General features: G+C 49.5%; 4 protein-coding genes across 7 annotated transcripts; 1 reads left to right on the top strand and 3 right to left on the bottom strand.

The window, feature by feature from the left end:
- The first annotated feature begins 14,602 nt into the window (after positions 1-14,602).
- On the top strand, positions 14,603-33,231 carry Hspa12b (heat shock protein family A (Hsp70) member 12B). Of its 2 annotated transcripts, none has more exons than XM_041671028.1 (13): positions 14,603-14,704; positions 21,710-21,769; positions 23,417-23,514; positions 24,681-24,805; positions 25,996-26,182; positions 26,574-26,678; positions 26,955-27,071; positions 28,757-28,931; positions 29,594-29,680; positions 30,023-30,127; positions 30,237-30,495; positions 30,955-31,058; positions 31,724-33,231. In XM_041671028.1, the coding sequence occupies exons 2-13, from the start codon at positions 21,727-21,729 to the stop codon at positions 32,374-32,376; spliced, it is 2,058 nt and encodes a 685-aa protein (XP_041526962.1). In that variant the 5' UTR covers positions 14,603-14,704; positions 21,710-21,726; the 3' UTR covers positions 32,377-33,231. The 2 variants fall into 2 exon arrangements, with proteins under 2 accessions (XP_041526962.1, XP_041526963.1); XM_041671029.1 differs by lacking the exon at positions 14,603-14,704 and adding an exon at positions 14,778-14,934.
- Positions 33,232-33,527: 296 nt separating this feature from the next.
- On the bottom strand, positions 33,528-49,200 carry CUNH20orf27 (chromosome unknown C20orf27 homolog). 3 transcript variants are annotated; one of them, XM_041670487.1, is made up of 6 exons: positions 49,124-49,200; positions 41,419-41,535; positions 39,660-39,799; positions 35,409-35,547; positions 34,387-34,512; positions 33,528-34,177 (listed from the first exon to the last, which is right to left on the bottom strand). In XM_041670487.1, the coding sequence occupies exons 2-6, from the start codon at positions 41,435-41,437 to the stop codon at positions 34,077-34,079; spliced, it is 525 nt and encodes a 174-aa protein (XP_041526421.1). In that variant the 5' UTR covers positions 41,438-41,535; positions 49,124-49,200; the 3' UTR covers positions 33,528-34,076. The 3 variants fall into 3 exon arrangements, with proteins under 3 accessions (XP_041526421.1, XP_041526420.1, XP_041526422.1); XM_041670486.1 differs by lacking the exon at positions 49,124-49,200 and adding an exon at positions 47,802-47,928; XM_041670488.1 differs by lacking the exon at positions 49,124-49,200 and adding an exon at positions 47,802-47,928 and having other exon boundaries at positions 34,387-34,509.
- Positions 49,201-57,045: 7,845 nt separating this feature from the next.
- Positions 57,046-63,203, bottom strand: Spef1 (sperm flagellar 1). Its single transcript, XM_041670184.1, has 7 exons — positions 60,621-63,203; positions 59,221-59,332; positions 58,598-58,754; positions 58,360-58,399; positions 58,198-58,255; positions 57,894-58,017; positions 57,046-57,788 (listed from the first exon to the last, which is right to left on the bottom strand). The coding sequence occupies exons 1-7, from the start codon at positions 60,727-60,729 to the stop codon at positions 57,681-57,683; spliced, it is 708 nt and encodes a 235-aa protein (XP_041526118.1). The 5' UTR covers positions 60,730-63,203; the 3' UTR covers positions 57,046-57,680.
- Positions 63,204-63,344: 141 nt separating this feature from the next.
- Positions 63,345-66,147, bottom strand: Cenpb (centromere protein B). Its single transcript, XM_041670183.1, has one exon. The coding sequence runs from the start codon at positions 65,949-65,951 to the stop codon at positions 64,122-64,124; it is 1,830 nt and encodes a 609-aa protein (XP_041526117.1). The 5' UTR covers positions 65,952-66,147; the 3' UTR covers positions 63,345-64,121.
- Between the last annotated feature and the right edge of the window lie 3,730 nt (positions 66,148-69,877).

The following is a 69,877-nucleotide window of genomic DNA, read 5'->3' as shown; positions in this document are numbered from 1 at the left end:
TGTTGGTATCTCTGAAGGGACATCAATTGCTTGTTCTTGTATAGCCCGAATGGCTGGTTTTCTCCGTTTGTAATATCTTTTAATATTATTCTCAGAAATATAGGCTCTAGATTTAGCAGGGATGTTAATTTCAGTATTCCATTGTTGTAATAGGTCACGACCCCATAAATTCATTGCAATATTGGCTACATATGGCTTTAATTTTCCTATTTGTCCCTCTGGCCCTATACATTCAACCCATCTCGTGCTCTGCCTTACTCGAGATAGGGTTCCAATTCCCAGGAGCTGAACATTTACATTCTGAAGAGGCCAATACGGATGCCAAGATTCTGGGGTAATGATACTTACATCAGCACCTGTGTCCAGCAGGCCAGTAATAAAAATGCCATTTACACACACTCTCAGTTTAGGTCTTTGATCATTTATAGAAGTTTGCCAAAACACACGTAACTTATCTTTCTGATCATTATTGCTTGTAACAGTAGGCATGGGGCTTCCTAATTGTCCTGATGAGGCACGTTCTCTGCAGAAACTGGATATGACTGAACCATGTTTGCCATGGGGGCCTGTGAGGCCCCCCCTCTCACGTTTCCCGGCTGTATCAGGTTGCCTTGTCTATCTCTTGTAGACCTGCATTCATTCGTCCAATGTCTGCCCTTTCCACATCTTCTACATAAACCTGAAGGCTGAGTCCTCCTATTTCTGTTATTTCTAGAAGATGCATTATTATTATTATTTCTGAAAGATGCATTATTATTATTATTATTATTTCTGAAAACGCGTTGTTTACAATTCCTTTTAATATGACCCATTTTTCCACAATTAAAACATTTGGTATTCTGGTGTCTCCTTTTACCATTGGAAATTGCTTCTTCTACCCATGCTTCAGTGCCATAATCAAATGTATCAACATTGAGTGTATGCAAGACCCATTCTTCCAACGGCGCTGATCTGAGCTTTAAAGGACCCAAAATCCTTTTGCATTCCACATTTGCATTTTCATAAGCCAAAGACTCAATCATTATACGTCTTGCTTCTGGGTCAGATATTCCTATTTGTACAGCCTTAGTTAATCTTTGTAAAAAGTCACTAAAGGGTTCTCTCTGACCCTGTTTAACTCTGACAAATGATTCCATTCTCTGTCCTGGGTCTTGTACCCTGTCCCAAGCCCTTAAGGCTGCTGTAGTACACATGGAGAGTGTGTTTTCATCCAAATTAGCTTGTTCCTGAGGATCGGAAAAGGGCCCTTCACCTAGAATTTGATCTAGGGAAATGTCAATTCCCTTCGCTTTTTCCTGCTGTTCTAAGAGTCTAGCCTCTTGCCTGAATAAGCATTTCCATTTCAATTGCGGTCCACTCTCGAGTACCGCAGAGCTCAGCTGGAGCCAGTCTGAGGGGGTTGCTCTGCTTGTCGTGGCCCAAGATCTTAGCATCTCTTTAACAAAAGAGGCTTGCATCCCAAAAGTCATGACAGCCTGTTTTATTTCCTTGAGATCATTCATACGCACAGGCTCCCATGTATCCTCCTTGATGACCCTAGGGTTTTTGGAACCAATCACCTTCTCTGTTGTTATTACTGGAAAGGCAGGTAGAGCTGTAGGTAGAGCTTTGTGGAAATTGTCCCGGAGAGACTTACCCACAGATGTAGTTAAAATTTGCCTTTCTACCCTTTGCTCTTCTTCATCAGAATTTAGAAATTCCTCAATCTTTTCAATTCTGTTCACCATTGCCTTCTGCAATGTCTGAAACTCCTGTCCAGAATTATGTTCCAAAGCCTTCATTGAGGATTCTAATGTATGAAGTTTGTCCGTTAGAGATAACATCTCATCTTTGGACATAATTTTTATGGCATAAACCGTGCCTTCTTGTATTGACAATCTTTCCGTCAATCTGTCATAAGCTTTAGACAAAATCCGATTGTCACATTCAGCAGTTTTGATTCTCTCAGTTAATGTTTCCTTTCCAACAGAAAGGGACTGAATCTTATGGTCCAGATCAGCTGTTCCCTCTTCCATACTAATGAATTTCTCCTTAACATCAGCCTGAAGAACTTCAACCTGATTCTTGAGAAGATTGTTATCAGCCTGGAGAACTTCAAACTGATTCTTGATAAGATTGTTATCAGCCTGGAGAACTTCAAACTGATTCTTGAGAAGATTGTTGTCATTCTCAATTGTTTTTAAGCGTTCAATCTCTACCTTAAGAATCCTGGATTCGTCTCGTAAAGACTTTATCATATTTCTATTATCAAACCATTTGGTGCCAATGAAAACTACGACTCCCAGAAGGATCCATATATGTGGGGTGATAGACACCTCTTGTAAAATCTCCCACATGGTACAATTAAAAAAATCATTAAATTCTTGAACAGTAATGTGTTCAGACATTTTATTTATAAAAGAAAATTTTTTTACCTGCAAAGATCGGTTCCTGACAGTGGTGGTCTCTGTGTTTTTGGAGCCTGTCCTAGAACTAGCTCTTGTAGACCAGGCTGGCCTTGAACTCACAGAGATCCGCCTGTCTCTGCCTCCCAAGTGCTGGGATTGAAGGCGTGCACTACCAAGGCCTGGCAGGCCTCAAACTCACAGAGATCTGCCTGCCTCTGCTTCCCAAGTGCTGGGATTAAAGGCGTGCTCTACCACTGCCTGGCCGGCCTCAAACTTGTGATCCTCCTGCCTCTGCCTCCTTCAGCAAATCCTACCGGCGTGCGCCACCACAACCGGCCAAGTCACTTTGTAACAGACCAAATCTGACACTGTGGCAGCTTTTGTTGCAAAACCGCAAGTACTTGAGCTTCTGCTAATTCAGGCAGTGGGGTTCCGCTGCAAAACTTAGCCAAGGCAGGCAGAATGGGCCTGTGTCGCCGAGTGTGTCTCGGACTCGGCACTGGGCCGGAGTCACGAACTGAAAAACAGCACCGGGGAGGGTGCTGTGTTAGCTAGCGGGCTACCCGCTTGAGTCGGGGGCAAAATAGCCCCACGTTGGGCGCCAAAATGTAGCGGCGTAAACGAATGCAGACAGAGTGTAAATATATATATATATATATATAGCTTTAATGTAGAAATAGACTTACAGAACCACCGTTCCTGCGGAGACCAGGAAAGCAGAAGCGCGCAGCTCGGAGCTTGCTCGCCAAATTTATAGGCAGACATTAGCCCGAGGCGAACACGCCCCTTAAGGGGCGGGACTTATCCCTACAAGATCTGGCTCTAGTTTTTTGAGAATCTCCACACTGGCAACACTCGTTCCTAATCCCACCAGCAGTGTATAAGACTCCCCTTTCCCCATATCCACACCAGCATTTGTTATCTGTATTTCGGATGATTGCCTTTCTGACAGGGGGAGATGGACCCTTGCCTGGATTAAATGCATTAGTGATTATCTCCAAGAAACCAATAATGCATCAGTGTCACATTAAGGAAAGAAATAAAAGCATTTCCACGAGCACCATTAAACCAAAACAAAACCCAATACAAATGCTCTCCTTCCCACTCTGGACTTTTATCCTCTGACTGCAGTATGAATCTGAGTCTGTGCTTGTCTCGAGGCTGTCTTGTGGATCTGCCCTGTGTGTGTCTGTCAGTTGTGTGACTTTGTCTGTCACTAACAACTTTTTTATTGACCAGCAGAAAAATTATCACTTGGGGAGACAATGAGGGATACTTTATAGAAATCTTTAAAAGAATTTTACAAGTGATTACATCTCTGACTCCAACTGACCCCAGCTGACCAGAAAACAAACAGTTTTCCAAGCATCATTGTTTATTAACCAATAAGTCTATAAGCACTGCAGACAACATTTATGGTGGATATTCATTTTAGAGGATTGCTTTCTACCTCTGTGTTTGCTGTTTTCTGCAAAAGATACACATGCATTGTCCTGGTTAGGCTTTGGAAGAGCTCATAATTTAAGATTGCAGCTATGCATTAACTTTGGTTGTAAAAGCTGATTACATGGGAAATCCTCTGCAAGTGTACTGGCTGGTTTTGTGTCTGCTTGACATAACTAGAACCATCAAAGAGGAAGGAGCCTTAGTTGAGGAGATGCCTCCATGAGGTCCAGCTGTAAAGCATTTTCTCAATTAGTGATCAATGGGGGAGGGCCCAGCCCAGCCATCCCTGGGCTGGTGGTCCTGGGTTCTATAAGAAAACAGGCTGAGCAAGCTAGGGGAAGCAAGCCAGTAAGCAGCTCCTCCACATGGCCTTTGCATCAGCTCCGGCCTCTGGAATCTTGTTCTGTTTGAGTTCTCGTCCTGACTTCCTTCAGTGAATAACAGCAATGTGGAAGTGTAATCCAAAAAAAACCCATTCTTCCCCAACTTGCTTTTTTGGCCATGGTGTTTTGTTGCAGCAAGAGAAACCCTAGTTAGGACAAACAAAGCTGGTTGTCACATTATTCTCTTAGACACAGGTAAACGAACAGACTGAGTAGGCAGCAGGACAGCAGTTTTAAGTCCTAAGTGACCTCAAAGTGTATAACTCTGGCTGGGAGGTCCAGAAAAGTTCCAGTCTCTTAGAATATAAGATATTTTTACCATAATGCATTGCCGCAGAATTTTTCTTTGCACTTATTTATTTCTTGACAGGGTTGCATGAGTACTATATTATGTATGTGGACGACTTGCAGCGTTAATTCTCTCCTTTTACTACGTGGTTCCGGGGTTAGAACTCAAGTCACCAGGCTTGGGGCCAGGTGCCTTCCTTTACCCTCGAAGCCGCCTCAACAGCTCTTCAGGTGTGATCTTAATGTAGTCTTAATCAGTGTTTCCCTGGTGGCTACGGGTGTCCAAAGCTCTTGTTCAAGTGTTGGCTAGGTATTTGTATCTCTTCTTTTTTGAGAACTTTCTGTTCAGTTCCACTGTCCATTTTTCAATTGGGTAGGTTTTCCCCCTTTGGTATTTAGCTTTTTGAGTTCTTTGTGTATTCTAGACACTAACACTCTGTTTTAAGATCCCCCCCCCCAGTACCTGTTCTGGGGCCTGCCTCTTCACTCAGTTGACCATTTTCTTTAGTCCATGAGATCCCCTTTATCAACTGTTTCTCTTACCTCCTGAATGACTAGAATTTATTTACAAAGTCCTTACCTTTGCCTAGAATTCAAAGTATGTTTCCTACCTTTAACCTCAGCAGTTTAGGGTACCAGGTCATAGGTTGAGGCATTCATTTAGAGTTGAGTTTTGGGCAATGTCAAAGGTAAGGATCTAGTTTCATTTTTTTCTGCACGTTGAAATCCCAGCACCATTTGTGAAGATGCTGTCTTTTCTCTGATGTGTATTTTGACATCTTTGTCAAAGTAGCTGTAGGTGTGCGGGGCTGTGTCTAGGTCCTCTATCCTGTCCCATGGATCTAACATCTGTGTTTGTGCCATGCTGTTTGTATTACTGTGGCTCTTTAGTATATGAGATCAGGTATGGTTACTTACAGCAGTGTTCTGTATCGTGCAGGATTGCCCGGGCTATCCTGTCTTGTGTGCCTCCATACAAAATTTAAGATTTTTTTTCCTGGGTCTGTTAAGAAAAGTCTGATATTTTGAACCTGGAGATTACTTTTGGTAGAATGGCCATTTTTCACTATATTAATCCTGCCAATTCATGAGCATGGGAAATCTTTCCACCTTCTGGTGTCGTCCTCATTTTCTTTCTTCAGTATCTTAGAGTTTTCGTTGCAGAGGCCTTTCATCTCCTCTGTGAGATTTATTCCCAGGTGTTGTGTGTGTGTGTGTGTGTGTGTGTGTGTGTGTGTCACTGTTGTGAGTGGGATTGTTCCCTCCAATCTTCTTCAGCATATTTGGCATTGGATGGAAGAAGGCTACTGATTTTTATGTTAGTTTAGTATCCTGACAGTGTGTGGGTGGAATATGACCAAAATAATTATATGTGGTTATCAAAAAATTAATAAAATGCTACTTTAAAAAGATAAATTGTATCCTGCCACTTTGCTTAAAATATCTATCAGCTTTCCAAGGTTTTTGGTGGGCTCTTTGGGATCTCATATGGGTAGAATTGTAGCATCTGCAAACGAGGACCCTCTGACAGTTTTCCCTGCATGTGGCTCTTATATTTTTTTTCTCCTTTTTTTTTTTTTTTTGGATTTTCGAGACAGGGTTTCTCTGTAGCTTTGGTGCCTGTCTCGGAACTTGTAGACCAGGCTGGCCTCGAACTCCCAGAGATCCGCCTGCCTCTGCCTCCCGAGTGCTGGGATTAAAGACGTGCGCCACCACCGCCCGGCTTTATTTTTTTTCTCTTGCCATATTGCTCTAGCTAAGAGTTCAACACTACACTGAATAAGAGTAGAGAGAGTGGACATCGTTGCCTTGTGTCTGATCTTAGTGGGAACACTTTAAGATTTTCTCCACTTAGCAGGATGTCGACTATAGGTTTGAAGTATGTGGTCTTTATTATGTCGAAGTATGTTCCCGACATCTCTAGCCTCTTCGTGATTTTATCATGAGGGAATGTTGGATATTTTCAAACACCATTTCAAATATGAGATGATCATGTGATTTTTGAGACTCGTGGTGTGGTGGGTAACATTTATTAGAACCATTCTTGCATCTAGAATGAAGCCAACTTGGTCATGAAGAATGATCTTGGTTTTGACTTGCCAGTGTTTTACTGAGAAATCAACATTTAATTTTCTTTCTTTTTCTGTATCTTTATCTAGCTTAGGTAATACTGGCTTCAAGAAAAGAGTTTTGAAGCCCTCCTTTTTATATTTTAGAAAATCACTTAAGAAGCATCGATGTTGGTGCTTTGAAGTTCTGGTAGAATTCTGCAGTGACTCCATCTGGTCCTGTGTCCATTTTAGTTGGGAGGCTTTTTATCCCTGCTTCGATCTCATGTCTGTTTATGGGTCTGTTTAGATAATTTCATCTTGATATAATTGCAGTATGCTGTATGCTTCTTAGGAATTTGTCTGTTTCTATTAGATTTTTCAATTAAATATGTCCATATAATCTTCTGAATTTCATTGGTATCTGTTGTAATATTTCTCTTCTCACTTCTAATTGCATTAACTTGGGTCTCTGGCTAAGAGCTTGTCAATCTCAATAATCTTTTCAAAGAACGGGCTCTTCCTTTCATCAATTCTCTTTGTCATTGCTGTTTCTATTTAATTAATGACAGTCCTGATTTTAATTGTCTTTTCTCATCTATTTTTTAATATTTATTATTGAATAATTATTGTATAAATTATCATGTATACAATATTCTGTCTACATGTATGCCTGCAGGCCAGAAGAGGGCACCAGACCTCATTACAGATGGTTGTGAGCCACCATGTGGTTGCCGGGAATTGAACTCAGGACCTTTGGAAGAGTAGGCAATGCTCTTAACCACTGAGCCATCTCTCCAGCCACAATCTTTTCTCATCTATTGTTTTGGAGTTTGGTTTTGGCTTGTTCATGTTTCTCCAAGGCCTTCAGGTGCATCATTAAGTTTATTGATTTTTTTCTCTATATTTTGAGACTTGCTTTATGCCCTAATAGGTGATCAGTTTTAGAGAAAATTCCAAAGAGAATTTGCATTAGTTAGTACTTGAGTGGAATCTTCTGTAGATGTCTGTTAAGTCCATCGGATTTATGACATTTAACTAACAATTCTCTTTGACTTTTGTTTGGATGTCCTATTGGTGAGTGTGGGGTGTTGAAGTCACCCACTATCACTGTACTGGGTTTAATCTGTGGCTTTAGATCAGTAGTACTTGTATGAATTTGAGTATGCCTGTGTTTGGGGACTTAAATGTTTAATATCTTGTTGGTGGATTTTTCCTTTAGTGGATGTATTAATTAAGGTTTTTATTGCTGCGAAGAAACACCATGACCATGGCAACCCTTATAAGGAAATAAAACATTTAATTGGGGTAGCTTGCTTACAGTTTCAGAGGTTCGGTCCACTACCATCATGGCAGGGAGCATGTCAGCATGCTCAGTGGTGGCACATGCATGCAATCCCAACACTTGGGACATGAAGGCAAGAGGACCTGGAGTTTAAGATTATCCTCAGCTACATACTGTTCCATGGGAGAGTGCCTGGGGCCAGCAAGATAGCTCAGCAGGCTAAGGTATCTGTTGCTGAGCCTGCGGAGCTGAGATCACACGATTAAAGGAAAGAAGCTAGTCCTACAAGTTGTCCTTTGCTTTTCTGCATGCATGCTGTGGCATAGGGGTGCATGCTGTGGCATAGGGGTGCATGCTGTGGCATAGGGGCGCATGCATGTGCTCTCCTGGGTGCATGTGATTGCCTGGGTGCATGTGCGCATGCATGCACACAAATAAATAAAGATAAATGTAAAAAATGTTTTCAAATCTAGAAATACTTAGCCTAAAGCTGGCTTAGGAATAATGTGGTGATTTGAGTACAAATCATAGACCCATAGGGAGCGATGCTATTATAAGGTGTGGCCTTGCTGGGGTGGATGTGGCCTTGTTGGAATAAGTGTGTCACTGTGTGGGCAGGCTTTGCGGTTTCATACGCTCAAAGTAGGCCTAGTACACAGACTTCTGCTACCTGCGGATCAAGATGTAGAACTCTCAACTCCTTGTCCAGCACCATGTCTGCCTACTTCCCGCCGTGCTGATGATGGACTAAGCCTCTGAATGATAAGTCAGCCCCAATTAAATGTTTTCCTTTATCAGAGCTTTTGTGGCCATGGTGTCGCTTTACAGCAACATTACATTACAGAAGTTAATGCCAGGGACTCGGGCACTACTGTGATAAGCCTGACCATACTTTTGGTTGGAGGAATGTGTATTTGGGGACTTTGGATTAGGAAAGCAGTAGAATGGTTTAAAGTGGGCTTGATGGGCCTTACTACTAGAAACATGGAACCAAACCAAGAGAAAGAAATGTGTTGCAGTCAACAAAGCTAAAAGGAGTTGGAGATCTGAAGAGCACTTGGACATCAGACATGGAGATGCAGAGTTCAGAGTTTGCCCAGCTGGTTTTCTGTCTTTTCTCTCTTTGCTCCTTTTCCACCCTTTTAGCATGGTAATGTATGTTCTGTGCCATTGTACGTTGGAAGTATGTGATCTGCTTTTTCATTTCAATTTTATGGGGAATTACAATTAAGAGACTGCAGAGAACATGAGCAGACCGGGTGGGCAGCTGTAAGATCCTAGCTCAAGTTTTAATGGCTGCAGTGTGTAACCGTGGCAAAAGGGATGCTTGGCCACACTTACCATCTCTAAGATGCAAGCCACATTTAGTTTCTAGGATTAGCTGAGAAAGGACAGAGGTACTTCAGACCTCAACAGCTCCTAAACAGTGGTGGTTTGCGCTCTAGGACAGGACAGTGACAAAGAGAAAAGGGCAGTAGAGAAGACAGTACAGACTTTGCGAATATGTGAGTGTACTGTTCCCCGATTTATTTTTATAGTGTTTTTTCTGTTATTTCTAGAAATATCAATGTTTTAAACCTCTTCTTATAAATTCAATAATTAGTAAAATTCTATTGTAGAAGTAAACTCTAAGTGGCTGAAAATACTGTTCATTACATACTTATCGAATGATTGAAGAATATATATTTAAATTTAGTGACTTCATTAGTCAATGCCTTGTTAATTCTGCTGTAAAGAAAAAAAATAAAGAGTTGCTATGGTCATGGAGTCTCTTCACTACAATAAAAACTCTAACAAAGACAATAACCAAACCGGGGAAATCTTTGTGAACCTCATGGGCGGGTTAAACAAGCATAACAAGATCAGCCCTAGATTGGATGTGCAGCTGAAAGACCTAGGAAAATGGCAGAATGATCTGCTCCCACCCTGTTTGGTTTCATTGTACTGACATCCTCAGCTGGTTTGATGAACCATGGAGAAGCAAGATAAAAACACAAGAGGAAAACTCCTGGAGTTCCTTTTCTGGGGATGCAAAATACATGGATAAATAAAATGCCTCGGAGGAGGGAGGGATGGAAGGAAGGAAGGAAGGGAGGGAGGGAGGGAGGGAGGGAGGGAGGGAGGAAGGAGAGATAGAGGGAGGGAGGGAGGAAGGGAGGGAGGGAGGGAGGAAGGAAGGAGAAATAGAGGGAGGGAGGGAGGGAGGGAGGGAGGGAGGGAGGGAGGGAGGGAGAGCAAACTTCAGACCAAAGACACCAAAGCAAAATAAGTGGGATCTGGGGGTCTGGAGTCCTGGGCAAAGACCATACCGCCGGCAGAGTGGGATGCAGAATAGCCAACCACACTGGTGGCATTACTGACTGCCAAGTATCTTGATTCATCCTGCCTCTGTTCTCCATACATACCCTCTGTGCACAGCCGCCTCTACCTGAGGTAGCTCCTGCTCCTCCATGGGGATCATTCTCAGTCATCCTTCAGGGTTCCAAAGCCTCCTCCTCCTCCTCCAGGCTTCTGTCGCCTGTGTGGGAGCCCTGATAGGGAAGGGCTGGGAGTGGGAGGCTCCAGTGAAGGTTCTGGAAGTGAGGTCAATCTCTGTGAGTTGGCTGCCATCTGGGACAGAGAAGAGGGAGTGCAGCTGGAAAGTGAACCCTGCTTTTCTGTTTATGAAGAAGGAGGTACCAGCTAACAACAGTTAGCCTAGGCTCCTGATCCACAGGTTCCTAGGTGACTGGCAGCAGCTGGGTCTCACGCACTCCCAATTCCAGCGTGAAAAGTGATCCTGCTGGAGACTTGAGACCACAGGCCACAGAGAGGAAGTCCATCTGGGCGGCCCAGCAGGCAGAGGAATTCCTGGAAGGAAGCTCACATCTCAGGAATCTGGTAAAGGGGACATTGTTAAATCTCTGTCCCAGGAGCTGCTTGCTGCCAGGATCCAGGATCTGATAGCAGGAGGAATGGGTCACCATCTGGGCAGCCTGGCATTTGAACTGGGATACAGCCCAGTCACTAGCCCCCATCCTGTGGCTCAGGCAAGAGTGAGGCTCAGAGGGAAGCAGCCTGCAGGAGCTGCCCTACAGTTTCTCAGCTGTGGTTTTCTTTCCTATACCTTGAAATGAAAAGGCTTTACTGCCACACATGGGGTGCCGGGGTGGCAACCAGAGCACCCAAGTAAGGTTCCTAGCTGGGCACAGGACATTTTGAAGTCCAAAGGACAGGCTCCACAGGTGGAAGAAGCCAACCCTTCCCTTTCGTGCATGTGTGTGTTTGCACGTGTGTGTGTGTGTGTGTGTGTGTGTGTGTGTGTACATGTGCGCTCACTCTCCAGTCTTTGGAACAGAGCTAGCAAGTCAGGCTTGAGTAGAAGGTTAGAGCACAGCTATAAAGTTCTCTCTGCTGACCCTTAGCATCAATGGGCTTAGATCGGAGAACTGCATGTCTTAAATATTAACTACCTTTTGTCCTAAAGCTGCCTGTTGCTCTGTCATGTCATGGGTTCCAGGAGCAGGGAGCTTTGCTCTGCCTTCCAATCTCAAAGATTCTTCTTAAAGACCTATGTAGTGGTCCCTGGGGCTGGAAGCTTTCTGAGTAGATGCAGCACCCACAGTAAAGAACAAGGGCCTGGTTTCTCCTAAATGCCTGGAGAAGGGAGGGATAATGGTAAGGAAGTCGTAATTAGGACTGGCCCAGGTGGAGCAAATGTTGGGAGCTCAAAGGGTCTGTGCTTGAAGGGCATGAGAGGTGTTTGGGGCTGGACCTGGGAAGGACAGTTAGGGACATTAGCCAAGGGCGGGGCATGCTTTGAATCCTGGGATCTCCTTTGGATCGGACAGAGTCATAGTGAGTGCTAGGTTGATAGTGTGATGGGCAGGATTCCCATGGATACACATGAGAGGGTTGGACTGGAAGAGAGGGAGGGTCTCCCAGAGAAAGGCCCAAGGGAAACCTACGGGAAGGCTTGACAAGGAGAGGACACGCTCAGAGACCCACCAGAGAAGCTAGAAACATCTGAGGTCAGTGGACGGGCCCACAATGGCACTAGAGAAGAGCAGGGGGAGAAAGAAGGGACCATTTAGGTGAAGGGTGGACACTCAACAGGTCCCTTGTCCCTGCCCACAGGACCAACTTTCTATGGTGACTGAATCAAACTTCTAATGTGGAGCATTTGCTGTCCCCTGGGTAGACTGGAGTTGTACAAGGGTGGGACTGTGATTGATGAGGACTGAATCAGGACCCAAAGCAGAGGTGGCGATGTAAGAAGGAGGTGCCCTCATCACTTCAGAGGGTGGGTGAAAGGGTGGGAGGAGGGTGGTGGGGGGGACTGACTGCAGTTGTAGTCCTAAGTGACAGTGTAGCTGGGGAAAATGTATGGTGAGATGAAAAAAAAAAAAGAATCTTGTCACACATACCCTAACAAATACACACAGACACAAGATGCATCAATGTGTCTGACAATCAGGGAAAACTGCTGACTGGACGGACACCTTGCTGGCACACATACACACACTACACACACCCTACACACACATACACACTACACACACCCTACACACACCCTACACACACATATACGCACTACACACACCCTACACACACATACACACACCCTACACACATACACACACTACACACACCCTACACACACATACACACACTACACACACCCTACACACACATACACACTACACACACCCTACACACACATACACACACTACACACACCCTACACACACATACACACCACACACACCACACACACATACACACACTACAGACACCCTACACACACTACACACACCCCCCACACACATATACACACTACACACACCCTACACACACATACACACACCCTACACACACATACACACACTACACACACCCTACACACACATACACACACTACACACACCCTACACACACATACACACCACACACACCCTACACACACATACACACCACACACACCACACACACACATACACACACTACAGACACCCTATACACACTACACACACCCTACACACACATATACACACTACACACACATACACACACCCTACACACACATACACACCACACACACCACACACACATACACACACTACAGACACCCTACACACACTACACACACCCTACACACACATACACACACTACACACACCCTACACACACATACACACCACACACACCACACACACATACACACACTACAGACACCCTACACACACTACACACACACCCCACACACATACACACACTACACACACCCTACACACACATACACACACCCTACACACACCCTACACACACATATACACACTACACACACCCTACACACACATACACACACCCTACACACACATACACACACTACACACACCCTACACACACATACACACACTACACACACCCTACACACACATACACACCACACACACCCTACACACACATACACACCACACACACCACACACACACATACACACACTACAGACACCCTATACACACTACACACACCCTACACACACATATACACACTACACACACCCTACACACACATACACACACTACACACACCCTACACACACATACACACCACACACACCACACACACACATACACACACTACAGACACCCTATACACACTACACACACCCTACACACACATACACACACTACACACACCCTACACAAACATACACACCACACACACCACACACACATATACACACACTACAGACACCCTATACACACTACACACACCCTACACACACATACACACACTACACACACCCTACACACACTACACACCACACACACCACACATACACCACACATACACATACACCTCTGGCCCTGACCTCAGATAAAGACCCTCTGGGACAGTGGACATGACAGTAAGGGCAGCGAGCTCTAAGGAAGATAGCATTTTCTCTGGGCAGTGAAGGAGGCAAGGCAGACCAGGAGGGAAAATGACCTTGCAAAGGATGGGATAGCAGACCAAAGCAGTTCTCTCCTTGTCTTCTGGTTCTAGGAGAGTAGTTACAAGGAGATAAGTTCTGGAAGCCACTGGAGCCTTTGTAGGGTACCTAGAGCAGTGGCCCTGACAGACCCTGGGAGCACAGGACCTGGCAAGTCAGCTCAGAACAGAGCAAGCACCTGACAGCCACCCTCAGCTTCCCTTACTGTCTCCTGTCAGGGGAAGCCCCATCCTGGTATCACCGGGAGGTCCTGGGTTGATACAAGAAGATTATGAGCCACATTTGAAAGGTTAAGGACTTCTCACCACAGAGGCAGAATAGGTGGTCTCTGGCCAAATCTGAGGTCCCAGTCTGAGGACCTAGGTTCTGCCTTCACCCTCAATTCCACATGACTTTTGGGGACACCCGCTAGGAAAAGTGTTGAGGAAAGAGTGGCGACTTTAAAGATCTGGAATAGGGCCACCCTCTGTGGGGTCTAGACTTTGGGCAGCAGATGCCAATGCCCAACCCCAGGGTGGGCAGCTGGTGAAGTGGGAGCAGCAGAAGGCCTAGGAGGGTCTGGAATTCTCTTCCCACCCTGCTCCTCCCACTCTGCCTTCTCCCATTCCACCCCCTGGGCTGCCCTCTGAGCAGGGGAGGCGCCGCTGGCCCGTGGTGCTGCGAGAAGCTGGGAGGGGCCGGGGACGCGGGCGGGGACTGGGCCCCTCGGCTGAGCTCTGAGCAGGCAGGCCCCGCCCTGGCTCACACATCTGGGCGGTGTGTGCGGCCATCCGGCCTGGGGGAGGGTGCAGGGACGGGCCTGGCGCACATCGAGGGCCACAGCAGACTGCCGCAGGCTCTGAGCTAATATCCAGGCGGCCAGACATAGTGGAGCTGTCCGCAAGGCGGAGGTGAGCCGGGGAAGGGCCTCTGGGCTTCCCAGGGAGGTGCAGAGGCTGCTGTCTGGGGCTTAAGCCCACGAAGTCACGGGCTAGGTGGAAGCAAAGCTGCAAGCTTCTTCAGGAGGCGGGCCCACTGGCCCAGGCTTGGAGAGAGAGGCAACTGAGCTTCGGCTCCTACCTTTGGCTGTGGGACCCCACCAGAGACTTGCTTAGTTTGGAACGACCTGGTGCATGGGGAGGTAGGCTGGGGGCTGGAGGAGAGCCACTGTGAACTGGGGCCTGCTCACTTAACCAGTCCTGGGGACCTGCTGCCTGGGTTAGAGTTAAGACTGGGGATTGAATATTTGTGTGTCAAGAAGTGCCTCACGAGGCTCCAGTCACTGAGATCCAAATTTGTGGGAGGGCATCTGGGTGACCAGGGTGTCTGTATGCTAGAGACCTTAGGCTGTTCTCAAAGAGGCACGGGTGGGGATCCTATTGGGTGGGGTCTGGGCTTCTCCGAGGTTGGAGGAGCTAGCTAGCTATGAAGTAAGTCTGTCCCGTGGAGAAAGGGGAAGGCAGGAACTCAACTCAGCCTGCTGTGAGCAGATGGGGCCAGGGAAAGTGAAAAACTTCACTGGAGATGGTGGGCAGGGTACGGCTTTAGGTTTCGGTGGGACAGAGATTGTGAACTAATTATTCCCACGATGAATACCCAAAGGGGTGGCACATTTGTGGAAAGCAAAGCTGAAGCAGGGATCAGGATGTCAGTGGCCATTTCCATCACCCCTAGCCCTTACAGGAGAAAGCCGCCTCCTTATTCCACGGCCTTTTTCTGGTCCCCTCTCCTTGAAGTCATCTCCCCAGTATAGGGTGGAGCAGCCCTTTGGGTTCCATTTCTGACCAGACCATGGGCTCCCGGTTGAGTGGCCCAGAAAAGTTTGGAAGAAATGTCTGTGGCCCCAGCCTGCTGACAGTCCTGTTGAAGCTCATAGCTCCCCACCTAACCACCCCACCCAAGAAGAGACCCCTGAAGAACTGTGTCCATCAGACAAAGATTGTGAGATCTGGGGAATTCTCTGAGTTTCCTCTTGGCACACCCTGTCCCGGTCCCCTGTGACAGACAAACCCTGCCTATTAGACAACAATCGGGACTAAAAGCCAGGGTGAACGTGAAGAGTATGAGCCATGAGACCGGGAGCCAGGAGTCGGCCACAGGTAGGGCTAAAGGGCTGTCTACAGATAGTGTAGCGATCACGTTAGGGCCTGGATTTAGCATGCAGTTTCCATCCGGAAACTCAGACATTACCACCCGGAAACTGGAAGTCCCTGGGATGGGGGTCTGCCTCTGTCTGTTTCCATCTCTGCACTCTGGTGAGCCCTAGCTGTTGGGAGCTGACTTATCCCAAACTCCTTAGTCAGCATTCTCCTCAAATGTGCACGTGCAAAGCATGGTGGGAAGATCTGGAAGACACATTGGCCACCTGTATGTCCCTGCACAGCTGCTAACCCCTTTACCTCCATCTCTATGGAGTCTGTGGAGACTCCGCCATCATGGTTTGTTTCAGTTCCTACCGCCTTCAGAAAGAACTCGGGATAGGTACAGTGACATTTTCAGTAAGACCCGGGGCTAAAGTCAAATCCACGTGGAGAAGCAGAGCCCTGTCCACACACACCCAGCTCCCTGCCTTTCCCAGCACCTTCCACCCCTGGACTTGGTCCTCACAAGCCCAGTGTCACCCTTAGGTACAGAGAGGTGACACACTCTTACACAGACCATAGTGGGCCAAGGGGGAGGTATAGGCATCTGCCTGTGGCATGGAACTAAGCTTTTAGAGCGACAACTCAAGTCTTTTTCTCTTGGAAGTTCAAGGTTATTTTCTGCCATGCAACAGGCTTGGCCCAGAGAATCCATCCATTCATTCATCCATCCGTCAAAGTGGTTCTAGCACTAACTCAAACCTGTGACAGAGAAATGCTCAATGTGTATTGTGGTGGGCTTTGATACAGTGGCATGCCAGTAAAAACAGCCAGCTCTCTAAGAAAGAGAAAAGCCTGATTTGTAATTGTTGTCCGTTTCTGCAGTGTGAATACTCCTAGGCACGGCTGCTTTCAGGCTAACATCACTATGTGCATGGACGCAGGATTAAGAGACAGCGTCCACTCTGGAGAGTTTATGGTACCCAGCTCTAGTTTACCCCTTTCTTTTCTCTGAGCTAGGCTTCTGTCCTGATTCCCAGGGTTCTTAGAGGTCCCCTCTATTTGCCTCTTTTCATCGTTACCCCCTAGTTTCAGCCAGCCCTTATCCTTTCCCAAATTCTGATACCTGCTACAGCCAACTGTGTCTCTCCAGTGTTGTGGAAGCAGGATCCTATGTGTCTAGAAATCTCCATGATGCTGGCCACACAGGGGTACCCTGGATGTACAAGAGCCTGGCTGTCTTTCCCTGATGCTGGGTATGTTTGGATGGTGGTGAGCAAGGGAGTATCCTTGTGTATGGGTGTGCCGCTGCCCGGATCTGTGTCTGCTTGTGTTCTGTTAGCAAAACTTCCTGATCAGGCTACAGGCAGGGGCAGCCTCCACCTTTGTTTAAAGGGGTAGCCAGGCTCATAGGTAAGAGCAATAGCACCCCTGCTTTATAGACCACGGAGCAGCGAGAACATTTGAATATCACTTAATCTGTAAGGAGAATCTGAATTACCTTGGAAATCTCATAAAATACAAGTTCTGGCCGGGCAGTAGTGGCACACACCTTTAATCCCAGAACCTTGGGAGACAGAGGTGAGAGGATCTCTAAATCCGAGACCAACCTGATCCTGATCTACAGAGAGAGTTCCAGGACAGCCAGGTCTACACAGGGAAACCTTGTCTCAAAAAAGACAGCCCGGCGATGGTGGCGCATGCCTTTAATCCCAGCACTCGGGAGGCAGAGGCAGGCGGATCTCTATGAGTTCGAGACCAACCTGGTCTACAGAGCTAGTTCCAGGACAGGCTCCAAAGCCACAGAGAAACCCTGTCTCGAAACAAACAAACAAAAAAAAAAAAGACAAAGAAAAAAGGAGGAAGAGAGAAGAAATAAGTTCTGAGCAGGTCAAGGTGGGACGCTCCTTTGGGGTGTAGTGATGCCGGGACTGCTGGACCTGAGGCAGCACATTAAGTAACAAAACTATTGATGAGTTGGGGGCATTTACTTAGAGCTTGGACCCCAGAACCTCACAGATTCAAGCTCAAATACCTCCCATGTTAGGAACAAAAACATAAATAACCTTGGTTTTTAACAGGCAATAAATATCCTTCAGTAAATAACTTGGAGCCGTAAGCTGGCTCATCGGTAAAGGCGCTTGTCATGCGAACCTGATGACTTGGGTTGACTCCTAGGACCCACACAAGTGTGGAAGGGGAGAAGCGACTCCTAGAAGTTGTCCTCTGACAGCCACACCTGCACCATTGATGCGTGTGCCAATGTATTCAACTTCTCCCCGCTTGTCAAATAATAACTAGAAATGTAGAACTTGTTTAAAAAGGAAAACACATGAGCACACAACCTTCCCTGCCTCCCTCTAGGCACTGTCTCTTCCCTGCTCAGCCAAGCTTCTTGTGCTCAGCTTTGCCTGGGTTTATCCGCCTTGGGCCAATGGGACAGGTATTTGCTGTCCTAAGGACTTCTTTAAAATTCTTTTTTATTTTGCATGTGCATTTTACCTGCATGCCTGTCTGCACACCACATGTGCGTCTAGGGCCCACAAAGGTCCGAAGAGGGCTTGGATCCTCTGGAACTGAAGTTGAAAGATGGTTGTGAGCCACAGCCACTGGGTAGGTGATGGGAACGGAACCCAGGTCCTCGCAGGAATAACAATGTTAACTGTTGAGCCAGCTCTCCACTCCCTTTCTTCAAGGATGTCTTAAAACCACCTAGCTTCACCCTCCTCTCTTGCTGGGGTTGTCATGGAACCACAGGAGGGTCCTTGGTCAGCCTGCTTCCACCTGGCAGGCCTTTAAGTGTCCTTTCTCCTCCCTCCCCTCCCACTCAACTTCTTCCTAGACTCCCGTGGACAATGAATTTCTCATGTATAGTATACTTCCTGCTCAGGGGCTTCTCCCTATCTCCAGACTACATGTCTGATCACTAGTTCTGTTTTGTTTCCTGAGTGTGAAACTGCATCCACTCTCTGCCTGTCCCTGCTGTCTGCCTGCCCTGCTCTCTCTCTTCCTTCCATCCCCCAGCTTAAGTCAGAAAAGTTTCCTCCTGAGGCCCATTAACAGGTCTGATCAGCCCTGCTGATTTACACTACTGCCACGAAATGGCCCCACTGTGTCCGAGGTGCACAGCTCACCACCACCTGTAGCCTGGAAGCCTATAGCTGCCCAGCTGACTTCCGCTTCCGCCACCTGTAGCCTGGAAGCCTATAGCTGCCCTGCTGACTTCCGCTCCCGCCACCTGTAGCCTGGAAGCCTATAGCTGCCCAGCTGACTTCCGCTTCTGCCACCTGTAGCCTGGAAGCCTATAGCTGCCCTGCTGACTTCCACTTCCATGTTGCTCTATAGCTGTTCACTCTCCCGTGCATAGAAGCATCAGAGTGCAGACGTGGTGATGTTCCACACACCCCCCCCCCTGCAGCTTCCAAACTTGCGAGGTTTTCCATTGCCCTTCATATAAAACCGAGTCTAAAGGAGGGTCCGGCTCAGCTCTTCTCTCCCCACACCGACATCATCTTCACATCCTTAATATGCTTGGCATTCGCAAAGTTACTTTCATGATTACTGGGTCACAATCACTTGAGTCCCCAGAAAAGGTGCGGCTCACCATTTCCTAAACCACGAGTCCCCAAAAAAGGTGCGGATCACCATTTTCTAAGCCACGGCTAGTGGTCCCATTACAAGGACACCTGATTAAACAGGTAAGATGAAAATTTGGCAACGATAAGTTTGCTGAATGTTCGATGACCAAAAATTACATCAAAATCAGAATGTGAACAAATCTGTTTCTGGCAGAGCTAGCCCATGTCGTACTGTGTGGCCCACAGAGTTCTGAGCACACGACACACCCCCTTTGCACTGTGCATGCCGGTGGACCACGAAACAGCTACAGAAGCTGACAGAAACACCTCAGTTCAGATTTGAGACTATTCTGTGTTAGGGATTGCCTGTTTTACTGTGCGTATCAAACTGTGTGACTCCTTATGGAAACGTACTGGTTTAATTACAGAAAACACAGACTTGTACCACCATCCCAGCATTCCTCAGCACACAAGCTCATTGGATTGTATTATGTTAGAAAGTTTTTTGGTGGGGTCTTTGTTGTTTTTCTTTTTAAGACTGTTTGAGTTTTAGTCAGGTATGGTAGCACACACCGTTAGTCCCAGCACTCCAGAGGCAGAGACAGGCAGATCTCTGTGTGTTCAAGGCCAAGCCTGGTCTATAGAACTAGTTCCAAGACCACCAGGGTGGTTACACAGAGAAGCCCTATCTCGGAAAAAACAAGCAAGCAAGCAAACAAACAAGAATGTTTGATTTTTATGAATTTTAATTTTTTATTTACTTTGTGTATGAATGTTTTACCTGCATGTATGTCTGTGTACCACTTTCATGCCTGGTGCCTCCAGAGGCCAGAAAAGAGCACTGAATCCCTTGGAAATGGAGTTCCAGATGGCTGTGAACTGCCGTGTGGGTGCTGGGAATTGAACCCTGCTCCTCTGGAAGACAGCTTTTAACCACCAGGCCATCTCTTCAGCCATGAGGGTGTCTGATTTTAAAGACTGCTGTTTGAATAATCAATGAATATTGACTTTAGATTAAAACAGAATTTCCTGAAATTTCTGGAGTGGCCCTAGCCTTGCCTGTCATGTTGTGCTGTGCGCTTATGTGAAGGAGCACTCTCAGCTCGACCATTGTCAAATCAAAATATCTGTCAGCCAGCTCTGGCACGTGTTGACGATGCTTCACATTCAGTGTCAAATATTCAGCCAATATTTATTTATTTTTTGGTTTTCTTGAAGCGGGCTCACGTGTATCCCAAACTACCCTGCCAGGTTAACCTTGAATTTCTGATCTTGCTGTCTCCCCTCCCCAGTGCTGAGAGTAGAGGCATGAGTCACCATAAAAGAAGCAAGCACATCTGTCTCATTACTACTCAGATTTCTTCTATCTTTAATAAGTAGGAATATATATCAAAGAATTGTTTTCAAAATAAAGTTCTATATAACTTATTATAAATAAAAATTTTATTTATATTCCTATTCTATGTAATTATATACCCTGGCTTGCATGGAAATTTCTTTCTTTCTTTTTTTTTGGGGGGGGGTTGTTTGTTTGTTTTTTGTTTTTTGAGACAGGGTTTCTCTGGATCTTTGGAGCCTATCCTGGAACTAGCTCTTGTAGACCAGGTTGGCCTCGAACTCACCGAGATCCACCTGCCTCTGCTTCCGGAGTGCTGGAATTAAAGGCCTGCACCACCACCGCCTGGCGCATGGAAATTTCCTATATAAAATAGGGTCTCAAGTGAAACGGTCTCGAGGGGAAAGTTTAAGGATCAGCTGTGAGGGACCCTGGTTGCTCCTCCAGAGACCTGCACTCCCAGCACCCACTAGGCAGCTCATAGCTATCTGTAATTCCAGATCCAAGCCATCCGTCACCCTCCCTGGACACTAGATACACACGTTATATGGGCATACATACAGGCAAAACAATCTCATAAGCAGCACCTGGCACAAAGCAAGCACCAGAAAATACATAGAAGGGTCATGGTTCATACAGAGCAAAGGGCATTTCTGAGCAAACTAGGCCTATGGAGACTGAACTCTAGATGAGATGAAGGGATCTGGTTAGACATGCTAACAGAATTTGTGATGCTCATTTTCAAAATGTGTCATCCTTATCTCCCAGAGACACACTGAGGAGTTTGTAAGTGAAATACTGTGACGTCAGGGATTAGCATCAAGTGTCTCCGGCTCAGAGTAAAAAAATAGCACAGATAGCAGTCAGGGAAAGAGTGTAGAACAAGTAAGTCTCATTTTGCTTGTCTGTTCTTGTTTTCAGCTCCAGAGACTGCAAGGATGCTGACTGTCCCGGAAATGGGCCTACAAGGGCTGTATATCAGTAAGACCTCTACTGCCCCTCCCTGCCCACCACCCCACCCACCCTACTTGCCTTGGCATGAGACTGCTAGCCACTGCCCACAATTTCCTCTCAGCGCAAGTTCTTGAGAACCATTCTGTATATTCTACACTGTGTGTGTGTGTGTGTGTGTGTGTGTGTGTATACAGTGTGCACACCTGCACATGTGTGTGCAGGGATGGTCTGTATACAGAAAGTATCTGTTCAGAGATACCTGTGTGTGTGCATATGCTTGTCTGTGTGCAAAGGACTCGCGTGTGCTTTGTGCACCTACACGCATGTGCACCCTTTGTGAGGATGCGGATGGATCCCTGTGCGGAGGACCTTGGGTTGGAGTGGTCTGCAGGTGGGCCTGTGTGCCCTGAACTCAGCACATCTGCTTTCCTCTGAGTGCAGGCTTTGTGCTCTCTGCAGGGTGGGAGGCCAGCAGGCAGGAGGGACACTCCTCAGGAAGTCCATTCACAAAGACCTGGTGGGCTGGGCCCTTCCTTCCTGCCTCCCTTCCCAGGCTAAAGGCACAGCAACTGCCTTTCACATTACAGCTGATAGCAGGGCCTGGGCCATGCTGGATGCCCCGAGAAGGGGATCTTGAACTTTAGCTACCCTGACCTTATACTTCTGGTACCCAGGCACACTGCAACTATGCCCAGGCTCTTCTTACAGACCCTCACATACATTCCTGGGTTATCCCGGGACCACTGTCAAGGGTCACAGACAAGCTGAGGGAGCACAGCCAGCCCTGGCCCAGAGGGCAGCCATTCAGACCTGCTGGCAGGAGCCTTCACGCCCGTTCCCACTCTCCTTCTCTTTTTGGCCTCCCTAGCCTCATCCATGGGTGTCAGGGTCTCTGCCATCTCCTCCCATCACCCTTAGCAAACCTTAGTGTGATGGGGATAATGACTTCCTTACCACCTTTGACTGTCTGGCCAGGCTGGCCTTCCTGTCCCACAGGCATCTAATTCAAGCCATACCTGGGGCCCTCCTGGAGGTTACCCTGTTTCCAAGACCCTAAAGTCCAGCCCAGGCCTGGCCCTTCTGCCCCCAATGCTATCTTGAGTGTCTGTATGTGTGCTGAGGACGTCCCCAGACACAGAGCTGGGCTGGGGGTAGGTGCTGCCTTCCCCTTCTGGTCCTGTGTGCCCACTGGGAACGGGGAACCCCCTCAAGTCCTGATTAGAACCATGTGGCTGACTTTAATAGCAGAGGAGCAGCCTGCCTCTAGGCTGTATGTCTCACCTCACAGTCACATCTGAAGTCCCCTCTGGCCCTGCCACAGGAGCCCATCTGCCCGTAGCTCCTGCCTATCCATCTCTAGACTGTCTTTCTACTACAAAGTGCTTCTGTGTCTCCTTCTGTCCTCCTGTGCGTGCTTAAAGGGGACTTGGGAAACTGCCCAGATGATCCACACAGGACACCATCCAGGGAGACAGGCACATCTGCTTGGTCCAGGCAGGTGCTTAGACCCTCAACCCTGCAACATGCATGTCCTTCCTTCTCCCTCCTGTCTCCCTTCCCCACAAATTACCCTTTGCCTCAGCCAGGCTCAGAGAGAACAGATAGAGCCCTTGTGCGAGGCAAGGTCCTGCTTCCCAGATCGTTTCAAGGTGACTTGGTCTTTCTCCTCTACAGGCTCTAGTCCAGAGAGATCCCCAGTACCCAGCCCACCTGGCTCCCCGAGGACCCAGGAGAGCTGTGGCATTGCCCCCCTCACCCCTTCACAGTCTCCAGTAAGCAAGCCCTGATTGGGAATTTGGGTGGTAGGTGGCCTGGGTGGTGTGGAGGAGGGAGGTCCCTGGGGCAGGGACTGAACTAAAGAAAGGTGCAGAGGCATGCCACCAGGCCTCCTATCCCTGGCACACTAGTCATGTGGCCCCATGGACTGTGGGCCGTAACAATGCTACTGAAAACATAAGCTCCAGGTAACTTACTCCTACCTCTCTATAGAAGGATGACTCCCAGAAGACACTGTGGCTGACCTGCTTAGGCAAGCATGTGACTTTTCTAGGTTCTCAGAGCACTCTTCCTGCTGACCAGAGCCCTAACACACTCTAAGCCCCAACTCAGGAAGAGTATATTGTTTAAAAATATTTAGAAACTGCGCAGTTGAAGTTGACACATGGCTACCTCTATCCCCACGGCTTTCCTGGGTTACATATTCTCTATGGCTTTGTCCCGGTCATCCAGTTTGGGGTCCCTCTTCTTAGGGAGCCCAAGCCTAGCTTGGGAAAAGTTGGGGCAATTCTGTATATGGACTGGGGCCCCTCCTCTCTTAAAAACCAGAGTCTGGATTGTGTTACAAAAGCAAGAGGTAAAGTGTGCACATCCACATATTAGAAAACAGCCGAGGGGGCTGGAGAGATGGCTCAGACATTGAGAACACTGACTGCTCTTCCAGAGGTCCTGAGTTCCGTTCCCAGCAACCACATGGTGGCTCACAGCCATCTATAATGAGATCTGGTGCCCTCTTCTGGCATGCAAGCATACATGGAAGGAATGTTGGATACATAATAAATAAATCTTAGAAAGAAAGAAAGAAAGAAAGAAAGAAAGAAAGAAGGAAAACAGCCAAGAAAAGCCAGATTGCTCCCAGCCAGGGCACGGCTGGCAGCAGGTGTGAAAATGGTGTGAGATGGAGCTGGGCCGAGGGAGTCTGGGAAGCAGGCAGGTGAACAGGAAGCTAGATAGCAGTCATTTTAGCCCCAAACTCCCACGGCCACCTGAGAGGTGTTGGACCACCCAAGCAGGTGGCATGGCCAGGTCCCAACCTGGAGGGGAGGCTGTAAAATTAGGAAGGTGGGCCAATGGGACTGGGACAAAGCTACTTTGGGCCACAGGCAGTGAATGGGGCGAGATTCTCTTAGTTATTGGCTGACATTAGGTTTTGGACTTGCAGAAGCCAGAGGCCCGTGCTCCACAGCAGGCCTCCTTCTCTGTGGTCGTAGCCATCGACTTCGGGACCACATCCAGTGGCTATGCCTTCAGCTTTTCCAGTGACCCTGAAGCCATCCACATGATGAGGTAAGGGCAGCTGGCCTGGGAGACTGGGCTGGAGAGGTACCTCAAACTCTGGTAAAGGCCTAGCCTTAGAAATAATCACGGGGCAGGGTCTTATCAGAGCCCCTTGCCTCTCTAGGACTCCTCGCTGGGATGGGAGGCTGGAGAATGGACTTCAGGTCCAAACTTCAGCCTTATTTGGAGTCCTCCTACCCACTACAGGAATGCTGGGCTTCATTTATTTATTTGTTTATCCATTTATTTATTTGCAGGGCTGAACATCAACCCTGGGGCCACAAGCCTACAAGTGTTCTTGGGTTAGATCCCCAAACCAAGGCTTTATTTGAGGGATGTGTGTTTTAATGGTTTTTAATGTGTGTGCACGCATGCATGTGTGTACTTGTGCATAGTGCATGCATCCTAAGGCCTCTGTCACTCCCCACAGGACCTCTCACTGGACCCAGAGCACACCGATTGGCTAGCCTAGCTGGCTGTGGGGCTCTGGAGATGCCCTCATCCCTAGTCCCCACCCCCATCCCCCCAGCGACAGGGTTAGTGACAAGGTTATAGATGCCACCATAGCCAGCCTAAGCTCTAAAAATAAAGAAAGGAAGAGAGAAAGATAAGGAGAGAGGGAGGGAGGAAACAAAGGAAGGAATCAGAAAAGACCTCGAAGTAATTTGGCCTTGGAAAACAACCTTGAAAAGTACAGTGACTTGGCCAGAAACACTTCTGCTAGGGTCCCAGGGAAACATATCAGGAGGTCAGACACAGGCCATGGAATAATAGCTTGCTGTTGCTCATAATAATACAGAGGCGAGGTCAAATGGGACACCCTACCCAGAGGTCTCTCAGGGCCTCTTGGATAGAGAGGATCCCTGGGGGACCGTTTATAGAGGGATGTAAATGGCACCATTCGTTTTCATGAACCCCTAAGAGAAATGCACTGTTATTATCCTGGGGGGTGAGGATGAGGGCGGTGTTTGCGAGTCGGCCTCACTCCGTAGATCAGGCTGGCAATCATCCCACCTCAGCCTCCTGAATGCTGGGATTGCAGTCACCACTCCCAGCTCCATTATTTTCATTTTACGGATGGCGGAGGTGGGAGCTCGTGGAAGCTGTGTCCTGCTCAGGGTCACACGTCTGGCCCCTGAGCCAGCACCCAACTGTAGGAATGTGGCCTCTGGCTCCCCTGACTGCTTTTGTCTTCGCAGGAAATGGGAGGGGGGAGACCCAGGCGTGGCCCACCAGAAGACCCCGACTTGTCTGCTGCTGACCCCAGAGGGTGTCTTTCACAGTTTCGGCTACACTGCCCGTGACTACTACCATGACCTAGACCCCGAGGAGGCTCGGGACTGGCTCTACTTTGAGAAGTTTAAGATGAAGATCCACAGTGCCACTGTGAGCCTACGCGGCCAGGCTCCTGCCAGGGAGGTGTTAGTGGAAAGCAGGGCAGAGCCGAGAGACCAGAGGAATGGCCTGACTGGGGGCCGAAGGGGTGGGGTCATGGGCCGAAGGGGTGGGGTCATGGGCCGAAGGGGTGGGGTCATGGGCTGAAGGGGTGGGGTCATGGGCCCAACAGGTGGGCAACACTAAGGATGGGCTTGATGTGATGATGGGCAAGAGGATGGGGGGGGCAGAACTAGAAAATGGCGGATCCTGGGGCAAAGCCGATGTGAGATGGATAGAAGAGAAAGAGAAGCAATAGGAGATGGATGATTATACCGAGGAAATCCTCAGGGAAAGGGGCAGAGCTATGGCCTCCTGCAAAGCAGCCCTGTGTCTCTGTCAGGATCTCACCTTGAAGACCGAGCTAGAGGCCGTAAATGGGAAGAAGATGCTGGCTCTGGAGGTGTTCGCCCACGCCCTCCGCTTCTTCAAGGAGCACGCTCTTCAGGTGTGCTGCTCTTCCCAGCCCACGGACGGGGGCAGGGACACCCTATCCCTTCTGTCCCCTCCCTCTCCCCTAATCCCACCCTGAGTCCAGATGACGGGTGGTCACTGCCAAGTCACAGGCCACTCCAGTTCCCTGTCCTGTCAGAGCTTGCCCTTGGGCCAGCCAGGCGAAGATCAGAGTTCTCACTCCAGCAACAGATCTTCCCAAGCTGAGCTTCCGGAAGGGTCTGAAAATGCTTCAGGCCAGCTCCCGCCTCACTGTCCTCCCCTACTGCAGGAGCTGAGGGAGCAGAGCCCCTGCATGCTCGAGAGGGACACTGTGCGCTGGGTGCTGACAGTGCCTGCCATCTGGAAACAGCCAGCTAAGCAGTTCATGAGGGAGGCTGCCTACCTGGTGAGGATGTGCAGGTGGAACTGAGGTAGCCCACACCTCATCCCTCCTTCAACCCCGAGGACCACAAAATCGTTGTATGATGATATTTATCCTTGCTGGGATTTTGGGAAAGTGTTGTCCCCAGGAGAAGGGGTGAGCCTTCAAGAATAAGGGCAGCTGGGCAGAGGCATAGGCCATCACAGTGTCCCGTTAAGTTCCTGAGAAGCAGAGCCCAAGATGGGGAATGTGATGTATATAGTCTGCTGAAGACAGGCTCTTAGGACAAAGACGGTGGAGGAATCAGGACCGGAGAGCGATGTGCAAGGATGCGGTCTCACCGGAGTCTAGCTTCAACCCCATTCTACAGGAAGCCCCAGAGGGAGGACTGTGGCACTGGATTGGCCACAGTGAGGCAAGGGTCCATAGCTGCCTGCCCTTGCTTGCTGGTGGGGTGGAAGGGGCACTTGTCTGTGTGGGGTGGGACCAATGTCTAAAGCAAGAGCAGCAGGCAGACGCCAGGGAAGCCACTCTGGCCCTCCGCAGCACTTCTGTACACCCCCATTCCTGCCCCAGGCATCGTAGGTTCTTCCCAGAGGAAAAGGACTATTTAGTTACAAAGGGAGATGATTCTGGCCAAAGTGTGATGTCTTCCTACCACAGAGAATGTGGGGTTCAGACACTACCCTCTCCAATGGGGACAGAGAGGCCTCACAGAGCAAGATGGGTTGCTTGGCTCTGCCCCTGGGGCCTTGAGGAACAGATCCTAGGACATCCAAAAGGTATCTCAAGCCTGCCTTCTGTCCCCTTGAAGATGCCTCTACCTGTGGGTCAGATGTCAGGACTATGGGTGCCTATGCTTGTCCCTAGAGGGGGTTGACTCTGAGCACAGTGAGCCGCTCTGCAGGAATCAGATGTCCCCAGACAGAACAAACATGCCTGTCCATTTACCTACCTGCCCTGCTTTCTCCCATGTTGTTCCCAGAAAGGGCTGGCCCAGGGCAGGAAGCCCCCCCGTTCCTACCTGTCTCCCTCTTAACTTGGTCAGAATGCATGGAATCCCATGAACTCTAAACTCCCTGGAGAGAGCCTTTGTCCTGCTGCAGGAAATGACAGATCTTGAATGTTTCTCCTGTACCCCCACTGGCCTGTCATGATGCCTGGAATTTCACTATTTCCTTCCTGCTATAGCAGATTCTTTGGGAACAAAGTTCTCCTGGGAGTGAGGCAACCTATGGCCAATATCTGACACCAGCCTGGTGAGCCGGGCATTGCCCCTACCATTCCTTCCAGTTCAAGGCACTCACCCCCCACGGTGCTGGAATCCCCCCCCCCCGCAACACCACAGCCAGCACTTAGCCCCTGCCATCCTCTCCAGTCCACTGCACCCACTCCCCCACCTACCCCACTGTGCTGGAACCCCCAGCCACACCACAGACAGCACGGCATTCCCTGGGGATGGGAAATTTGCTACAGCCATGCCATTTCTTTCTGCTCGGTAAGCCTTTGGCTCCTTGGCCCTGGCCCTCCCTAGCCTGACCTCAGGGCGGCTGGGAGGCAGCTTCAACTGTGTGTAGCATGAAAGGGCCCGACAGGCCTGGCATGGATGGTGTGGTGGGAGAAGAGTTGGGAATACCCAGACTGCAGAGTGCCATCTTACATGACGGTCTATGGTGCTGCCTGGTGCGGGCCACCACCTATATCCCCAGGCTGGCCTGGTTTCTCGAGAGGATGCAGAAAAACTCCTCATTGCTCTGGAGCCTGAGGCTGCCTCTGTCTACTGCCGAAAACTTCGCCTGCACCAGCTCCTGGACCTGAGTAGCCGGACTGTAGGCGGAGGGCGCCTGGGTGAGCGCAGGTCCATTGACTCCAGCTTTCGACACGGTGAGCTGCTCCGGAGTTGCCGCCTGGTGCAGGGTTTGATGGAGTGCCCTTGGAAGGTTAGCTGTGTCTAGGATGGAAAAGGGGAAGTCACCACCTGAGGGAAGTCAAGATCCCCGGTGGAGTTCACTGTGAGGGGGACACAGCCCTGGCTCTAGGACCCCAGGTTGAGGACAATCCCATCTTGACCAGAGAAGCAGTGTCTGAGGGTCAGGGAGACACAGACCGCCTCGGGGCAGGTGCTCAGTGGACACTAACAAGGGAGCAAGCTGGGCCTCTTCAAGGCTTTTCCTTAAATGGCCACTCTATCAACTGTTATCCCACATCAACCCTGCCCCTTAGCAACCAAAGCTCTTGCAGCCAGACCCAGGCACTGAGGCCAAGGACAAACTCCTCAGTGTGCTCACCCTGGCAGGGAGAGGTCCCAAAGTCCTGAGCTGCCCTGGGACACCTAGAAACACCTCCCACCTAGATCCTTCAAGGCCCCTTGGGCCTGATTGCACCAGGACCTGCTCCCTCTGGGGCAAGAACAAGTCCTGTATCCAGAAATGCTTCTAGCTGCTGCTAGTGCCTGGGATTGGGATCCATGTTGCCACAGGGCTCTGGACAGCCTTGGTAAGGAGAAAGGTTGAGACAGTAGCTCCTAACCTTACTTTCCACCCCAGCCCGGGAGCAGCTGCGGAGGTCTCGCCACAGCCGAACGTTCCTAGTGGAGTCTGGTGTAGGAGAATTGTGGGCAGAGATGCAAGAAGGTGAGGTGACAGGGCATGAAGGGACATCTCAGCACACAGAGACTCTGTAAGAACTGGGGAGGGCTCGATCCGTGAAGCCTGCATCCTCCCTCAGTCACCTGCTCACAGTCGCATCCCAACTCATTCCGCCAGGAAGTTCTGTTCCATGTTCAAGCCTCAAATCATCCCCCTTCCACACGTAGCATCCTTATTTGGTAGCCTGAAATGAAGCCCTTCGCCTCCCTCCATAAACCAAGGCTGGGTTTGGTGCCTGGAGCAGAGCTGGAGGCTGGGGGTGGGGGATTCAAGACGGAAGGTGAGAGACAGACAGATCTTTCATGTTACCTGTATTGGCCGGTGCAGGAGACCGCTACATGGTGGCAGACTGTGGAGGTGGTACTGTGGACCTGACCGTACACCAGCTGGAGCAGCCTCACGGCACCCTCAAGGAGCTCTACAAGGCTTCTGGCGAGTATACCCACGAGTACCCTTGTCACTAAGCTCTCACAAGGCCTTCCATCGTCCCCTGGTGGCCGATCTGGCAATAACACCCGCTCTGTCTCCTACCCTGCTGTAGGCGGCCCTTATGGCGCAGTAGGGGTGGACCTGGCCTTTGAGCAGCTGCTCTGCCGCATATTCGGAGAGGACTTCATTGTCAAATTCAAAAGGCAACGGCCAGCAGCCTGGGTGGATCTAACCATTGCCTTCGAGGCCCGCAAGCGCACTGCAGGCCCACACCGTGCGGGAGCACTCAACATTTCGCTTCCCTTCTCTTTCATTGACTTCTACCGCAAACAACGAGGCCACAACGTGGAGACGGCCCTGCGCAGGAGCAGGTGCGCCCAGGGTCAGGACTCGGGAGGCTAATGTGGCCTGCCTTTGCAAGGGAGAGTCGTGTGCCCCAGGGACTAGAGAGAGAGAGGCCTGGGCAGTTCCACACACGTATACCGTGCCAGTGACAGGTGGCGGGACCTTGAGTACTGGGTGGTGAGGCAGGTCCACCAGCGATCAGGAATTGGCAGTGCAATTAAGAGTTAAGTGTCATAAGGGACAGAGGTTGTAGATTTTATCTTCTCCCTGACCCACCCTATTACTCAGTGTTCGTGGCTCTGCTATACTGGAGTAAGGGTCAAGTCGTTTGGGATCTCCTGACTGAGCTGAGCCGACAGCAGAGTGGGATTGAGGATAAGGGCAGGTGTCCACCCTTCGTTCACAACGTGAGGACCCCTTTCTAGAAGCTGCAGCAAACAGCTGAGCTGACCCATGGATTTGTGTGTCCCCTTCACCACCCACAGTGTGAACTTTGTGAAATGGTCCTCACAGGGGATGCTCCGGATGTCCTGTGAGGCTATGAACGAGCTGTTCCAGCCCACAGTCAGTGGGATCATCCAACACATAGGTGAGTGTCTGGATTCATCACCAAATTCAGGTTCAGAAATAATTCCACTCCTCTATGCCTGTAACCACACATACCTTGGGGTAAAACCCAGAATCATCTGTATTACCTGGAGCAAACAACTCATGGTGGTAAAGGAACTGTTTATAGTCCTGCCAGGTTAAAGAAGGCCTGGTGCTTCCGTTTCCCCATTTTGCAAATGGACTTAATGAGCTGATAGCGTGTAGAGTAGACAGGCTGTCCTGAGCGGTGTAGATGCAATCCTGGTTCTCTATTCTTCATGGGATGGTAGCAATGGAGTACGGTGTCGGGGGCCGGCAGGACCAGTGAAGAATGCCAGGAAGCACTGTTTTCTTTTTAATGCTGTCAGAGTACTGGTGGGGCCGGGCATAGTGGCATGTGCCTTTAATCCCAGCACTTGGGAGGCAGAGACAGGCGGATCTCTGTCAGTTTAAGGCTAGTCTGATCTACAGAGTATGTTCCAGAAAAGCCAGGGTTCTAGTTGCACAGAGAAACCCTGTCTGGAAAAACAAAATCCCCGCCCCCGAAAAAAAAGTACTGGGGGAGGGGTACAGAAGAGCCACTTACCATGAAATAGTGGCTCTTAGTGACTCTGTCTCCTTCTCTCTCTTCCTGAACCCCACCCTACACCTGTCCCTGCCCTGCAGAGACATTGCTGGCAAGGCCTGAGGTACAGGGCGTGAAGTTGCTATTCCTGGTGGGCGGCTTTGCAGAGTCGGCTGTGCTGCAGCATGCAGTACAGACAGCACTGGGCACCCGTGGCCTGCGCGTTGTGGTCCCGCACGACGTGGGTCTCACCATCCTCAAGGGAGCAGTGCTCTTTGGCCAGGCACCCGGTGTGGTGCGGGTGCGCCGTTCCCCTCTCACTTACGGCGTGGGCGTGCTCAACCGTTTTGTGCCTGGTCACCACCCACCTGAGAAACTGTTGGTTCGGGATGGGCGCCGCTGGTGCACTGATGTCTTTGAGCGCTTCGTTGCAGCAGAGCAGTCGGTGGCCCTGGGAGAAGAGGTGCGACGCAGCTACTGCCCTGCGCGCCCCGGCCAGCGGCGCGTGCTCATCAATCTGTACTGCTGCGCTGCGGAGGACGCACGCTTCATCACTGACCCTGGCGTGCGCAAGTGTGGTGCACTCAGCCTGGAACTTGAGCCTGAAGGCTGCCCGGAAAACACAGGCACGCCCCCCAACCGCCGTGAGATCCGTGCTGCCATGCAGTTTGGCGACACGGAGATTAAGGTCACTGCTGTGGATGTCAGCACTAATCGTTCTGTGCGGGCGGCCATTGACTTTCTTTCCAATTAAGGGTGCCCTTTCGTTGGGGGCAGAAGAACATGCTGGTTTTCACAGCGGCGCCCCTTTCTCCCCATCCTGAGAGAAATGTGGTAAGGACACATGGAGACTCACGTTGGGATTGGGCCTTGGTCTACTGATTGGAACACTAAAAGAACGCCAAGAGGTGAGGTGGTGTAAGAGACTTCTAAGGTTAGAGGGTGAGCCTGGCTTATAAGTGTGTGACCACGAAGACAGACTACAACGGAGGACTAAACACTGGCCTGAACTTGAGGGTTGAGGGGAAGGTTAATCAAAATTGCTGAGGAGCCGCGCGAGGTGCAGAACCTGGGCCTGAAGGTTAGAGTTCACTGACTGTTGAAACTGTGGAGTTCTAGCCACAGAAGCCAGAGAGCAATTTCATGCAGGGTTTAAGCCCATGCTAAAGGGACAGATGTAATAGAAGCTGGCTGTGTGACTGTTAATCACAGAGCAGTGGCTGATGGGAGGAGGGTGCATTGTTACAGTGAAGGCAGTTTGGAGGGGATGTGGACGCAGCATGCTCAGAGGGACCCACGGGCAGCCTATAAATGACTAATTTGCCACCAACCCAGCCACAGGAGGGCAGAGTTCACTGGGGTGAGGGGGGTGGGTGCCCCAGCTCTGCCACTCATCACTATAGTTTACCACTAGGAAATTTGATCAACCATGGGCCTCAATTTCTCCAAGTGTGAAATGTCAGACACTTCCAGCCAACCATGGCATAGGGCAACTTTACCTGGCTAAGAACATACCCTAGGTGAAATAAAGCATGCGTGGTCAAGAAAAGCAATAATCTTCTAGAACCACCAGAGTGGGGAACCCCACAAGTGGGAGTAGTGTGTGAGGTACAAGTACCAGAGAGAAGAGAGGCCGTTTTCAGCTGCACAGATGAAAGGGACCTGGCAAGGAACTGTTGCTTTCTCCCTGTCTGGCACAGAGGCCTGAAGACTGCTTTATGCTAGGCAGGAGGCACCTCCCCACCCATATTAAGCAACGAGTCCCAGGCCTAAAAGGCATCCATCCCCTTGTGGTGCCAGTGCTACAGTGTTGTGCAATGCCTCTTCCTCCTGATGGAGCTGGTCCATCTGTGAAGGGTAAGATCATCTGCCAACCCCAGAGAACAAAATGCCCCCACCAGTATCTACTGGAACTTTTGTTTATTAAGGTCTCTATCCCAACCAATCATTTAAAAACCAAGTACCACAGACCTGAGGGGTAGGAGCTGGGAACTGTACCTCCTCACCACATGAAGAGCAGTAGGGACAATGGAGGGGCAGCAGAGGTGGAGACGGGAGACGACAATAGCAGCAGCATTGGGGCATCAATGTCACAGAGACAGAGCCACTCCGTTCTCTCCCAGTCCCTAGCTAAAACCCCTATGGCTTGGGGTGGAAGAGGTAAATCCCACCCCAGGTCCCTCCTCTCAGAGAGTCTCCTTGGGACTCAACCCATTTCTTCAGTCAGGAGACTCAGGCACATGGGAGAGGAGGAAGTGGGAGAAGAGACCACAAGAGAGGCAGGATGGTGGCAGGAATGAAGGCAGAAGTGGGGGGCACCAGCAAGGTCTAGCCCTGCCACGCCCACCCAGGGGAGAGGTGAGGAAGCCACACCATCACGCAGCACGTCGGGAAGCAGGAGGAATTTAAGGCTCAGGGGCTCAGGCAGGCAGGCAGGCAGGCAGGGCCCAGGCCTCAGTCGAAGCCATGCCAGTCGCTCTGTTCCGAGTCGTACTCCAGCTCGGCGCCCACACACTTGACACCATCCAGTAGCATGGGTGTGCCATGGTGCCGGTCTGCAAGGCAGGGGCCATAAGTTAGCGTGTTGGTTGTGTCCCGGTACCACACAAGGTTTGTTCCACAGGAGCCTCTTCCTCCCATTGGCTGGGGATCCAGAAGAGGACCCTGCCAAGGAGATTTTAGAACCCCCTGCCAGCTTCTAGGATCTCTTGAGGCCAGCCTTATGCCTCCTTCGCCCAGCCAGACCTCCCCTGCTCTCACTCACCCATGACCCGTGCCTGCACCATCACACGCACGCAGGTGCCTGTGTCATCTTCGCAGGCAAGTAACATCTCCTCTTTGAGGACGCCCTCTTTGTGTGCTGAGTACTCACACTTGATGCTGTAACCTGCTGGAGGACAGGGAAGGGCAGGAAATCGGTACCTCCCATGACTCCTCTATAGTGTCCCCAGCACTCACAGTCCCCCACCCAGTAAATCTCGCTGAGCCTCTTCCAGAAAGAGGCCCAGATGGTCCCTCCAGAGACCCAGCCCCACAAAGCTGGCCCAGAACTTCAAGAAACTTCCCATTCTTTCAAATAAGGTCAATGTGTCTCTGGCGTGAGAACTCATGGCTCGAAGGTGGAAGGACAGGGTCCAGTTAATCCTTCTAAGAAAAAGGTCCCCTGGTGCCACACAGGAAGGCAGGAAAGTGACAGAGAACAAGGAGTGAGCTCTCAGCAGCTGGGATGGCAAAAGGAAAGGACTTTCCCAGTTCCCTGAAGGGCAGGCCGTTAGGAAGCAGCAGTGGTGGGGACACGGAAATGAGGCTGGAGCTCAGCAGCACACCCCGAAACTGACAGTCTGGTCTCTGCCAGGTTGGGGATCAGGAGCAGGACAGGATCAGAAGCCAGCTGGAGAAGCAGCCTAGAACCCAAGGCCTGGAAAGTAGGTACTAGGCGTTAGCTCCTACAGCTCCAGCCTTTTACCCAGGAAGATGAGAGGGAAGACAGCTCTCAGTGGCTTCCATTTCTGGGACCTCTCCACTGAGGGTACCACCAGGCAGTGGGCAGGTGCAAAGCTGCAGTGTGTGTTAACAGAATGGGCTTCTCTGTCCAAAACTAGAGGCCTGGGGCTTGAACTGCCGTGCCCCGACACCACAAGCTCAAGGAGGTGCCATGGCCCTAACTGGCTGAGCTGCCTATTCACCCGACTAGGGAAAAGGGCAGAGAACCTCATGTTTTTATGCCACTCACGTTAAGCCCTCATGGGTGAGGGCAGGCCTCTAGCAACCCAGGAGGGGACCTACCTTCAGGGACAGGAGTGACACTGAGGAGCCTGAGGTGCAAGCTGTGGACAGGGGCCTCACGGATGTCTCTGCTCAGCCTGCGCACTGGAGGCAGAGTGAAGGTAATCTCATACCTGTGCTGGATCTTCAAGAAGCCAACCTGCAGTGACAAGGGGAAGGAGAGAGCCATCTTCACTGCAGCTTCTCCTAGGCATCAGGGTATGCCGCCTAGGCTCCTGAAGGGCCCCAGCATCTGCTGCCCCGGGTGCCCAGCTCTTGTTACTCTCCAGCTGTTTCGCCCTCATGGCTCCAGGCATTCCCTGCATCTGTCTCAGAGGCCCCACAGGCCTCAGTGGTCAGTTTTATAGGTAAGAATATAGAAGTCAGGAAGTGACTGCCTAGAGGTCACATTGTGAACTACAGAAGTCCTTCCTAGACCTCTTGGTTACTTCGGTCCCGTGTGGCACACAGGAGGAAACCAGTGTCAGGGAGGGAAAGCTTAACATCCAGCCCCTGTCAGCCCAGATCCAGCAGCCAGTGTCAGGGATGCTGGTGTTTTCGTTACTTGACAACATGGGATTGGGAAGAGGATGGAACTAGAGGGATGGACACTAGGGTTTGGGTACAGCTCAGTGGTAGACTATGTACTCAACACGTGCAAAACCCAAGAACCAAACAAAACCCACAGTAAAGCAGCTCTGAGAGTCTACAGCAGGTCACAAACCAAATATTAACACTGACCCTATGATCCTGTCCGCTGACACATGGTAATGGACGCCTGCCTACCTGCCCACTCAAAGGTACCACGTGACCAGTGACCTCTGCTCGTGGCCCAAGCAATTTCTGTTGTCTAGATACACCGCTTAGACAAGCAGTGCTGTCCCTCTGGGACAGAAGCCTCGGGAATTTTGGTGTGAAGGGTCAGAAGCTGAAACGGCTGCCATTCTAAGAGCCCCCTGAGCCAGGCACAGTAGCTCCCGTCTGCTCCCAGCACTAGAGAGGCCGAGGCAGTAGGACTCCACAAATTTGAAGCCAGTCTGAGCTTCCCAGTGGTAGTCCAGCCCGGCTACACTCTCAAAGCAAAGAGCTGGGCATATAGCTCAGTTGGTAGAATGCCTGACTAGCATGCATGACCCTGGGTTTGACCCCCAGCACCAAATTAAATCAGGCATGGTGGGGCATACCTGTAACCCCAGCACTCTAGAGGTGGGGGCAGAAGGACCAGCAGTTCAAGGTCGTCCTTGGCTACACAGCCAGTTCAAGGACAGCTTGGAGTACGTGAGACCCTGTCTCAAAAAAAACGAAACGAAACAACACATTTTTCTTTTAAATTTGGGGTTTTGCTTTTCAGTTATTTATTGGGGGTGAAAGGTGGGTTTAACACACAGGCTATAGTGCTGTGGAGAACAGAAGACAATTTGCAGGAGTTGATGCTAACTTTCCACCATGGTTCCAGGGACCAAACTTAGGAGTCAGGCTGGGCAAGTACTTTGACCTGCTAAGCCAAGTGGATGGCCCTCAAAAAATTCAGGTCTAAGCCAGGCAGTGGTGGTGCACGCCTTTAATCCCAGCACTCAGGAGGCAGAGACAGGCGGATCTCTGTGAGTTCGAGGCCAGCCTGGTCTACAAGAGCTAGTTCCAGAACAGGCTCCAAAGCCACAGAGAAACCCTGTCTAGAAAAACCAAAAATAAAACAAAACAAAAACAAAACAAAAAACTCAGGTCTAGTGAGCTGGCACAGGGTTAAAGGGTGCTTGCCACTGATCTGAACCCACATGGTAGAACTGACTCTTGCAAATTGTCTTCTGCCTCCACATGTATCTTATGGCACACCTCCCCCAGACCCCCAAATAAATGTGAAAAGTTTTTTTAAGGCTTTCTGGGAGCTGGTAAGCTGACTCAGTGGACAGAGGCACTTGCCACACAGGCCTTGACCCTGAGTTCAGTGCAGGATGAAGGTGGAAGGAGAGAATGGACTCCACGAAGTTGTGCCCTGACCTCTACGTGTGCACTACGGCACACGTAGTGAGGCGCGCACACGGTAATCATGTTCAAGACTTTCTGGCTACACTTGTCTGCTGTGACCTGGGGCCCAGCTGTGGCGCTTGCAGAATCTGCCAGGGAAATACTCAGAGATGATAAGACAGTGCTTATCAGCACCTCATTTATAACAGAAATGGAAACAACAGGAACACCCAGAAACACAGAAGCAGCCATGACATATGCCAAATACCAGATGGGGGTGAAATCTGATTGAAAATTATTTCCTAACAGGCAGGAAACAGTTTGCAAACAGAAGCAAACAAAAACTACCATGTCCGCTGTGATACCAGCTCTTGGAAACCAAGCTTTGAAAAAAGTGCGCTAAAATAGTCACCAGGGACACTTCTGGGTGGTGTAACTATGACTATGGCTACATTTAACTTTCCTGATAATTTTTTTAGTGCTTTTATTTTGTTTATTTCCCTGGGAGCCATCAGCTGCAGAAGAGAGAATACATAAAGACTTTAGCGTTGGACCGAAACGAATATGAACCTGGGATCCCTCTGAGAAGGGCAGCAAGCCTGTGGGGTTAGTCTTCATGGAGACACCCGCTGACCTCTCACCACAGGGCACTCCTGCCCAACTCTGGGACCCTATGGACCTACCTGAAGGCCTCTGAATCCCCATTTTCCTCAACCGTGTCCCTCCCACAATTCCTTCCTGCCCCTTCCTAGTGTGTGTGGAACCTGACAGCATCCAAGCAGCTGAAGGGCCATGCTGCTGGGTGTGTGGAGTGTGGCTATGAATAAACGTGCTCCAGTAAGTCAACGATACAGGGCAAGGCTGGCACAGCTCAGTAGTGGTGTGTGCGTGGCATGTACAAGGCCCTAGGTTCATTCGAGATCATTAAAACCACTACAAAGAGCCACACCAGGCAGAGTTAAAAACACCTCATCATCACCATAATTAGCGACATCACACACACACACATCCTTCCATTCTCACACCAACTTTGTGGGGGCGTGAAGAGCCAGCTGGGGCAATGGCTCAGCAAGTAAAGACTTGCAGCCACGCATGACGACCAGAGTTTGAGTCTTGAAACCCGTAAAGTGGAGGAGAGAACAGACTCATGCAAGTTGTCCCCTGACCTCCATGTCTAACTATGGCATGATGCTCCCACAAAACAAATAAATGTAAGAAACAAAGAGACACAAAGGGAGGGAAGAGATAAATAGGGGCAAACTGCCCAAGGCCACAGAGCCAGGACAGCATGCCTAGGCCTGATCCAGGCCCATGACACCACAGCCTCCAACCAGACTTCTATGGCTCTTGTCTGGCTTAGGCCACTGACAGTAAGTAGCCTTGAATCAAATGACATTTGTTTGAACCACTCACTGATTCCCTCACCTCCCATTTTACAGATGAAGAAATCAAGGCTCAGGAGATGCAAAGATGTGCCCGTGGAGTCAGCTGTGGAAGGGGTTCTATGCACAGGATGTGCCTGTGAAGCCAGCTGTGGAAAGGGTTCTATGCACAGGATGTGCCCGTGAGTCCAGCTGTGGAAGGGGTTCTATGTGCAGGATGTGCCTATGAGTCAGCTGTGGAAGGGGTTCTATGCACAGGATGTGCCCATGAGTCCAGCTGTGGAAGGGGTTCTATGCACAGGATGTGCCCGTGAGTCCAGCTGTGGAAGGGGTTCTATGCACAGGATGTGCCCGTGAGTCCAGTTGTGGAAGGGGTTCTATGTGCAGGATGTGCCTATGAGTCAGCTGTGGAAGGGGTTCTATGCGCAGGATGTGCCTGTGAAGCCAGCTGTGGAAGGGGTTCTATGCACAGGATGTGCCCATGAGTCAGCTGTGGAAGGAGTTCTATGCACAGGATGTGCCCATGAGTCCAGCTGTGGAAGGGGTTCTATGTGCAGGATGTGACTGTGAGTCCAGCTGTGGAAGGGGTTCTATGCACAGGATGTGCCCGTGAAGCCAGCTGTGGAAGGGGTTCTATGCACAGGATGTGCCCATGAGTCCAGCTGTGGAAGGGGTTCTATGCGCAGGATGTGCCTGTGAAGCCAGCTGTGGAAGGGGTTCTATGTGCAGGATGTGACTGTGAGTCCAGCTGTGGAAGGGGTTCTATGCACAGGATGTGCCCATGAGTCCAGCTGTGGAAGGGGTTCTATGTGCAGGATGTGACTGTGAGTCCAGCTGTGGAAGGGTTTCTATGCACAAGATAGTTTCTACAAGCCAGCAAAGATGCAGGTGGAGTGAGGCTGATGGAAGGAAGGAGTTCACATACCTTGACTAGAAAGCTGTTATCACTCTCTTGAGTAACCATGACCACTGAGTCATGCAGCTTTTCATCAAAGTGGACATGGCTCTGGGAACCTTCTGCATCATGGCCTGCTGCAAAGCGGATACTTCGGACTCTGGGCTTGCCTAGGAAGAGGAGGAGAAGGCTCCAGGGGCTGCTGGATTCCCTTACCTCCTTGTTTCCTCCCCATGCCCAGACTGCTCTTAGCATAACCCAACCTATAAATTGACGAGGACCCTTCCAGGTAGATACTGTAAATCTTGAGGCTTGGACACCACCCACACACACCTCCCTGTGTAGTCTTCTCACAAATGTGCACTCCCCAGCATAAATATAAGATTCAAGGGCTAGCTGATATGACCCCTTCCTTGGAGGGAAAGAGGCTGGCACCTTCCCTACAATCATGCAGTGTTGAGATGGACCCTCCACAATGCCACACTCTTCATCCCTGGCAGTTTTTTGTTCGTGTGTGTGTGTGTGTGTGTGTGTGTGTGCGCGCGCATCTGTCTATCTGAGTTTATGTGCATAATGTGCAAAGCAAGAAGGCACTGGACTTGCCAGGTGTAGTGGTACAGACCTTTAATTCACTGGGAGGAAGAGGCAGGTGAATCTTTATATGTTTAAGGCCAGCCAGCACTACATAGTGAAATCCTGTCTCAAAAAACAAAACAAAACAAAAAAACAACAACAAAGACAGCAGATACCTCGGAACTAGATTTACAAGTGGCTCTGAGCTGCCTGATGTGGGTGCTGGAAACTCAACCCAGGTCCTCTGCAAGAGGACTGCTGAGCTGAGCCACCTCCCCAGGCCCACCAATGCTGTCCTTTCCAGCTTTGTAAGTGTATGAGACAGGCCCAGCCTGAGACTCCTGATAACCCCAACCAACCTGGGGTATGGTGATAAGAACAAACCCTAGGGAATCTACTTGCAGTGGGAGAAAAGAGGCATTTAAAACTACACTTCTGAAAACAAACTAAGCAGCTGACCATTTAGAAGAGGCTACAGCTGCCATTCAGGATCAATGGTACTAGCAGCTAAGAAGCTGAGAAGCCTCCCAGTTCATCCCAGTTTCCTCCTCTGCTAGCGTAGATGAGAGATGTTAGTTAGCTATCACTGTGATGTGTTGAAAGTCCTAAAGCCAGAAAGGCCAGGGATTAAGACATATTGAGTGGCTGGGAGAGAGCCAAGAGCCTGGACATTCAGCCTATGGGAACGAAGGGCATGACCCCAGTCCTCTGTGAAGGTCTTAGGCCTCTGATCCAGAGTCATTTTGGTAGAGGACCTAGACTGGCACTGGCCTATGTTCTTGAATACTTAGCAGCTCTAGGAGCCAGTTGGACACAACCACCGTGATCCCTGTAGAACCCCCATCAACCTGATTCTCAAATCTTATGAGATTTCCTTTGCCTAAAGCCTTCCAGATTCACGCTGAGGTCCTGATCCAGGTCTGTGACATTAACCCAGCCCTACCTGTTCTTTAAGACTGCTACCAGTGTGACAGAAGGGCTGCACATGGGAACACAACAGCACACACTTCCACAGAATGGCAAACAAGGAGCAAGCAAGGGGCCCTGCTAGGGCTTGGGGGATTCCCTGGATCCAGGAAAAACACTGGCATATTCTGAACAACACTAAGATATACCACATTCAGGGCTGAAACAAGCCCAATATGCAACAATACTCCATCTGCCAGGGGCTACTCCAAGAGCTCATGCAATCTTACAGACCCAGGAAAGCACTTACCTCTGTTGGCTGCAGCCATGGACACCTTCCCTGCCACTGGGCAAGACACACAGCTCCTGCTTGACACTGCCACTCAAGCTCAGCAGCCTGCCATGCTCCAGAGACAGTGGCAGGAACCTAAGGGATGAGGAATAAGGAGAGCAGGAGTCAGGACTGCCTATCAGTTCACGGCTGGTGGGGATCAGAGGGCTCCCTTTGGGAAAGACTTAAACCCTTCTTGCTTTCAGGAAATACAGGGACATCTGCATGACCCTTCTAGTGCACACTTGTATGAACACACACACACACACACCTCAGCCCTGCCCTGCCTGATACTCTACTAAACTAAGGCTCAACCAGCTAACTTCAGCTGCCAAAGTACCAACACAGGATTCATATATCCAGCCTACCTAAGGCTGGCAGGAAAGACAGCTCAAAAAGAAAGGAGGCTTTATTGGAATTTTTCAGAGGCTATTTCTGGCATTGCTGACCCCAAAAGACTGTATTATTTAGGTATACACCCAGTTCAAATGGGTACAGATCAGTCAACAGTAGGCTTAGAAGTGGGCAACAACAGGAGATAACCTCCTATGATTTCACATTCCTACTCGGAGAGTCCATCAGGGCCACATACAGAGCAGAGTCCTGTAGAGGGGTGTGCTCCTTTCTGAGCCTGATATTTAGACCCTCCTGACTCATGGAGGCCTCTGGCTCAGCAACCCAAGGGCTGCCTCAGTGCAAAAGCAAGGAGCTGGTGAGACGGACCAGCAGGTAAAGGCACTTGCTGCCAAGTCTGATGACCTGAATTTCATGGCAGAAGAGAAACAACCCTGCACTTCTCCTCTGGCCTGCACACATATGCTGGCTAGTGCATGTACAAGTATGTACACACACACACATACAAGCAAATGTAATAAAATAAAAAAGAATAACCACAAGGAATTCTTAAGAAGCCTCTGGTGGGTAGGGTAGAGCCCATTTAAACATCAAAAGAATAGTGAGGGCACCTGATAGTACAGATGGAATACATTAACCAGCACGCACAAAGAGATTACAGAAAAGGTAGAAAACAATCATGTGTTACCACTGAGGGCAGCAGCGCAACTCTCTGCTATGGAAACAGGCAATTAAAGAGAAATAATCCAGCCTATATCTTGTACGTGAACTGCCTTCTTTATAGGCAACTTCCTGCTAAGACAATGGATCAAATGCCAAGTCATTCTGCACTCCTAAAGAAACAACCGCCAGAGGCAAGGACACTCAAGATGCTGAACCATGAGACAGAACACAGATGCCCAAGTGGCAGTAACAGATGACCCAGTGATCCTAAGGAAGAATGACACAAGATTGCATTGGCGGAGACAGAACATCTCCCCCCACTCACTATGGGACAGCATTTGTGCCTGCTGTGTCACAGCATCTCTGACAAGGATGACTGATGAAGATGCTTAGAGAAGACCTAACTGAGCCTCTGTGCCCAACTTCTTAACACTAAGAACATGGGATTGTGGAACAAACGAAATAACTGAGCACACAATGAGACCATCCAGAAGGCAGGATACGCCACAGGACAACTGACCTGTTTCTTTCAAACTGCAAGGGGGGATAAGGGAGGCTGCTCTAGATATGGAATTGGGCCACAGTCTTTTGTTTGTTTGCAAAGAAAGCTTCATTGGGTCACAGTCTCTCTTGATCATTTGCATGTCATTTGTGACAGCTTTTGCACTAAAACAAAACTACTTGAATAGTTGTGACAGAGACCATATGGCCTACACAATCTAAAATGTCTATCATCCTGTGTTAGATTAACATACAGTAAGGCACCAAGAAGGCAGAACAATTCTACAAGAAAACCGACCCTTTTCAGCTCATTAGCTACAAGAAATGGTGGAAGGGATTTCTAACTCCCTATTAAAGGAAGACATTTGGGGGCTGAATGGCTCAGCGGTTAAACATACTGTTTCTGTAGAGGACCTGAGTTCAAGTCCTAGAACCCATGTCAGACAGTTCACAACTACCAGTAACTCCAACTCCAGGGGATCTGAAAACCTCTTCTGGCCTCCCCTGACACCCACATTCACGAGTACACACCCCCACTGAGATACATACATACCGTCAAAACTGAAATAAACCTAGGAGGCTGGACATTGGGAAGCTGAATGTGGTGGCGGCATGGCTTTAATCTCAGTACTTAGAAGGCAGAGGCAGGTGTGAGTCTGAGGCAAGCCTGTCTACAGAGCGAGATGCTATTAAGAGAGAGAGAGAGAGAAACAAGTGGGAACCTGGAGATGTAACTCAATAGTAGAGTGCCTGCTTAGCATGTGGCACGGCCCCAGCACTGCATACCTTTAATTAAAAGTCATAAGGGCTGGAACAAGGGTTAAGAGCACTTGTTGCTCTTACAGAGGCCCAGGGCTTCAGCTCCCAGCACCCACACAGCAACTCAAAACCAGGACACTGCTGTCCTTCCATCGCCTCAGCTACATAGAAAGCTTGAAGCCAGTCTGAAACGCTGATTTTACTTGGTGAGGTAGTGGAATTGTACCATAAATGCATGTCCATATTTTTCAGAGACGCACACTGAAGTGTTTAGAGATGAGTGACCCAGGAATGACCTTGGACAGTCCAGAAACTGAAGAGAAACCACAGGGTAGCGTTGTAGCCATGGGTGGGCCTGTCCAGGGCATGAACTCAAGGTCCCCTGTGTACTGCGCAGTCCTGGGAATCACTGGGAATGGAGTTGGCCTTTCTTTCTTCTCCACTGTCTGTTGCCAAACAAGCCCACCCAGACCCCCGCCATGGCTAGGGTGTTCACAGCTTGGGTCTCAGGACAGCCCTGGTAGAAGAGGCCTGGAGAGATGAATGGAGTCCAAGATTCCACACTCTGGAATGCAGAAGCGGACAGAACAGGAATAGTCACCATCAACCCCCCTCACAGAAGCTAGTTCCCAGGCCCTGGAATGACGAAGAGAGGCAAGCTATGCCCCACTCACCTCTGATGAGGGTAGCTTGTGGTCAGCTTGCCTCCAGGGAGCCTAGCCTTAGAGAAGAGTTGACTCCTATTAACTTCCAGCCACTTCCTACAGTTGTAGATTCCAGGCAATGACAAATGACCAGGGTGTCTGGCCTTCTCACCTAAGGTGGTTGTTCCAGACACATGTCTGCAGCCCAGGGACAGCCACAGTCCAGTGTCTGCAAAGTTCCCCGTATCTCAAGACACTTCCTAGAGATGTGGGTGAAACCTGACCAGCGAAGGCTCCCCTGAGTCCTTCTAACAAAACAGTCTGACCTGGAGTAGTCCCAGTCTACCTCTGCCCAGGCTCTCAGCCAGAAATTCCCCAACTCCCATCTACACCTAAGCTCAGCCCAGCATCTTCTTTTTAGGAAAGCAATCACACGCCACTCCAAATGCCAGGGAAGGCCTGACAGCTCCCCCTTCTCAATCTCTGAGCACTGGTTTTCAAATCTTCCCACCATAAAGGGCAGCGATTGTAGGTTTGCCGAATGTCCCCAGCATCCATCAGAAAGGAAGGTGAATTCAATTTACACTAGTTAATTGAATTAATGAATGACACCCTGAGAGAAACGCCACTAGGACAGATACGGTGTGAGCAGGGCCAGTGACTCTCAGGAAGGTCTCGCTCTAACCTCTTAGCCAACTCTCGCTCTAGACAACAGCCTCCTCCCCAAACTGAGGTTTCCTTCCACCGTTCATCTGGAGGGTTACGACAGTCAGTTAGTTCCCTGCCCATGCCTACCCTGTGATGAGCAAACGGCTGAAAGCAAGAGCTCCATTTCCTGCGGTTGCCATCACCCAGGAACTGCCTGTGACCTTAGGAACCAGAAGGCAAGTAACTGCAGGGACCCACAAGAGCCTGGAAAAACCAAACCTCCTTTCACAACAGACAACCTGCCAGTGGCTGCCCCGTGGGAGTGACACTCATCCACACAAACTCCTTATTAGATGCAGGAAAAGAGGCCACTGGGCCTCCCCAACTGTAGGCCTGTCCACAGGGAACTGCTAAGCCACCTCACAACTCCAAGCCTTGCCCTACCTCCAGCGGCACCTGTGCTAGTAACCACATTCCCACTGTCACCCAAACCACACAGATCCCAGCCCCCCAGAGGTGGCAGTCGATCAAATGCAGATTCCGCCCTCACTGGCTGTAGAGATGAGCCTTTTTATTTCTTGGATAGAGGGTAAGCAGTGGCTTGTTCATCCAGGGCTTGGTGCCACTGTGCCTAAAACACTGTGAAAAAATGCCCCACCCCCTGTTCTCCCACCTCAACCCCCAACCACTGCAAACACGAAGGCCTGAAGGCCTGGTTCCTAGAGCAAAGGCAGCTTCACTGGAAGAAAGGCACCGGAAAACCAGCCCACAGGGACTTCAGCTTCTCTGAAACTAGCTGAAAGGTTAAAAGGGGCATCTCTTCCTTCCCTTCTTCCATTCCCTGGGCAGCCAAGTTCCCAGAAGACTATGGAGAAGGCTGCTGAGCCTTTCCTACTTTAGCCCCCTCATCTGGCAAAGCGGATGATGCCCCTGTCCTTAGACGAATGTCAGCAAATCAGGAGTGAGAGGAGTGAAAACTGGGTATGGCAGCAGGCAAACCTGGGAAGCAGAGGCAGGAAGATCAGGAGTTCCAGGTTATCTTTGGCTACGTAGTAATTTTGAGGACAGCCTGCGCTAGATGAGACAACATTTCTACGTAAACAGACAAATAAATAAATAATAAAAAAAACATATAAATCAGGAGTGATATCCTGGGCAGTTGCAGGATGAGGAAGAAAAAAGCTGAGGCCTTGGGGGATGCTTTCGGATGCTCCTAGGGAAACTGGAATAATAGAAAACCTAGGCCGAGGAAGGCTGCTTTGAGGCTACTTTTCCCAAGAACTAGCATGTGGGTCAACAGCTGGATGGTTACAGAAAAACCCAGGGTCCTTAGCACCAAAAGGCCTTGCCTGAATCCAGTCCTGGCTGCAACTCCAGGCTGCCCTGTTCTAGCGCTCAAGCCCCAAGCTAAGCACCAAAGATGGTCTATCCATGGCAAAGTGGAACTCCTGAACTGTGACTCTCTCCCTCCTGAACACATAGCTCTTCATCCAGAGGCAGGGCCCAGTTCCAGCTTGTCCTGTGCTGTGTAGCCCAAACCTTTTAGAGCCCTCCTCTCTCAACCATTCTTCGGTTATCAACTCAACAGGGGCCTTTCTCTATCCCAGACCAGAAAACAACCTTCTATTCCTCCTCCTACTTCCTCTCTTACACCCATCCTGGGACCAAGTCACAGCTCAATCAGCCCAATAGAAGCACCTACCCTGCCTCCCCTTAAAGCTCAAAAAACAACACCCACTGGAATCTCAGACAGAGACCTCCATGGAGGCCAAATGTAGAAGCAATCTTCCATCAATCCAGCCTTGACCTATCTTCGAATCCTCCTTCCCCAAAGCCACAGATGCGAGGTCAGTATGGGTGTTCCGTTTTCTGTCGCACACAGTGGAGGGAACAGTTGACCTGTAAAAAGGGTGTTCCCATGCCTCCTGTCTACCAACAAGTGCTGCCCTCCTCTGCCTAACATCCTCTTCCCACATTCCCCCTGCACTCTGCCAGAAGACGGTGTTTGGATTCCTCTGGCCTCTAGACCGACTGTTCCACCCGAGACGCAGAGGCCAGGGGATGGCAGTTGCTCTCGCTCTCCCTCCCACCTACCACCCACCCACCCACCCACGACACTCCCAGGTGCAGAGCAATGCCCCATCTCCGCATCACACCGCCAAGATTAAAGAGGAAAAACTCAAGCTGTCCAATGGAGCCCTGTTCACTAACAAGAGCACTGGTCCAGAACCTAATTCAAACCATTTCTGAGAGACTCTGGGGAGGCTATGGATCTGGCCCTGTGTCTTTTCGTACCGCCATCGCTGTGGGTGTGGCACTCCCCAACCCACTATGATTGTCTTCTCGGGGGACAAGAGCAGCAGGACGGGCCTCAGACGTACCCATACCGAGCGATAGGCCGGGGCTCGGTCTGTCTGAGATAATGCCGTGCGCTCTGAGTCGCCAGGCTGACGCAGGAGTCTACAGAGCCGACAACTCCCAATATCAACATCCTCCTCAGGATCGTGCCCAGGCACCGGCGGCTCAGTGGTTACTCTTCCAAGGTCACACAGAGATGTGGGGACCAGGTGGGAAGGGGACGCCAGACCCAATTAAGCCCCCGCCCTCAGATATCACTTGTACCCCAACAGCTAACCGTCATTTGTGCCCAGGACCCCACATCCCCCACCCCATCCCGCTCCTGCCGAGTTCCCCAGGCTAGAAAGCAGAGCCTCCAGCTCCAGCACAGAGGGGGATCTCAGATCCGAGGGCCGACTCTGGTGCACTAGGTGGAGCCGGGAGGGCCTATCTCACCTTGCGGGAGAGCCCCGCGGCCAGGCGGGCAGGAACGACCGCGGAGACAGCGGCAGCAGCAGCGGACCAGACTCTAGAGCGCGAGGCAGAGCCCCGCGCCGCAGCAGCCCCGCGCCACGCCTTCTCCTCCTTCATTGGCTTGGGGGGCGGGGAGGGGCGGGGCTATGGCACTTCAGACCAATGAGCTGGCTCTGAGAGCAGCCAATAAGCAACGAGCTTCCATGTCACGTGGGCGCGGAGGCTGCGCCCCACAAGTCGGCGTCACCCTAGCCTCACGAGCTCTGGCGGTGAAGCCAGCGGCAGCTGGGAACCACTGGTGGAAGCCGACCAGAGCGGCCTTCCCTTGCGAGGCTTCCCAGCTACAACAGTTTTGTCTAAGAGCTAAGCAACCATCTTTCCCACTCGACTGAATCGGGATTTCGGTGTCTTCCCTTCCCACCCCATTCCAGATAAACTAGAGAACAAAGAAGGCCTGCGGCGTGGGAGTTGGGGAGGGAGCCTATGCGGGCGCCCCCAGGGACAGGAGCGTCTGCTCTCGGTCTCCAAGGAGGCGGTCGCTATGGCAGCGGGATGCGCGTCGACCCACCCTACAGGGTGTGGGCGTCTACATAGAGCACGTTGGTAAGAGACGCAGCACAGGTTTAGGATTTTTGCCAAAGGCCCACCTGTCGGTGCGTGAATGTCTCTACCCTTAGATACAATGACTAGGACAGGTGACTTTAAAGTGCCGAAGGAGCAGTCCAGAACACACAGGTTCCTTTCTTCCAATTTAACTAGTTGAGATAGGTCTTGGACCAATGAGAGCTTGCTTGATTTTCCTATAGTCGGTGGTCCCTGCCTTTGAAGAGTCCGCAGGTCCCGGCTCTCCCTGTCCCTTTATGTCCCTCAGCCTGACTCCTGTTTTTCTCATGGAGTCCTTGCCTTGTTTCAGAGGGCCCATGGCTTCCCTGCTGTCTCCAGCAGCGCTCTCAAACTTTTATCAGTGTTTTGGGTGGTACGTGCGCTCCCTACTGTTGAGAAAATGCTGTCCTCCAGCGCGGACATTGAGAACTTTTCATTCTAATTCTAGCCTATTCAACCCCCACTCCCACCTTCCCGTGAGCCTGCTCGTGCATTCCATATTTGCTCTTTACCAAGTCAGCAGAGTGTCCAAAGTAGTCTGGCGGGCCACCACACCAAGCAAAAGTAGCCTGCAGATTTATAACCTTCAGAGGCTTTCATAACTGTTCCTCCCGTCTGTTTGCCCCTCGTCCTACTTCTTCACAAAGGATTCTGATTTCCGGTCTTCTTTTGAAATATCAGATCTAACAATATATACTCACACGCACATTCCAGATTGAGGTCGTGGTTTCTGCCTCTTGGGAAGACATCAGTTTACCATAGTTTCCTCTGAACCCTGTTTCTCGGATTTACTGCTTAGGTTTGTGTTGACTTTCAGTTTCGTGATTCCCCTTCTCTCCTGCTACCTTTTACCTGAATTTCATCTCTTGCTGAGAAACACGGACTAGTTGCTAACGTTCACTGTCTGGGACCATTTTCTAATTGCCAACTCCTTTTAATGTATTGCCTGGATTTGTAAGATGAGCAAGTTACTGTGCTCGGCTGTGCCTAGTGCAAGGCACCCACAGCTTACTCTGGGAACACCACACAAAAAGAACTATAGTTTTCTGCTCTTGACATGCTCCCCACAGTTCCAGACTCTGAGCGGCTTGGCTACCTAGGAAAACCTGTGAGATGGAGCTGCCTGTACTAGGGCATGCTGCATGCTTCCAGAAAAGGCCACTGATGGTTCTGGAAGTAAAACTTTGGATGCCACAAGAACACCAAGTTAGAAGTTATATGACTGCTTCATTGCTTCTCAGTGGGCCTGTGCACCAAGAAGAAAGTATGCCAACATCAGAAATGCCCAGCCTGTAAGATTCCTGTGTCCAGAGCCTTACCCAAAGCTAGAATGCCAGGCTTTATGGAGTTGGAGGCAGTATATGAGAAGGAGAAAACAACTCCAAGTTAGGAAAACATACAAGGTACATGGAAAATTCCACTTTCGCTCCGGCGTACTCTGAACTTTATTGATTAAAAAATTAAACTATAATCAATCTCCTGAAAATATCTAACAAAGTCGATAGATGCTTGAGGGCTAGAGATGGCTCAGTAGTTATGAGAATTTGCTGCTCGTACAACCAGGATTTGAGGCAGGTAGAGTGTGGTGGCGCACGCCTTTAGTCCCAGCACTGGGGAAGCAGAGACAGGTGGATCTCTCTGAGTTTGAGGCCAGCCTGATCTATAAAGAACATTCAGAGATGTTGCACAGAGAAATTCTGTCTCAGAAAACAAAGAAACAAGCCCAACCGGGATTTGGTTCCCAGCACCTACAGCCACAACTGTCTGTAACTCCATTTCCAGGAGATCTGATGCCATCTTCTGGTGTTCATGGACTCTGCACACAATGTGGTGTACATACGGGCAAGCTCATGCACACACATATACATATAAATAAAAATAAATGTTTGATAGATGCTACATATATATCAGCATTTGTGATGTGTCCAAATGGAAATGAATTCAAATATATATTGAAAATAAAATAAACTAATTTCACTGTATTTATACAGTCATATCAGTGACAAAGAACATGCTGAATACATGCAACAATAGGGATGATTCTGTAAGACAATTTTGAGCAAAAGATACCAGACACACACAAAAATAGTGTATGCTCTTGTGTTTTAGTTTGCTTCTTTTGGTGAGCTCATGTATGTATTTCTCTTGACTATATATCTAGGATTTGCTGGTACACAGCTTGTAGAACTTTGTGAAGCGCTACTTAGCTAGCATGAATTTGTCACATTCCCTTTCACATATGTTTCCAATAAGGGTAGGCCACAGCAGACATTTTTGCATGAGACTTGAAGACTGGAAGAAAAATAGCATCAATATAGAATTTGACATTTGCAGGCTCCAAGGAAGGGATTTGTCACCCACACACTCTGTTGCTCTGCTGACTTACCTCGCTGACATGGAGCAGCAGCTGTGCCCACGAGGACTCTGTGTTTCTTTATCTCCCTTCAAAGTCTCTGACTCCTGGGTCAGATGACGAAGTGGGCCTGCTGCTTCTGCAGTTCACCCTCCAGAAGACTGAGGAAAATGAGAGCTGGCGTGAGTTCCACTTTGTTCAAGAGCTTTCGCTCGTGGATTCCACTGTGCCCCACTTTATGTCCCTCTTCCCAGCTCCTAATCTGTGGGCTTGAAACCCCACCATAGATACAAAAGCATGGACTTTACTGGGGGCAGGTACTATCTGACCTAGAATCCCCACTACTTGGGAGGATGAGGCATGAGTTCCAGGCTAACCAGGGCTAAATAGTAAAACCATGTCTCAATATAAATAAACAAACAGATTTGTTTTGGGAGGGGTGGGATGCAAAGAAATAAAATATAAAAAGTAAAAACAAATTTCTTCTGTTTTTCTGATGGGACCCTAACATAAAATATAGCCATCTGTTTGTAGGAAATCCCCAAACTGTTATCTGAAATGAAACTCCAATTAGCATGGTAAAAGAGCCAGTGGCTTCATATCCGCATCAATGGAAAAAAATGGCAATTTATTTCTTGAAAACACTGCACAGTACAAGAGAACAAAGGAAGGTCACAGGTTACCAGTGTTTGCCTCTGCTATGAGCCAGCCTGGCCTTTTAGGGAACAATGTCATAGTATCATCACCAGAGATACAATCATTTATTTTGTTAGAGGCACAGTCTATAGCTGGCTTGGGGCTTGCTATATAGACTAGGCTGGCCTCAAATTTGTGGCAGTCATTATGCCTCAGTCTCCAGAGTGCCAGGATTACAGGCAAGTGCCACCACACCCAGCATACAACACTCTTTAACCTAGCAACCCAGTTATAAAATGTATCATCCAGGTAACCCCTTACACAATACTGCTGCCAGGCATGCTATTGTTATTGCAATACTATTATTAATAAAGATAGGAAGTAAGTATCCAAGTATAGGATGGATTCAACAATAGAATTTTATGTAGCTAAAAGAGGAGATTTTCAACAGAGCAACATGGAAGAATCTTGTAGAAGTCAGAGTTCTCCAGAAAAGCAGAACTGTTTGAAGTTGCACAAAAGCAGAACTGAAAGAAAGGGCCTGAGTGATTCCTTTGGTATAAGGAGTTGGCTCGCACGATTACAGTAACTGGTGAGCCCTCTGGTCACGGGGTGACTTGATAAGAGAGGTACGGGAGGGTGAATGATCCATTCAGATCCTGTGTAGGTTCTGAGGCTTGAAAATGAGGAGAGCTGATGGGGTAGTTCTGGGACAAAGGCCGTTAGGCTTGGGCTCAAGACTCAGCAAGAGCAGTGTTGCTGTCTGAGTCTGAAGAGAAAGATGGGTGGAGCTGAGGTGCCAGTGCAAAAGCCACTGGGCTGTAGGAATTCTCTCAAATCTAAGGAATGATCAGCCTTTGTGTTCTACTCAAGCACTTCAACTGATTGGGTGAGGCCAGCCTACCTGCAGAAGACAGGGCAATCTGCTTCTCTCCACTAATGTCCCAGTACACTCTCACAGAGCACTGAGAACAAGGCTGATTAAGTAACTGGATGTCCTGTGGCCCAGTTAAATTCATTCATAAAATTAATCACCACAGGGCTGAAGAGATGGCTCAGTGGTTAAGACCATTGCCTGCTCTTCCTAAGGTTCTGAGTTCAATTCCCAGCAACCACATGGTGGCTCACAACCATCTGTAATGAAGTCTGGTGCCCTCTTCTGACCTGCAGACATACACACAGACAGAATATTGTATACATAATAAATAAATAAATATTTATTAAAAAAATTAATCCCCACAGACCTACAAGAGGTGCAGAACACAGAATGCAACACACTTCCCTGCGTGTAAAGAAGAAATATAGCCGAGCGGAGGGGGCGCACACCTTCAATCCCAGCACTCAGAGGCAGACACATGCAGATCTCTGTGAGTTCAAGGCCAGCCTGATCTACAGAGTGAGTTCCAGGACAGGCTCCAAAGCACGCAGCACACAAGTCCCGCTGCAATCCCACCTACTGCTGGTATTATAGGTGTGCTTGGTGCTTACCTATAATCCCAGCACTCAGGAAGTCAATGCACAGAATTTTGAGTTGAAGACTACTCAGAGAGACCCTATCTCAAAAAAATAAGAACATTCTGGAAGGATGCTCAGCATCCTTTCCAGTTTTAAATCCAAGCAGACTTTGCATTTTTCATTTTTATTTTTATTTGCGTGTGTTTTTTAAAATCATGGGCATGCTTAATCTCAAAACATTAAGTAGCAATTTTTAGATGTCATTTGCATGCTTTCTCTTCTACAGGATTGTCAGTCTGTTTTTTACTCATCTTTAAACATTTGGGGAATTACGGAATGAATAAACCAGAGGAAATCAGAATTCATGAATTCCGAGGACAACCTGCGGGTAGAAGGGAAGTTCTCCCTTCTACAGTGAGGGTCCTGGGGATTGAACTCAAGGTGCCTTTTCTGATGAGCCATCTCATCAGCCTGATTATTTTAATCTGCTGTTAAATTTTTGTTTGATTCCTAGTTAATGGGACTGTAGGCAAAAGATTGCTGGAGTGGGTGTGGCCTGTCATTGAGGTGGACTTTGAAGTTTGAAAAGTCACTGCCAAGGCCAGTCTTGCTCCCTCTCTTTCGGCAGTTTGCAGATTACGTGAGCTCTTATCTACAGCAACAGCACCTTGCCTTTCAGCTACCAAGATCCCGCCATGATGATCATGGATTCGCTCTCTAAAACTGTAAGGAAGACCTATAGTGATATTTCATTTGCATTTTAATAACTAAAGCTTGCCTGAAGTTCAGAGAGTAAAACAGCCACACTGGTCAGTTTTAAAGACCAGGAAGTGGTGACACACATCTTTAATCCCAGTAGCCACACTAATTTGCCATAGAAACCAGGTAGTAGTGGTACACACCTTTAATCCCTAGATTAAAGATACACTAGAGAGGACTATAAGATAGGAGGAGGGCTGGAGAGATGGCTCAGAGGTTAAGAGCATTGCCTGCTCTTCCAAAGGTCCTGAGTTCAATTCCCAGCAACCACATGGTGGCTCACAACCATCTGTAATGAGGTCTGGTGCCCTCTTCTGGCCTACAGACATACACACAGACAGAATATTGTATACATAATAAATAAATAAATATTTTTAAAAAAAGATGGGAGGAGACAGCTCTATACTAGAGAGGAATATAAAGTGGGAGGAGACAGCTCTACACTAGAGAGGAATATAAAATGGGAGGAGACAGCTCTACACTAGAGAGGAATATAAAATGGGAGGAGACAGCTCTACACTAAAGAGGAATATAAAATGGGAGGAGACAGCTCTCACACTGTCTCATTCTGAGATTCCAGGAGGCAGGATCGCCATTTTGGACTGAGATAGAGAGGTAAGAGCCAATGGCTGGCTGTTTTGCTTTTCTGACCTTCAGGTTGAATCCCAATTTCTGCTTCTGAGTTCTTATTAATTATGCTCGCATGCCTTTAATCCCAGCACTCAGGAGGCAGATCTCTGGAGTTTGAGGCCAGCCTGGTCTACAAGAGCTAGTTCCAAGACAGGCTCCAAAGCAACACAGAGAAACCCTGTCTCAAAAAAAAAAAGCTACAAAACCCCAATTAAATGCTTTCTTTTGAAAGTTGTCTTGGCCCTGGTGTCTCCTCAAAGACAATTCCTAACTCCCAACTTTTATTTTTCTTTGAAACAGGGTCTCATGTAGCCCAGGCTGGCTATGGATTTACTATATGGTCAAGGATAATATTGAATTTTCAGTCCTCTTGTCTCTGTCTCCCAAGTACTGAGATTACAGGTACTGGCAACCATGTCTTGTTTATGTGGTACTACAGACTGTTCACAGGGCTTTGTGTGTGCTAGGTAAACATTCTACCAATGGAGATACAGTCCCCACCATATTCTTTTAAAAATCATTTATTTTTATTTTATGTGCATTGGTGTTTGACCTGCATGTATGTCTGTGTGAGCATGTTGGATCCTCTAGAACTTGAGTTACAGACAGTTGTGAGCTGCCATGTGGTACTGGGAATTGAACCCAGATCCTCTGGAAGAGCAGCAGTGCTCTTAACCACTATGCCATCTTTCCACCTCCCCCCAGCACATTCTTAATATTATTTAGCCATTGGTTCCATAAATAATTCACATACATAGCCCCACCACCTGCCCCCAGAATGAAACCATTGCTAATAACGTAAACCAACTGAATTTCTTTCCTCTCTCTTCAGTCTTCTCAAAGGAAACTACTACTTTCCTTGATTTTATTCTTTCATTACCACAAAAGGAAAAATAGACGGTTGTGGTGGCGCATGCTGGTAGGATTTGCTGAAAGAGGCAGAGGCAGGAGGATCACAAAAGGAAAAATAGTTCCAACAGTTCCTCCTGATGTTGGTGCCAGTGAACGACCCCTCCCTGGATGTGGACTGAACCCAACAACGTACTTCTCGTGAGCAGAAAACAGCAAATGTGTTGGGATGTCACGTCTATGATTGCATGAGATGATTACAATTTCCATCTTGCTACCTACTCTTTTAAAGATATTTCTAAAACATGTGTGTGAGTACACACATATGTACAGATGCCCTTAGAAGTCAGAGATAGCTGATCCCCCTGAAACAGGCAGTTGTGAGTTCTGGTCCTCTTAACCTCTGAGCCGTCTCTCCAGCCCCACCTTTAATTATTTTTTAATTAATTAGTTGAGACAGGGTCTCAAAATATAGCCTGGACTGGCCTTGACCTCACAGAGATTGGACTGCCTCTGCTTCCCGTGTTCTGGGATTAAAGGTGTGCGCTACCATGAGTGATTTGCTAACCCACTCCTTACTGTCTTGTTTGCTGGTTTTAGTAAAATAAGAAGCTATGTGGGGCCAGTGAGATGGCTCAGTGAATAAAGACATTTGCTACAGCCCAAGTTTTGATGTGTGTGTAGGTCAGAGAACAACTTGTGAAAGTCAGTTTTCTCCCTCCACTATGTGGTCTCGGGTTCTCTGACCTATGCAATGTGCACACACACACACACACACGCTGTGGCATGCATATGCACACTTACATAAATGTAAAATGCAAATTTTTAAAGTAAGCTACTATACTGGAAATGGTCAAGGAAATTAGAGCAGTCACAAGGCAACAATCATCAACACTGAAGTCCAACAACCCACAAGGGACCGATCTGTTAACAGAGTGTGCCTCCTTCCCTAGTTGAGCTTAAGCCTGAGGATGAGGTCACACTTCTAGCTGACACCTCAGCCTTAACCTTGCAAGCATGGTGGAAGCTCAAGATCCAGCTGAGCCATGCTCAGATTGGACCCTCAAAACAAACTAACAAACAAAAAAAGACAAATCATGTGTTGATTCAAGCCTTTACATTGGTAGTAATTTGTTACACAGTAATAGATCACCAATACAAGTTCCTTTTAATTCTTTTTCTTTGATTTATTTTAAGCTCAGGTGGTGGTCTGTGCACCACATGTGGGCCTGGTGCCCATGGAGGTCCGAAGAGGGTGTTGGAGGCCCTGGAACTGGAGTGATGAAGAGCTGTGGCTTGCCAGGTGGGTGCTGGGAACCTGGCTCCTTTGCAAGGACAACAAATGCTCTCAACAGCTGAGCCCATCCCCAGCCCATCATTTCCGTTCTGTATGATTGTTGTGGTGTGTTTCCCAGAACATAGGACACAAGTTTCTCCCATGCAATATGTTGAATGCATGCCTGGGAATGGAATTGCCAGACCCTCGGGATTTACAAACCTTCAGCATTATTGTCAGTCAACAAATCGTTAGAGTGAAGGTCATGCCACGGTCAGGGTTTCAAGTGACATGTAGCCTCCATCCATAGAATTGAGATCAGTGTGTGGACAGGGTTGAGAGTCATACAGAAAGCTAATTTAAGAGAATCCATGGGCAAGGTTGGGAACATGAGTGGCCACCTTGGTGAAAATTTGCAGCTTGGGTTTGGACAAGTTTGGAGGACACTGGAAGGAGGCGATGGGGGTCACCCAGTGCTAGAAGTAGGCCGTCACACTTCCCAAACTCTGTTCACTGGCAGTATCATCAATCTAAAAAGACATGAGACCCATCCTGGGTCCACAGGGTCTTTAAGAGGACAGCTAGGTGAAAACGATAAAGGACAAGGCAGGAACTCGCTGCCTTTCGGACCCATACGGACAGAAAGAAAAGGCAGGCACGGGGAAGAACGCACAACGCCACTTTTAATAGAGACAACTCTGCTCTGTCTTCCCCAGGCGCTCCGTATATTGCTCCACGCAGAAAGGGCTATTGCACACAGCTGGATGCCTCTTACTCCTGGCTTCTTCAACACTTTATCCTTTCCTCTCCAGCTGCGGTAGTCTCCAGCTCTGAGATGGGTCCCATGTAAGCACCCAGGAGGGGCAAGAGAATCCCTCCACTTCTGCGGGTAGTTGCTCGCGTGTCCAAGGCCATGGAGAATTTGCATGGATGGAGACAGGGCTGTCCTCTGAGCTGAGAAAGGAATCAGAGGACCGCCTCTCCAGGCCCAGCGCTGGGAGCCTCAAAGTGGACACGGTTTGGGAGGTCATGCCGTGTGTCCGCACAGGTTTTCTGGGCTGTGGAGAGTGGTCTTTTCTCCTGGCCCGGATGGAGTGTAAGGAGGAGGATCAATCCCAGGTCTCGGCTTTGAACACCCCCACGTTCGCCCGAACCCGCCGTGTCCGAGCGCCGCTGCTGCAGGGGGCGCCAGTGAGCAGCTCGCTCCGCCCTCCCAATCCTGCGTCCGCAGGTGAGTGGGTAGGTCGCGGCGTCGGGGCTCCAGCGGGTACTGGGAAGACCCGCGCAGCCCGGGCACTGCTCACCGCTGCTTGCGTTCGGCCTGCTGGAGCCTCCGGGAGAGGTCATCGATGCGCACGTTCTTGAGTTGGAGCAAGTGTTCCAAACGCTTCACCTTCATCTGCAGGACCTGGGTGGGGGCGCAGAGACGTCAAGCCTGAAGACCTGTTGCCCTGCCAGTGTTTTGCCCCTGCAGACCTCAAGCTGCCCTTAGGCCTTAGTGTCCCCTCCTCACCTGCACTGTCTCTTGGGAGGCCAACAGCTCCTGCTCCTTTTCGGCGATCTGAAGGACGAAGCTCGGATCGCCCTGCAGCGCCTGGTTATATCCAGGGGGTCGAGGCGCCGGTGGCCGGCCCCCTCTGCAGTGGATAGCAGCTTAGCAGAAGCCTGGACCTCAGGCCCTGCCATTCCTTTCTAGTACTTGCTACCAGGCCTTCCTTTGTCGCCTTCTCACCACCTCCCCAATGACCAAGGCACTGCCACACTAGTCTTTGTGGTGAAGGTGACAAGCCTGGTGAGGTCAGAACTCTCGAGTTTACCTGAGCTGCTCTCCTCCCAGGGCTGGGGCACCGTCTCCTAGAGTCTTCTGGGACAGACCTAAGGACAAAGCAAGTGAAGGAGTGACCTTGGAGTACCCTTCTCCTGTCTCCCCTAAGATCGATGTGGGAAAGCTTTCCTGAGATAAGGGAAAGCCACCTTACCCATATCCATGTAACCACTGACATCCTGAGAAGCCAGCTCCTGAAAGAACAGATGTGGTCTCCTGTGAACCTGGGCGTCTACCTCCAAGAAGCCCCATTTCCCTTTCACAATCCTGCGGGCCAGGTTCTCTTAGCTAGGCACTCATCTTCCTATTTATCGCCTAGGCATCACCATGGCTTAGTCCACTGTGTGTGGAGCACCCCTTGCGCCCCCATCATCAGGCTCAAGCAGCAGCACCTGTAAGGAGCCAGCACCCAGTTTCTGGCGCCTCTGCCGTTCCTCCAGGCGCTGCCTTAGTGGAATGAGCACCAGCTCCACTACACCTGGAGAACACTGCGCAATCTTCCGCATCACGTCGTCGGGGACAGAGAAGTTCAGCTTGTTCAGCACCTTTCTACGGAGTGGATACAAGAAGGGTGAGTGGGTCCTGGGAAAATGAATGGAGTGCAATAGTAAAGGAGTGGACATAGCCCCAGGGGACTGGAAGGGCAGACTCCTGAACCTCCTTGCTTGATTGTTCCAATTTCCCTTGAGTGTTTCCATCCCAATAAAATAATTATTTGATTTTATTACTAAATGGATTCTGTGTCTCCCACTCCCCCCAGCTGTCTCAGTCTGCCTGTCAAGACCACAGGAGGTTTTTTGTTGTTGTTTTGCATTGCTAGGGACCAATCCAGGAGTGGGTGTGAGTGTGGGTGTGTGGGTGTGTACATGCAGGCTCACTCACGCGTGCGCATGCGTGCTAGTAAAAACACATCTCCAGGCAAGGTCATAGAAAGTTGAGTTGAGGCTGAAGCAATCCCTCTTGAGAAGCAGGCAGGGGCTGCAGAGTTTACTTCTGCACCCAGGGATTCTACTACCTGTTCAGGTGACCCCAGTTGCTGAGCTTCTGCTGGAGAGAGTTAGCAGGGACATAATTGTGCATCTCCACCATCTTGGGGAAGTAAAACTTGATAAGCTCTGCAACCAGGACTGAGGGAGTAGGATTGGGAACAGATAGGAAAAACAAGAGCATGGGCCAGGGAGAAGGAAGGGATGGAGATACAGAAGAAGGGAAGGTGGGCAGAAAGGAGACAAAGAAAGCAAGATCAATAATTAAATCAAGATCCTACATTTCTCAGAGAAAAAAGCATCTTCCTTATTAGATCAGGACACAGAAAAACAGACTCCAAGAGGGCCCTACAGGAGGCTGCAGCCTTGTACTGGGAATTCAAAAGGACACACACACACTGTGTGAATCTCAGGAGAATCACAGATTTATACAAGCAGAAAAACAAGATCCTTCTATTGTGCTGGGAATATAGCACAGTTGGTAGCACACTTGTATAACATGTATAAAGTGCTGCTCTCAACCCCCAGCACCATATAAGCAGGCTGTGGTAGCACATGCCTGTAATCCCACCACATAGAAGGCAGGAAAATAGTGAGTTATGGGCTACTTTGCTACCCTGTGAATCAAAAATGTCCCTCTACAGTGTGTATATAGGCCAGAATGTATAGATGCACAGAATAAATGCCAGACACACATGGTGCATACATAGAATACACACAAGCACAGAAGTCACATATACATGTAGTTTCCTCAATTATACACATAGAAACAAAGACATCCTGGCTACAGAACTATGCATTTCTTAAATACAGGAGCCTTTTCTGAAAAAAACAAACACACTATACATATGTACAAAAAAAACCAAACAAACCATACATACATTCAGGACAGAACATGTCAACACAAAAGAGCACGGGGTGGGGATGTCACTCAGTTGGTGGCATGCTTGCATAGCATTCACAGTGCCCTAGCACCACATTAAAAACAAACAGGAAAGGTAGTGCATGCTTATAATCACAAAATCTGGGAGCTAGACACAGCATTGTAGTAGAGGCAGGAGTCCAAGACTCTATCGCGCGCGCACACACACACACACACACACACACACACACACACTACAAGACAGACTGTAGAACACAGAAATATGAGCAAGCATAGGTTCACCAATACATACCCAGACACACAGCTTAGTTCTTAACACCCCTGAACTGAGACACAGACACTATGTACACAAGGTATCATGGACATACATTGTTCACTCACGAATAGAAGAAACATGCAAGTGCCCACTTCCACTATCAAGTCCCAAAAACACAGATCCCACCCCTGCTCCCACTCTACATGCAGACATAACAAAAACTATAGCATACACACAAATCTATTACACATACATAAAGATAGAACATTGTAAAACACAACTACACACACCTCCGTCACTGAAGTCCCGGGAGAGGTTTCTCTTGGGTCTGGACAGAGGGATGTTGTCTACCCACAGGTACAGCTGGTGCAGAGCCTCCTCATCCACGCTGCTTGCCATTGGCTTCTGGGCAAGGCCTCAGTGTTCCCCACAGAGCCCAACGCTAGCCCCAGGACCCTTCAAGTGCCTCCTCTCGCCACTGCGAGCGTTCAGATCTATGTTTCCTTTCCTACTCGGCACAGACTCAAATCCCATCTGGGAGCAGCCATATTGTTTTCTGAAACCATAGCAACCGTCGCTACTTGCCTGGAAACAGAGACTTCTGGGAGTTGTAGTTTTTCCATATCTTTCCCCTGGGTCCCAGCTCTGAAAGGGCAGTTATCTGTACTTATCTTCCTTTCTCCCCAAGAAGGCATCACCTGCCTGCCCACATCACTTGCTGATCAATCACTGCCCAATCTGGGCTTTGCCAAAACCAGCTATGTCCCCAGAAACCATTCCCCTTCTGTGCCATTTGTCAGTCCTAAAGGAAGCAGCATCTCCACGCATATTAGCATTTAGGGAGGCGGGCACTCTGTTAGTCTGATACCTACTGATGCTGTGTGACAAGTTGTCTATTTTTAAATTAGTATTTTATTTTTGTATGTGTATGTGTGTTTTACCTGTATGTATACCTGTGTACCACATGCGTTCCTGGTGCCTGCAGAGGGCAGGTGAAACTAGAGTTAAGATGGTTGTGAGCCACTATGTAGGTGCTGGGGATCAAACCTGGGTCCTTTGGAAGCACAGTCAGTGCTTCCTCACTAGCTCCCTCCAAAGCTCTGTAGACCTAGGGTCACTGCCATTTCCTCATCCCAATGTACCCTACTGGGGCATTTAATATGTAACCCAGATTCCCAGAGAGAGCAGTGTAAGGCCATTTTCTTGGGCAAGGTCATTTAATCCCTTAACCCTATTTCCTTCTTTGTAAAATAGAAAGTTTTCATCTACTTGTCCCAATAATTTATTTTGAAAGAAATTTACAAAATGGGAAAAAGTCTAAGAGGCCTGCACCTGTATGGGGATTAGGGACTGAAAATCCACAATACACACGAAAGCTAGAGTTTTGGCAGACACTGTCACATCCCTTATCGTTCACAGGAGGGATATTCTACGATGGGCTAGAAACTGGTTTCTGCAACCAGGAGGGGTAGGAACACAGGGCCCTCTGTAATGAAGGCTACGAAGTACTGAAGGGAAACTTCCAGAGCCTGCCTGAGGAGAAAGTTCGCTTCCGGCAGCCTAATGTAGCTCTGGGCACATTACTGAACCTCTTCTGCCTGTTTATCGTGGGTTTTGTTACCTCATAAGGGCATCTGAGTGTTTGACACCTAGCATAAAGAAAGGCCCTATTGGCATCAGATTGTGTTAAATCCTGGGACCAGTAAGAGGTTCTTATTGGCAGGAGGCAGAGTGAAGTGATTTGTCTTGGTACTGGAATAAAGATAATGTCTGTCCATGGGGCATCTAGAGAAAATACCCCTGCTCCCTCCCACTTACTACTTAGAGCAGGCCCATTGGGTAGGCTAGGCTTTCTGGTCTCTTCCTCCAAAGTTCCATTTAGAGGAAGGGCTGATGCCAAACGGAATCCCAACTTCTTTGCTCGATTTCCTTTCCAAACACTCGGGGGGAAGTGTAGCTCAGCAGTGAGGCTCTTGCCTAGGTTAATCTAGACCCTGGGTTCATCCCTATCCAGTACAAATACAAGCAAAATTTGCATTAAAGAAACAAAACTTAATTTTCAAGGCTTGGAGATAATCCCCTAGTGTCGGAAATACAAAAGAGCCAAACGTTTATGGACAGCCTTTTTGGAAGGAACCATACCAGGGCAAACAAGGCACAAAGGACGATTTGGATATCCCCCACCCCCTTACATTCCAGAGTGGGGAGAACCTGGTGGCTGGGGTATGTTAGGGATTGGGAAATTACCAGAGGTAATACGCCAGCCCTAAGTAAGGTGGGAAAACCGGTTTGGGACTCAGAGTTACCTGTACCGCTCAGGTCTTTCCTTGACTGGAACCTGTGAGCCCTAGTAAGGGAGAGCCATGAAGGGAGGGGCCGGGCTCTGAAAGGACATGCCCTCACCTTTGGACTGGAGTGGGGGAGTGGCCCTGCACAGTGAGCTACCAATTCACGGGGGTGCCATGTTTCCTAGTAACTTCACCTTCCTCCTGTCATGGCCTCAAAGGTGATTTAACAGATGTGAAAATGCCAATCACTTGAACAGCCTGAAGAACTCCCTCTTAAAGTAAAAAGAGGGTTCCTTGCATGCCCCTCCAACTCTAACCTGGCCCATAGCAGAACCAAAGCTTTTCTCATTTCTGCTCAACCCCTGCGAAGACCTTCCTTAACTAGCTTTGGTGGGCTCAGTCTTCAGGGGTATACTGCCTGATCCCCTAACAGACCACTGGCTCCCTCTCTACTGCCCCACTCCAGTGACCAAAGCTTCTCACTACCATCAAAGGAGGTTAAGGTTAGGGTTCCTGCAGTCTATCAAGAGATGCGTCACTAAAGGCCCACCCTCCCCAGAGTTCTCTAACATTTAGATGTGGGTGTCACTGCCTGCCCCTCACCCCAGTCGTGGTCATCTGCTCAAACCCTGCTTTCATGTCCCACTACAAGAACCAAGGGGAACCTGGAAAGGATGTGTCCCCAAGACAGACGCAAGCCCAGACCATGAAGGATGCATCCATGGCTGTTAAAACATTGACTCCCACAAAAGGGGAGTAGACAGATTTATTGAATTCAAACTGGGAAGGGAGCACCTGGACGGCTGGACTCTGGGCCCAGCCCCAGGCCCCTCTGCCCAGGATGGGGGCCTGCAGAGGTTGAGGCACAAGGCCTGCAGCTGCCCAGATTGGAGGTGCCTGTTGTCACTCCCCAAGAGGGCCTCTTGGAAACCTCCAATCTGGAAAGAAAACCAAGGGCCAAAGACTGGGCCAGAGCAAGGGATTTAGGGAGGTGGAAAGCAGGCAGGAGGCAGGCTCAGGAGCCTGCCCTACGTTACACTGTGCTTCTTTAGGCAGCCTAGAGGTGCAGGAAGGGGGGATGCTAGTTTTGTGGGAACCTAGGCTGGACCTTTCTCTGGAGCCCTTTCCAGAATGGCTTTGGGATCCCCCCCACCAAAGACCTGTTTGGGTGGCAAGGGGAGAGGCACTCTCTGGCCAAGAGCTTCCAGCACTTGTCCCTGGCTGCTGCTATGGTCTAGCCCACTGGTGGCATGACGTGGTAGCACCGGACAGCTTCCCACCCAACCAGTGCCCTGAGCCCAGGAACTAATGGGGAGGAAAGAGGAATCTGAGAAGGAGGCAATAGCAGTGAGGCAGACCTCAGCCCCTGGGCCTGTCTCGGGGCCGGGCGAAGCATTACTGAAGGCCCTGCAACTCCTCCAGCCATCTCCAGCAGCTGCCCAGAGTTCTCTGCCTTGGGCAGATACTGTCCATCTGGGCTGGAGCGCAGCTATGTCCCGCAGATCAGCTTTGATGTCCAAGACCCCGAACTCCCGCCTGCCTGGCATGGTTCTTCCTAGTCACGTGGACCAGATCATGTTCCAAGTGAAGAATGTGGCTCTGCACGCGGTCATCAATGGGAAAGGAGGTCAGGTACCGTTTGACCATGGCAAAGTAGGCCATGGCCTCCCCAAAGCTGGGTACAGGGACCTCATCGCCATCATCATCATCATCCTCGTCTTCATCGTCTTCCTCATCCTCCTCTTCATCTTCCTCCTCCTCATCACTGTCTGAGTCCGAGTCCTCCCCACCTTCCAGAAAATGGAGGGTGGGGCACTGGGCCTCTTCCTGGACACTGTAACCCCCAAAGCCACCACTGGCCTCCACTACTCCCTGGGCCCAGTCTTCAGTCTCTAAACCCTCAGAGGAGCTTTCTTCCTCCTCTTCCTCCTCCTCCTCTTCATCACTGTCATCAACCTCACCCTCCTCTTCCACCTCTTCTTCCTCTCCCACCTCCTCTCCTTCCCCACCTTCTTCCTCCTCCCCTTCTTCTTCCTCTTCTTCCTCCTCCTCTTCCCCTTCACCCTCCTCTTCTTCTTCTTCTTCTTCTTCCTCCTCCTCCTCTTCCTCCTCCTCTTCTCCCTCACTCTTGAAGGAAGTGGTGATAGTGGCATTAAGGCCACCTCCAAAACCGGCCTCCCGAAAGCAAGTTGCTATGTCCGAGGGCTCCACCGCTTGCCAGGCTGCAGCCACAAAGTGTAAGGCCTCCACCAGGCCCAGCTGGAGGCCTGAGGGATCCTGGCCCTCGAGTGCTGCCATGGCCTTGAGCAACATAGCCTGGCGGTAGTGGCCTTTCACCTGTTGGACCACTCCTCGCTCCAATGGATGCACAGTGCCGGGAGGGAAGAAGGCCAGCTGCACGTGCCGCAGGCCCGAGGTGTCCAAGGACTGGGCAGCCAGACGGCCAGCCAGCAAAAGGACCCGACGAGATTCTGCAGCCATTCGGGTGTCCAGTGCTTTCAAGTACTTAGCTAGGGCCTGGGTAGTGACTCCACCCTTAGAGTTGGCAGTGTAGTCACAGGGCAGACCACCTTGGCCTGCACGGGGCTTGGCGGACTTGCCTGCGACCAGCGGGGGAAGCTTTTCGCTGCCATCAGCGTTGGCGCACAGCAAAACACTAAGGCGCTGGGTGGCCTGGCGAGCCGTTCCATCACCTCCCCACAGCCCCGAGGCCTGGTCGGACAGAAAGTCGTACCACAGGCTGGTCTCGGTGGCGCTGAACACATCCTGCGAGGCGTAGCCCTCAGCCACCGACGGCGGCTGTTCCTCCCGCGTGCGCCAGCCTGGTGTACTCCCACCGCTGCCCTCGGAGGGCACCGCGGCTGGGCCGGCAGGTGCCGCTGGGGCCCGGGGGGTAGAGCTTCGCGCCCGGGAGCGGGTCACGCCGCTGCAGGCCACTACACCGTGGCGCCGGCGGAAGCGATCCAGCCAGCCGTTGGAAGCCGTGAAGTCGTCCATGCCCAGCTCCTCCGCTATCCGTAGCGCCTTCTCTTTCAGGATGATGCCCTTGACCGGCAGGCCCGCGGCGCGGATCTGCTGGAACCAAGCAATGAGGAGCCCCTCCAGCTTGTCGTACGGGGACAGCTTGTTGGTCTTGCGGCAGGTGGAGGCCACTCCGTACTTGCGCTCCGACGCCAGGATGGCGCGCTTGTTCTTCAGGATGGTGCTCAGCGTGGACGGCGGGATGTTGAAGCGCCGCGCGATCTCGCCCTTGCGTAGGTCCGGGTTCTCCTCTACCTCCTGGATGATCCGCGACTTCTCCCGGAACGTCAGCTGCCGCCGCTTGGGGCCCATCCCGGCGCGCCCTCCGCCCCGGGGCCCGGCACCGCCGTCGCCGCCCCGGGGCGGGGGGCCCGGGCCCGCGGCGGGGGGCACCTGGCGGCCTCTCCGTGCGCCCCGCCCGAGACAAAGCGGCTCGCGAGGCGGCGGCGGGCGGTGGCAAGCGGCGCGGGCGGCGCGGGCGGCAGGACGTGCCCAGCGGGGAGCGCGGCGCGGCGCAGGGCGGAGCGCGCGCGGGATCTCGCGGGAAGCGCGGGACGCTGGGCGCCGCCTCCCCTACCCCGTGCTGCTGCCCGGACCCGCCGCCGGGGGCGCTGAGGTCCGGACCGTGAGCCTCGGCCACGCGCGGGGAAAGGTCATCTGCAGAGACAAAATGCCAGACACCTGGACTGATGCTCAAGGACGTTTTGATGCTCTCGCTTCTGCTCTTCCCTGAAGACAGGGCCAGCTGGCGTCAGGCTGCTTAGACTGCATTTTAACTGGCTGGCGTCAAGCGGTTAAGTTTTCAGTGGGTGAAATACCACTGCCAATATGCTTCTTTTTGGGTTAATTGTCTTTATGCATGTGTATGTCTGATTGTGTGTGTGCACACCTGCATGCAGATGCCCGAGCGGAACAGAAGAGGGCGTCGAACAAGAGTGAGATTACAGGTGGTTTGTGAGTTGCAATGTGGCTACTGGGATCCAAACTCTGATTCTCCACCAAAGCAGCTAATTGCTCTTAAGTGCTGGACCTTCCCCCAGATATGCACTTTAATCATGTGTATTGTTCCAAATATGAGAGAGCCAGTTGATGGGTACACATTTAGGTTATTGTAAAGACAACACGGCATTTAAATCCATTTGATGGTGCTAAAGACGTTTTAAACTTCTTGTAAACCACAGTCCAAAAACACTAATAACATCTGGGTATCATTGGTTTTTTTTCATACAGTTAGCTGTAGATTCAACTACAGAAATACATATGTGTATATGCATATGTACAAATAAATCTTAAAACTTCCTGCAGCACCAAACACATGAAAGTGATGAGTCCTTAAGACAGTGTGTACATTATAGTTTTTTTTTGCTCGCTTGTTTGTTTCTGAGCAGAGTCTCACTATGTAACCCTGGCTGACTTGGAACTCTGTGCAGATCAGGTGAGTCTTGAACTTGTGGAGATTCACCTGCTTTTGATTCCTCAATGTTGAAAATGAAGGCTTGTGCCACATCACATCAGACAACCCAAGAAACACACACACACACACACACACACACACACAGCCCTACAAAACAAAAAATAAACAAGCAAAATACCGGTAAGACAAAAAAAAAAAAAAGCCCAACAAAGCAAAATGAGACGAAAAGCCTACAAAAGTACCATTGAGTTCATTTTGTTTTGACCAACTACTCCTGGGCACGGGGTTTGTCTGGGAGTGTGATTGATATACCCAGTGACACTTCACTGAAGTAAACTGATTTTCCCTTTGCCAGTGGGGATCAGTTGCAGATGGCTTCTTGGTTTGGGTGAGACATGTATCCGTTTTCCCCTCTCAGTGCTGGGACCTGGTCTGGCTTGAATTTGTGCCTGCCCTGTGCATGCGGCCACAGTCTCTGTGAGTTCATACGGGCATCAGTTCTGCTGTGTCTGGAGACACTGTTTCCTTGGAATCATCCATCACCTCTGGCTCTTACAATCTCTTCACCTCTTCTTCTGCATAGATCCTTGAGCCCTTAGGGGTGGTTTTTGATGGAGACATGATAAGTGAAGTTATCATGTTTTTAAAAGTCTTGAAGATCAGCATCCCAGAATGTCAGGCTGAGGAGCTGGGGCTAGATGAAGCTTCAGGTTGAGAAGCAAAGAGAACCAAGGACAGCGGCCTGGGAGCTTCCAGGTTAAGGGCTCTAGAAATTACCAACAAGACACTCATGAGGAGCTGATAAAGACAAAGTCGGAAATCAAGTCTGTGGTGTTCTACAAGGTCAGGGAAGACTGTAAGTCTCTGCTCTTTTAATACATGTTTGTCTTTCCATGTGTACACTGGATTCTGAGAGTCTCAGCCTTTGCCCATATTTCTCACTCTGGTCTTTTCCCCTCTGTGTGTGACGGTAAGAATCAGACTTCGGGCCTCATGCATACCAATCACATGCTTCACCCCAACTTTATTTTCCTGATGTTTAAGAAATCTACAAGGTAAATATGGAGCCACACGCCAAGGACACCATCCTATGCGTCTTCAGGGAACGTTGCTTACATTTTGGAGTTTTCGTACATTTGTACATATGGCCCCCTGCCTCCTCATATATGTTGACTTATAATCAGTGGATGTTTGGTGACTGGGCTGTGGACAGAGCTTTTCTCCTATGTTGTTGAATTTTCCAAGTCGCTTTGCCTGCCTACCTGCCTTCTTCCTTTACTTTCTCTTTCTTTGTTTTCTTTTACAGAATTGAGAACCGAACCCAAGGCCTTACACATGCTAGACAAGCATTCTACCTCTAAATGCCAGCCCCTTTATTCTTAACTATTTGAGATTGAATCTAAGTTGCCCAGGCTGGCCTTGAACTTGTGTTCCTCCTGCCTCAGTGTCGAGAGTACTTGAGATTACAGATATGTACCACCATGCTTAGCCACGTTTTCTTTTATAAGAAGTGTTACTCTTGGGGCTGGAACAATGGCTCAGTCGCTAAGAACATTTGTTCTTCCCAAAGACCCAGGTCCAATTCCCAGCACACACATGTCAGTTAACAACTGTCTTTAACTAGTTCCAGGTCCAACGCCTTTTTCTGGTCCCTGTAGGCCCATGTGGTACACAGACATACATACAGTCAAAACATCCATATACATAAAATAAAATTAAAAAAAATACTACCCTTTAAAATGAAAAAGAGAGCCAAGCATGGTGGTGGAGGCCTGTAATCTCAGCTGGGAAGCAGAAGCAGCTGGATCAGGAATGTGAGGCCATACAGCTACACAGCAAGTCTGAGACCCACCTAGGCTACACAAATCCTAGCATTCAAAAAAAGAAAAGCATTCCAGATGTAGTGATGTACGCCTTTAAACCCAGCACTTGAGAGACAGAGGCAGGTGCATCTCTGTGAGTTCAAGGATAGTCAGAGCTCCACAGTGAAACCTGTCTCAAAAAAAAAAAAACACACATGCATATTTGCATATTTACTTACACACATACATATTAAAAAGGAAAAGGAAAGGAGAATGAAAAGCTTGCCGATTGACATGAAGGATGGGTAAAATAAGCATAATGGGTGTGAACCCTGTTCAGCAACTCCAGGTAGCCTGGACCAACTGCAGAGCAGGTGGACTGTCCCGGAGTGGCTGTGTAAGTACCAGTCTGTGTGACACCAAGGAGGGCCCTGAAAGGGGGTAGAATAGATGATATTAGTGGGATGGAAGATATCTAGACATGGGGTTATCACTAGACTTTCAAAGAACCCAGACCTGAGAGTCCTAAAAGGAATGTTCAATTTGCCTGTGGTCTCTCAGATATCAAAGCTTTATGATGTAGTTCATAGTCTGTAACTGTACAATTCACCCAGAGTATACAGCTTACAGATATGTGCAGCTACCAGTGAAAGTCAATTATATTTTATTTTTTTAATATTTATTTATTTATTATGTATACAATATTCTGTCTGTGTGTGTGTCTGCAAGCCAGAAGAGGGCGCCAGATCTCATTACAGATGGTTGTGAGCCACCATGTGGTTGCTGGGAATTGAACTCAGAACCTTTGGAAGAGCAGGCAATGCTCTTAACCGCTGAGCCATCTCTCCAGCCCCAGCAAGTCAATTTTAGAATGTTTTCCTCACCTTAAACGAAGGTTAGCACATGCCTTTAATCCCAGCACTCGAGAAGCAGAGGCAGGCAGATCTCTGTGAGTTCCAGGCCAGTCTGGTCTACAGAGTGAGTTCCAGGACAGGCTCCAAAGCTACAGAGAAACCCCTGTC

This window comes from Microtus oregoni, unplaced genomic scaffold (genome assembly GCF_018167655.1).
Source record: "Microtus oregoni isolate MIOR12 unplaced genomic scaffold, Mior012 000020F_ref0000438, whole genome shotgun sequence".
Lineage (NCBI taxonomy): Eukaryota > Metazoa > Chordata > Mammalia > Rodentia > Cricetidae > Microtus > Microtus oregoni.
This window is presented reverse-complemented; position numbering and strand designations above follow the sequence as displayed.

Bases quoted from the DNA above. Each gene is read 5' to 3' on its own strand.
- Spef1 (XM_041670184.1), bottom strand. From the start codon at position 60,729: ATGGCAAGCAGCGTGGATGAGGAGGCTCTGCACCAGCTGTACCTGTGG. The intron at 58,400-58,597 runs GTGCTGCTGCTT...CTGTTCTTTCAG, and splicing joins TGGGTGCTGGCTCCTTACAG to GAGCTGGCTTCTCAGGATGT. The intron at 58,018-58,197 runs GTAAACTCGAGA...TATCCACTGCAG, and splicing joins CTGGGAGGAGAGCAGCTCAG to AGGGGGCCGGCCACCGGCGC.
- Hspa12b (XM_041671028.1), top strand. From the start codon at position 21,727: ATGCTGACTGTCCCGGAAATGGGCCTACAAGGGCTGTATATCA. The intron at 24,806-25,995 runs GTAAGGGCAGCT...TTGTCTTCGCAG, and splicing joins GAAGCCATCCACATGATGAG to GAAATGGGAGGGGGGAGACC. The intron at 30,496-30,954 runs GTGCGCCCAGGG...CACCACCCACAG, and splicing joins ACGGCCCTGCGCAGGAGCAG to TGTGAACTTTGTGAAATGGT.
- Cenpb (XM_041670183.1), bottom strand. From the start codon at position 65,951: ATGGGCCCCAAGCGGCGGCAGCTGACGTTCCGGGAGAAGTCGCGGATC.
- CUNH20orf27 (XM_041670487.1), bottom strand. The intron at 35,548-39,659 runs GTATGTGAACTC...TTGTCACTGCAG, and splicing joins ATAACAGCTTTCTAGTCAAG to GTTGGCTTCTTGAAGATCCA. The intron at 34,178-34,386 runs GTGAGTGAGAGC...CCTGCCTTGCAG, and splicing joins GGTGCAGGCACGGGTCATGG to ACCGGCACCATGGCACACCC.